General features: G+C 39.0%; 3 protein-coding genes across 5 annotated transcripts in view; 2 read left to right on the top strand and 1 right to left on the bottom strand.

Annotated features, from left to right (window-relative positions):
* zgc:162592 (probable G-protein coupled receptor 21) overlaps nt 1-610 on the top strand; it is a 3,236-nt gene extending 2,626 nt beyond the window's left edge. The window contains exon 2 of the mRNA XM_032521720.1: nt 1-610. This exon is cut by the window's left edge and continues 269 nt beyond it. Coding sequence (XP_032377611.1) covers nt 1-27 — 27 coding nt within the window. The 3' untranslated portion in view covers nt 28-610.
* A 7,160-nt stretch (nt 611-7,770) lies between these two features.
* On the bottom strand, nt 7,771-11,940 carry cyb5b (cytochrome b5 type B). The gene is made up of 5 exons (XM_032518026.1): nt 11,476-11,940; nt 10,691-10,819; nt 9,016-9,042; nt 8,860-8,891; nt 7,771-8,508 (listed from the first exon to the last, which is right to left on the bottom strand). The coding sequence occupies exons 1-5, from the start codon at nt 11,674-11,676 to the stop codon at nt 8,433-8,435; spliced, it is 465 nt and encodes a 154-aa protein (XP_032373917.1). The 5' UTR covers nt 11,677-11,940; the 3' UTR covers nt 7,771-8,432.
* Nucleotides 11,941-16,209: 4,269 nt separating this feature from the next.
* Nucleotides 16,210-34,558, top strand: dhx38 (DEAH (Asp-Glu-Ala-His) box polypeptide 38). 3 transcript variants are annotated; one of them, XM_032515677.1, is made up of 28 exons: nt 16,211-16,337; nt 16,419-16,521; nt 17,558-17,886; nt 18,215-18,411; nt 18,656-18,808; nt 18,917-19,079; nt 19,752-19,870; nt 19,958-20,034; nt 20,126-20,281; nt 20,400-20,561; nt 20,677-20,784; nt 21,173-21,297; nt 21,433-21,570; nt 21,678-21,864; nt 22,442-22,627; nt 22,820-22,960; nt 23,547-23,657; nt 24,601-24,717; nt 24,835-24,942; nt 25,256-25,368; nt 26,282-26,490; nt 27,662-27,816; nt 28,677-28,832; nt 29,112-29,246; nt 29,683-29,808; nt 29,900-29,995; nt 30,310-30,431; nt 33,712-34,558. In XM_032515677.1, the coding sequence occupies exons 3-28, from the start codon at nt 17,561-17,563 to the stop codon at nt 33,791-33,793; spliced, it is 3,768 nt and encodes a 1,255-aa protein (XP_032371568.1). In that variant the 5' UTR covers nt 16,211-16,337; nt 16,419-16,521; nt 17,558-17,560; the 3' UTR covers nt 33,794-34,558. The 3 variants fall into 3 exon arrangements, with proteins under 3 accessions (XP_032371579.1, XP_032371588.1, XP_032371568.1); XM_032515688.1 differs by lacking the exon at nt 16,419-16,521 and having other exon boundaries at nt 16,210-16,337; XM_032515697.1 differs by having other exon boundaries at nt 16,210-16,521; nt 18,218-18,411.
* Nucleotides 34,559-72,089: the final 37,531 nt, after the last annotated feature.

Here is a 72,089-nt window from a genome sequence, read left to right as displayed (position 1 = left end):
ACCTGCACCCTGTTAAGTTTGGCTTAGGACATCTGCATCTGAAGAGCACCATTGGCATGGTAAGGGACATAGTCACTGACCTCTGTGGTGTGGTGTTTCGTATTGTCTGGTCAACTGATGCCAAGTTATTGACATATTCCAACATAAGGTGTCAAGGGTAAGAGGAGGACTCATTGTAATGGGTTGCAATGCAAACAGGTTGATACTAAGACAGACTGTGATAGCAAGTACTTGACATAACCACTACATCATAGTAATTTGAGTTAATATTTCTTATATTTTAACAATTTGCAGTCTAAAAATAGTGTTCAATTGTGTGGAACACAGGCTCAATGTATAACTTAAAAAAATGTTTTAGTCATGCACACAGTCTTGCCAAGATTTAATGTACTGTCAGAGATGGCCTCTTAAACCACCTTTTTAGTTGTTTTATAGTTATCAACCTTGTCTGTTCCCCAGAAATGCCAACCATTATTCTGCAAACGGCTATATAATCAGTCTTTTAATAGTGTCAGCTGTTGCATAATTAGACTTGTTGCTGAGGTCAACACGTTGAACTTTAAACATATAACTGATATTTAGACTTTTATTCATGAGACATTTGTGAACTTGCATCACTATCCGATTACGAATACTTTGAAGGATTGAGGCCATCTACCTGTTCTTCAATTTAAACAGTGCAACAAAGACCTTGGCATATAACAGTTAGGTGAAGTTAACCTTTGAGTCACGGCATTTGAGTGTAAGCAAGGAGAAAAGTAATTATGCAGCTACACTGTAGAAAGGTCACCACATTTGTGCTGGCAAGAGATAACTTGGGCAAGCTGAGGCTGCAGTTGTTTATTTTGAGATATTAAGCTCATGATCTTCCTCTCAGTATTATCTACTACAGTATGGACTCAACCTGGCAATGCCCATGCCATTTTGGTAGTATTAACTGCCACAGTGAAGGTTGATTCATATTTAAAGTCAATCAAGAGTGTAGTTTTCTAAAAACATGCAAAAGAAACGTGAAATTCAGAAACATTTTATGCAACTTATTTTAGCCTCTGGGTTGCTGCTTGGTGTCCCCATCATTCAGTTTGTGCATGATGCAAATGGTGGCCCCCTCCACAAACTTGTAGAAATTATTAAAATGTGCTGAGCATTAGGTATTTCACTAAATTATGTGGGAACAGTGACCAACTTAATGAGCTTTGTATAAACACATTTTGTAATGTTTCTAACTTCTAAATTTTATGAAAGAAATTAACGATAATGTAATTAACAATAATGAATTGATTTACGGATAATTTTTGAAATAAAGTATTATGCCTTTGATTTGTGTCTTCACTTAGTCTGATTTAGGTATTTACAAATGGTTCACTAGTGAAAATATCACATTATTGCTTTACAGAATTATGATGGTGTTAGTGTTTACAAATCAGTGCGATTCATAATTTTCTGCCATTTGTTCTGCTGTTCTCGACATTACTAAATAACAAAGCAGAGCTGCAAAGAGCACTCCTACAACATGACAGCATGTCACTGCACAAGCTGCTCTGCCTTGTCAGACATAGCATGGTTTCCTTCCAGTAAATAGTAAATCACTTTTTTAGTATGCTGTGGATATGTCTAGGGCCAGGTGGATGGTGGGACAACACTTTTCTAACACTTGTAGATGCTGAATCGGAAAGCAAAATTCCTAGCATTGAATGCTTGCAATGTTTCCTCATTACCTATTGTACAGAAATGTAATCCCATGCTGGCCACGTAGTGTATAGTAGGAGGCCACAGCAGGTGAACAGTGCTGCTCATAATTTTAGGAACCCATGTTAAAGTTGACTAAAATGAAGAATTAAAAAAGAAATCATCTTTTGGAAATTTATCTTAATTCCTTAATTTAAAAAAATAAGGACAACTCCAACCTTTTAAGGACACCAATTTTCTTTGCGAATGAATAATGTATCGTAAATAAATAAATGTTCTTTCTTAAAACACAGGGGGATATAAGTATACACACCCCTGTGTTAAATTCCCATAGAGGCAGGCAGATTTTTTATTTTTAAAGGCCAGTTATTGCATGGATCAGAATACTATGCATCCTGATAAAGTTCCCTCAGCCTTTGGAATAAAATAGTACCAGATCATCATCATATTTGGCCATCATCGTATTTATGATCATATCATATTTATATACGATACATTATTCATTCTGCAAGAAAATCGGTGTCCTTAAATGTTGGTTTTTTCCTAATTCTTTTAATCAAGGCATTAAGATCAATTTCCAAAAGATGATTTTTATTTTCTTCTTTTCAGTCAATTTTAGCATGGGTTCCTAAACTTATGAGCAGTTCTATCTGTCTGTCTGTCTGTCTGTGACTTTATTTCTTGAGTGGATTTATTCCTTTCATGGGTCTGAGTCCTTCAGGAAAAAAAAAAAAAAAAGTAAAGTTGGGGATGTTTTATCGTGAGAGGTGCGTGATTTCAGTGAACTTTTTGGCGGTTGTCAGCTTCAAAACCCTCTCAGGATTCCTTCTACAGACAGAGAATTTGACACTGACAAATGTACCACTGCTTCTATGGTATCATTGCATGCATGAAAACAAAGCAGGGATTTGATTTTACCACCGTCTCAAGTAAAACAAATGATACTGAATATGTATTCCACAAATAGGTGACCTTTTGGACTAAGTCCAACCACTTATCAGGAATCATGTTTATTCTTGCAGCATCCAAACTAAGTGTTTTTCCAGCCGTTTGAGATTTTTGCCAAGCTAGTCTCCCAGGACTTTGGAGTGTTGTGCATTAGCAGCCTCAGCCCTCTCTGAGGATGGCAGGCGATCCAGTCATGGGGAATGATGTCTATCTGAGGTCTTCATATACTCCCCACACATTTAATTTATTGTTTTATTTCTTTTGTCATAACAAACATGTTGCCCATCTGACATGGGATACAAGACAGCATTATTTAGCATGCAAATTCTGGTCTCACACATTTCTAAAACAGACAGACAGGAGTGCAAAAACAGTACTGATGTCAGTTTTGCATGCAGTATCACACTGTCACAGTAAGAATGTTGAATGGTGTCTTTCATCATTGCTTGTCTTTGCCACCATGAGTGACAGTATTGTTTATTGAGTTCACTGCTGTTCTATGCCCCTGAAAACCAGGAACACAGCTGAAATCTGGAATGAATTTATTGGAGATGGTGCACAAGTCAGATTAGCCATTTTAATATATATTTTCACTGTTTCCAGTAAAGGCCAAATGAAATAACTGGTGCACCACATAACATCTAGAAGCTGGGGTGCCACCTTGTGTTACTACTAAGTATGGCATGGCAAAAGGGACATGGCCTTTTAAACATCATAACATGTATAATCATTTCTGACTGGTTGTGGTGGTGCTATATAGAAGTAATTGCTGCCATTCTATACTATTGAGTGTTTATTTTTTTTTATTGTGCAAGGTTTCTCCATGTTTGTTGGTTGCTAAAGTGGTGGTGTTGATGCACATTGAAGAAACCCAAGACAAGTAGTAAAGGTAGTGTTGGAATCTTTTTCGGATATACTAAAACGCTCACTTTTCTTTTTAAATCATCAATTTATGTAACGAAAGGGCATCCAGTTCTTGATAAATCCAGCCGGCTTAAATTAGAATGAATCAATGGGTTGATTTGTGCTTTCTGCGGTTTGCTGGTCATGGGCACTGCACTGTAAGGGCTCTTGTGGAAGTTGCAGATGGGAAGGCTTTAATTTCAATCGCTGCTTCCTGCTCCTCTTCACAGGAAAATGTAGCTGAGGGAAGCAGGCACACGCAGGACTCAAGTGTATTTAGCTTCGGGCTGATATCACTTTATCAACTGGAAAAAACAAAACAGTGTATAAGCATATAACCACCTTATCTGGTACCTAAAACCTTTTTACGTTTAATCACAGTGGCAAACATTTTAAACACAAGTATACCAGAGTGTGATTATTCAATCAGTTGGCTCACCTTACTGTAAGTGTTAAGCATGAAACGTAGACTTGACTTTTCTTTTGAATTTGTTGCCTGACACAATGAGTTACACTATTTGGGAGATTTTTTTTTTTTTTTTTTAAAGGAGCTGATGGTCTTTGATTATTAAAGTATACATTTACACCCTTCTAAGATTCTGTAGATTCTGCTTATTCCCTGTTCCCAGCACGCCCTGTCATTTCTAAATGGTAAAGTTGGATGTCTGCATCATCTCTAAATACACATGAATGTGGTGTTTCCATTGCTTTCACCCCCCATTACTTTCTGAAAAACAGTAAGAACACAGTTTTACTATAGTAAAGATATGATGTTATTTTTTTATTTATTTTTTTATATATAGCTGTGTATGTAACCTCAGACATCTTACCTGGACATGTTGGCATCTTTCCTTGTTTCTCTCAAACGGTACAGCATATACAGTTGTGTTCAAACTAATAGCAGTCCAACATCGCTAACCTCATAAATAATAATTTTTGGCAGAAGTGATATTTCTACATGGTAAAAGATTTACTAGGAAAACATTAAGAAGTGCATAGGTTGCACGGCCAAAATGATTTCAAATGCTTTGAAATGGCATACAAAGCCTGAACGATGTGGGGGGGAAAAAACTGTCAACTACCATTGGAATGGATCAAAGAATAGCCAAAATGGCAAAGGAAATGCCTTTAGAAATGGGTCTTTCAACAAGACAATGATCCAAAACACACCAGTAAGCGAGCAAAGTCCTGGTTCCAGATGAACAAGATTGATGTTATGGAGTGGCCAGCCCAATCCCCGGACCTCAATTTTTATAGAACACTTGGGGTGACATCAAAAATGCTGTTTCTGGGTAACACTTTATAATAACCATAATTAATAGATGGCAAATTGATAGTTAATTAATCTTTGTCATTTAACTGTCAGCAGACCGTCATTTTACTGTTAACCAACAATTATAATTAAAGTTTACTAATTGTTAACAGTGCTGAAAATTAACAGTTTATTGTTACACATCTTATATCTTTCATCTACTATATTAGGTCTCGTGCTATGATTAAAAAATGTTTGTAAACCTTTAAGAAACCTCTTTTAAAACATCTATAAACGTTATAGCAAGAAATTCCAAAGTAACAAATTGTTTAGGGTTACTAGTTGTGTCTGTGTTATTATAAAGTTACATAGTTGCAACAGATGAATATAACACCTTGTTAAATACTTAAAAATACTTTGTAAACCATCTATAAACATTATTTAGTTTATATAATTTATAGTTTACAGTTTATATATATATATTACTTTGTCAGTGGTTACTAGTTGGTTTGTGAACTGTCTATAAACAGTGTCTGGATGTTATGAAGTTGAATTATAAAATAAATAAATACACTGTGTGTGTATATAATTTAATAAAGGGCAAGAAATGTATCATTGCTTTACCAAGTAATGATGCATTGTAAATACATAACTATGAAAAACATCAGTCGCAACTTTAAAATAGCCATCCAGATGTTGTTTGTGGTTGGTTTACAAAGTATTTATTAACTATTTATCTGTTAAAATAACCATCCAGACACTGTTTACAGACCAACTAGTAACCCTTAACGTGTTAGGAATATCTGGTCCATCAATTGATGTCATGTTTATAGACAATTTTAAAAATGGTTTCCTAAAGGTTTACAAACACTTTTGAATCATTACTCAATACCTAATATAGTATGAGGGATATGTGTGTAACAATAAACTGTTAATTTATAGCAATACAATTTATAACTTAATTGCTTATTAACAGTAAAATGATAGTTTGCTAACAGTTACATGAAAATTAACTAAACAATTTACCATCGATAACTGATTATAAAGTGTTACCGGCAGGGAGTGACTTTTTAAAAGCCAGTTGACTAAACATTTTTAAGAGTTATATCACATTTCACTTTTTACACACACATGATGAATTTACATAAAAGGCATACCGTATATTTATATATCTAAAGTTATTCATACAGTTGTGACCAGCCACTTACTTTTTGAAAGATTACTTTAATGAAAGGGACATTGAGAGTAAACATCCGTTGTAAAGAATATGGCAAATGCTTATCTTTAAAGTCAACCAAGTAGATTTTAACATCTGCAAGAAATGTTATGTAAAAATAGCAAGTTATTTTCATAAATTTAATTTTTTTTGTGTGAGTACAGGTGGTAAATGGGCTTTAAGTAACTTGTCTTTGTAGTTGGAAAATGCTTGTTTCAAGAGTAATAGGAAAACAATGCCTATTTCAGAATGTTAAATAAAATTTGTGAATTTGAAAATTATATGAAATGAAAGCTTACATTTACCATTACATATTTCAGTGCCAGCATCGGAATAGCAACATAAAGAATTCAAGGTAATAGATTACTAAATATGTACTGTATGCACTGTGGCCTGAAACATTCACCAGACTTCATTGACCAAATGACAGTTGCCTTTCACCCAAAACAAAAAATTAGGATGTGTTACAATTATAACAAGGTTGTGAAAAAGCACCAGTGACATGACAAATGGCATAGCGAGGAACAAGATTTTAAAACAAAAGTTGAATGACAGATTTCTTCTTTCATGGGTATTCACTCGTCATTAACTGTCAGCTATTGTATCTGGTAGGCCTTCACGATTGTTATAAAATCGATCTTGATTCACCCTATTCACGTAAAAAAAAATTTTTTTTAATGAATTAGATCGCCATTTAATTTTACGTGCTAACTGCATCACAAACACTACTACTTTCTTCTGAGTTTTAAACATAGACTGCATAAAATAGGTTTTAAAGCACTCCCAAGCGCTGCAATGCTCTCCCTTCTCTTCATTGAAGACTCTGGCCTAATCCCAAAGTGAGCCTCGAGGACAAAGGATTCACAGACTTAACCAATCTCAGGTGCTGAGTGAGTGTGTGAGAACACGTCTTAGATAGGTATATATGAGATTGGGATGGCACTTATCGAGATCATGATATCGTGGCGACGTTTAATAACAAAGATGTTGCCGACAATTGCCAGTTTGGTAATTTTCATTTTAAGTTTGTCACTTTCCACACGCCCAAGGTACAGGAGACGGCTGCCTGATTCTTGTTTTACAAGCTGGATAACAGTTCCGTTCCATTCTGTGGTTGTGCTGTTGTTTAACTTTGTAATTTCCAGATTTCCCTATGGTCTCTGCGGTAAACGTCAATGCTTTGAACTGTGGGTAATTCCCTTTGGTGAAGTCTGCATCAATGCAGACTCACGAAAAGGGCTCGATAAGTGTGTCCTCAAATCTTCACGCCGTTTGAAATTCAACACTGGGACAAGCCTAAGCCCTAACGAATTTCGTGAGAACGCGCACCAGAGTCTGAGTCCAGAATTTGGGATTGGGATTCTGCGTTTACAGGCTTGGAGTGATGAGCAATGTGCTATTGGTGCCAAAACACATCTATGTTTGGTACTGTCAATTTGTTTTGTTTTGTCATGGTGCAATAAACATTACACTTTGTGAGGAAACAAATCATGGCAGACAATTGGGATATCAATTCTAAGCCAAAACATTGCGATTCATATTTTTCCCCGAATCGTACAGGCCTAGTATCTGGGTAATAAAACATAACTACATACCACATAAATTTAAATTCACATCAGATCAGGCAGTTTGACCATTTACACAAGCTCCCGATAACAGAACTGTAGAAAAGAGACAAGTCAGAACAAATCCTCCCTTAAATAATCACTGATACAATATAACTCATTATTTTCAAAAAGAACTGAATAGTTTGAAACTGCAATTTCATAATTGTAAAGATTTTGCATTTACAACCATTACAACAAGTGATACATGCAATAAAGAAATGCTTAACTAAGATTGTGCAGTAAGTAGTGAATGGAAAAACTCCTGATTTTTATTAACATTAAGGTAGCAGTAAAAACTGCTCAAAATGCATTGGAAGTTATTATTCAGAGTAAAAAAGTAGAATGGTCACAGTTAACTATTACCCTGATGGCATCACCATTCTACATAATAAGATCTCCTTCAATGTTTCCATTTAGCCTATCAGTGTAATGGTGTTTGTATACCAGGCTGTTCACATAACCTTTCTCTGAGCAGAAAATGGGTAATAAACATACTAAAATGGGTCAAATGCATATGGAAGTTTAAGTTAAAGACAACATTAAACATTAATGACAACAGGCATAGTGACAATGTAATACAAAGAAACTAAAGGCAGACAACTTAAAGTCTCTGGCAAACTGTCTGTCTGGTGCACTCTATGTAGACGGGACAAGGACTGAAGAACTTTATCAAACTGCTCCCCTCTTCTTCTTGCAGAGGACACAGATACTGCCAACTGTGTGCTTCCAGTGTGAGGAGGTTTTGGTCAAACATTTCAAGGCATCCAGATGAAAAGAATGGTTTAAACAGGTTGCCAGCACTCAAGAAGACTTGTGTTCAAACATAGTAGCGATACATGACAGCAATGACTGTTGCAACAATAGCTGGCATCAACCACGCTGTCCAGGAGCGTCTGGAAAAATAATTTAAAAATATTACATTAATTCTTTGAGCCAGCACAATTAAAATGAGCAAAACAAATGAGAAGGGCAACAATAAGCTATGAATTGTACTGTATATACCTATATTTCTTTTTACTTGAATATTTAAAAAGTTACATATAAAAATCTTATAAAAAGATTTTAATACATTAACGACTAGCATTTTAATAATTGCACTTTCCTCCCTGATAATTTTCAGAATGAGAGGAACTACAGTGATCAATGTTCACTCGCAGCAAGTAACTTGACTTTTCAGTGAATATCAAAACAAGTATGAAAACAGTAAACAATGAGCCTGACACATGTTCATCACGATGACTCACCTGAACTCTCCTGAGTTTGCCGCATCTTCATCCTGTAGCAGGAATAAAGATACAAATTAAAAATGGATCTTTTTCGATTTAGCCACTAACCAAAAACTAAAGTATTTTGTTAATTCTCTTACAGTAATTTTTTTGTTGCAATTCGGTTAGGCTTACCTTTGCGTTCTCTTTTTTCCTGTCATCCTGCAAATAAAATCACTGAATTAGTATAAATATTTTCATGGGATGCCTGACACAAATTACACTCAAACAAGCATTAGAATAAAAATGAAGTCAGTTTCTTTGGTAGTCCATAGTTGATTATCAAAATGTATTCATATAAATTACCAGTTTAAAAAGCCCATGGCATGAAAATTTCACTTTGAGGTTTTTAACATTAATAGGAGTTACCCCAGCCTGCCTATATGGTCCCCCAGTGGCTAGAAATGGCGATAGGTGTAAACCGAGCCCTGGGTATCCTGCTCTGTCTTTGAGAAATGAAAGCTCAGATGGGCCGATCTGGAATCTTGCCCCTTATGAGGTCATAAGGGGGCAAGGTTACCTCCCCTTTCTCTGCTTTACCCGCCCAGAGAATTTGGCCCAACCATGAGGGAGAGACATCATGGCTTTCAAACAATAAAAGTGGCAGTTGGTCAAGGCCACACCCACACCCTCCACCTTGCCCCTTCCTTCCTTGTGGGACTGGCTCTAGTGGCTGTAATTCTGCACCAAGGCTGAATTTTTGGAAAGAGACTTCAGATGTGGTATTAGGGGACCACTAAGGTCTATATAAAGCATCCAAAGAGCACCATGTCATGGGACCTTTAACATTTACTCTTATTGTATGAAAAGCTGCGAGCTTGAAAAAGACTCCAGCAAAACTAGTGATATAGAACATAAAACATTGGGGGGAACTAAACCACTATTGGAGGCAACACAAAACTGTGTTCACGTAAAAACTAATGACATGAGAAGGAATGCGCTACTATTGCAATTACAAAGTATGGTTTTCTTGTCTTACAATACCATATCTTGATAATATGAAAAACAATCAGGCATGGCATACTTTATAAAAGGCCTTTATAAAACTATTTAAATAAATAAAGTTGGAAAACCTAAAACCGCAGAATGTTTAACTTTCTCTGTTGTCTTATCTCACTTACTGTGAAGGTTTGCTGTAGGAGGGGCCCCCTTTGGGCTCACTGTCAATTTAGATAGCTGAAGCCTCTTATCAGCTTTAAATACACTTTGACTGTATTTTTACGTGGAACAAAGATTGTTTTTTTTTTTTTTAACTTCTGCAAGAAGCACATTCCTAAAGGTTTTTTGTGACCAGTATGAGAAAAAGAGAAAACAACTCACTTTTCAAAGTCTATATAGGGACCTGACTATTGCTTTAAGACAGATTTGAAATTGTGAACCTGTCCCTGAGCTTTGCTCAGTTTCCAACAGGGGAAATTAAATTTGTTTCATCACGCAAGAGAATTTGTCGCCTCATGTGCTCATTCTTGCACATGCCTGTATTGAGTGTTCTGACGCACAGTCATGCATTTATTTCTCCCTCAGGACAGTGTTTTTTTCAGCCACTCTTTCATGTAGACTACTGACAAGAGCTAATACGCATAAACCCAAATTATTGCATGGAATAATCTTGTAAGTAGAGCAACTTTTGTGCAAAAATAGTTGCTGCTTTTTTTTCAAATAGATCTGGTGACATGGATTGGTTGCTCTGCTTGATTAGAATTAAGCAATGATAATGATTTAATAGCAGTTAAACTTAAGTATTTGAATATGGATACCATGTGAAGATACTACAGACAGGGAATCCTATCTTTCAGAGACAACATCTTACCATGTGAAGCTCCCCAAGGTAGTACTGCTGGAGCAACTCCCTGGCATCTGTGGAATGACCCACATCTTCAAAACTCTCTGTTGCGTCTGCACCTGCCTGCTCCAGCAAAACTTCCTCGCCTCCCGGATGCTGAAATCATAGAATTAATTAACGCAGTCACTCAGTGTTGAGCATGTTTAATTTCCCCCCACTCATTAACCTGACACAATAAAAACACACTTGAAATCACAGGCACATTTGTGAAATGCACCAATAAAGTCTCTTGGTGGTGGAAAGTAACCAAGTACATTTACCTAGAGTATTTCCATGTTATGCTACTTCAGTAGAGGTATGGGGGTAGTAAACAGTACAGATGGACAGGAAAGGGTTACTGAAGGATTTGAAACGGCCGCTGCCAAGGACTCAGCCTACATGGGGCCTGTCAACTTGAGATTGCCCAGACACTCGGGCTGCACGATATGAGGATACTATCTAACTATAATGATTATTATACTGTTAAGGGGTAAAATAAATCTTATACTAGGTAACTTATCGCTTGACTGGACCTTGTTTAACACAAATGTAACACGAAATCTAAACTTTATAGGGATAGCGTCGCTGTTCGTGAACAGCTGGAATGAAGGTAGTTAGAAATGTTACGTCAACACAACGCCAACAGTCGTTTTGTAATTCAAGTTAGTAACTAAGCTTAGCCGAAACAGGTAACAAGACGTTTTGCACAAACTTGAGAGTTGACAGCAATATTGCTAACGCTAAAGCAGTTGCTACCAGAAAGTGTTTCTTACCTCTTCAAGGAAACCTGTAATGTCGTATACTTTATCATGGATGATGATCCATGAGTCAGTGCTCACGTTATGTGCTCTTATTTCTTCTAATGTGTAATATTGTACACCACATTCTCCTGTTTCGCCGTTTTCCTCAACATTTGTGAATTTAACGGGTCCACTTCCTGAGTTAATGGGATTGTCGATAGTTTCCTCACCCATTCTAACGTTAATACAAAAAACCTAACTGTCGATAGAGCAGCAAGCTAACGTTAGCTTCTGTTATCCAGGTAACGTATGGATATAACGTTAACGCCAGCTAACGTTAGCTACGTGTACGATCAGTTTTTATCACTGTTTGAATGAGGTTAGTTTTAAAAAACACAAATGCTAAAACACGTTACGAAACAGAAAAAAACACCCTATCCCAATAGCACATCAGCAGATACATAAACCGAGCACGAGAACTAACCAACGAAACTGTGACTTTTGCAGTGGTGACCAATCAAAATCGACCAGCTGATGATCGCGAGACTGACATTTGCAAAGGCTGTTAACTTTGCACCGTCTTTGCGCATAAGGGGTAAGCCTCGCCTCGTCCAGCGTAGCTCCCATGGCGCCATTTTAATGCTACAAAGCCATCACCTGCAATTAGCATCCCGTTCACTGCCATTCCTTTTTGCGCCACTTTGACAGAGCATAACTTTACAGTTGAAGCGTTTCAAGACTCTCTTTGTCCGTTGTTTATTCCTAAAGACACACGACAATGTATAAAAAGGCTCCATTACCTTGCACCTTACGTTGAGGCTCCGTAGCAGACATTTTTGTAAAAAATAGGCTAACGTTTGCGTCATAACCACGCGACTTACCGTTGCATATTCGACAAATCACCGTATTGTCAGGAGAAGCTCGCAAACAGTTTGGATTTCCATTCGCTGTTTAGGTTTAATTACCAGTGTTAACTAGCATGTTAGTTAGCAGTAATTAGCCTGTGCCTATGTTATCTTCTAATATGTACCTACGCTCTCTGTCTCTGCTGATTCGGAATGATTGAGATTTCTCTTGGCACAGCTACCAGAAGACTAACAACTTTCAGACACGTTGCTCACGTCACAATACGTCGCCAAGCTCAGTTGGCGGCTGCGCAGTAACGCCTAGCCATCACCAGAAAAGAACCTCTATTTTCCTTCACTGGTCTCCGTCCAGAACAACGGGATCTGTTGGTCCACTTCTTTAAATGTTTGTGGTTTTTGCCAAGCCCCCAGGAACAGCGCTATGCTATGCCTATGATGCAACCATGGGCTTAGCGGCCAACGGTGGAATTGCAACGTCTGTCAACCCGCAACAGTGCTGGGCTGGATCTTCATTCTGGCAACCCCTTGTGTTAATAACCTTTAGGCAGGGTAGGGCCCGCCTATTGAATGTTCAGCCCATAGACTGTAAATAAATGGTTCAGCCAACAAACCACTCTTTGCAGGGCTTTTCATTACAAGACATTTCATTACAATACATTCAGGTAGTTGTCAATGCTTTTGGGGAACCTTAAGTCTTATTGTTTTAGGAGACACTTGAAAAGAAAAGACACTATTTTCAGTAAGCAGCAAATCTTTTGGTTCGACAAACCCACCAGATGCAACCACAGCAAAAACACTTAACACAAGAGATTCAAAGTTCAAACCCTGTCACCAACCCCACCCCAAGTCGGAATGTAATGTAACCTCCCACATAACTCCAACCACTTGTTCATGCCTATTCTGTTGGCAAGTGCCAAGTGCATATATAGCTATTCCTGGTCTGTAAACTTATTGTTGATGTTTTTAATATTTTTACACATAAAGCACTAGCCTATATCGGCGCTTATTGCAGAGATCATACTGTTTTGATACATCTTTTTAGAGGCTCTGCAGTGCACATTCAAGTTTTGTGTCCATCATCAAAAACGTTTACTTGGATGTCTTTATGTTCTTTTTTCCCAAAACTGTTTAAAAAGGAGTAGCCTACTGCATTTAGGGATTTGTACTGATTTTTATTTTCAGGAAATAAAATATTCAATTTCATTGCTACGTGGATGACTTCGAGCTCTACTTGTCCACCAAACCCACTTCCATGCTCCCTCCGTTTTCACGGTCTGACTGTTTGAAAAAAGTTAAAACCTGGTTCACTCATAACGTTCTCAAGTTAAACAGTAGCAAAACAGAAATTCTTCTTGTTGGCTCCAAATCCACTCAATCAAAAATGTCCCAATTTCTCACTCTTCATCGACAATTCCAAAGTCCCATCTTCTACTCACATCGAGAGCCTCTGTGTCATCCTTGATAGCACACTTTCTTTTGAAAAACCCATAAATTATCTCTCCCGGTGTGCTTACTTTCATATATGCACCATACACCGCCTTCGTCCATCACTTCAGCTACACCCAGTAATACGGCTACTCTCATCCACACTCTTGTCACTTCCCGTATTGATTATCGTAACTCTCCCTCTCTGGTTTACCCCACAAGTTCATCCACACTTGAATTGGTCCAAAACTCAACTGCCCGTGTTATCACCAGAACCCCAACCATTGAACACCTTACTCCATTCCTTAAATAACTGCACTGGCTCCCTGTCCAATACCGTTTTAACTTTAAGATTCTTCTTCTCACCTTCAATGCCCTCCATAATCTCGTTACTCCATCTGAACTTCTTCAACCTCCATCCTGAACTCTCCAATGCTCCTCTTCCTCAATGCTTTCTACTCCTCTGTCCGCCTGTCCACAATGGGGTTTAATCTATCTAGATCTATCTGGGGGACTGGATCAGAGACTACCTCACCGACAGGCCACAGTACGTCAGGCTAAAGGACATCATGTCTGACACTTTGGTCAGCAGCACTGGAACCCCCCAGGGCACAGTGCTGGCCCCTCTTCTCTTCACCCTGTACACCTCGGACTTCTGTTACAACTCAGAGCTGTGTCAAATAAAGAAGTATGCAGATCGTTGGGTGTATCAGGGGTGACAGGGAGGAGGAGTATCAGAGTCTGGTGGGGGACTTTGCTCTCTGGTGTCGCACTAACTGCCTACAGCTCAACACCTCTCAGATGAAGGAGCTGGTTGTTGACTTTGGGAGGTCCAGACCAAGACCACGACCAGTCCTGCCAGAGGCAGTTGAGGTGGAGGCAGTTAACTCATACAAATACCTCAGGCTGTGGCTGGATAACAAACTGGACTGGACAACACACATCAGCCACCTGTACAGGAAGACACAGAGCAGGCTGTACTTCCTGAGGAGGCTGCGCTCCTTTAACATCTGCAGGAAACTGCTGTGGATGTTTTACCAGTCTGTGGTCACCAGTGTCCTCTTCTACACTGTGGTGTGCTGGGGAGGGGGGCAGCATATCGAAGAAGGACACCCACAGGCTGGATAAACTGATCAGGTGGGCCAGCTCTGTGGTCGGCATGAAGCTGGTCTCACTGGTGATGGTGGCAGAGAGGAGGACATTGGACAAACTGCTGGACATTACTGACAATGCCAGCCACCCCATGCACACCGTCATCAGCACCCAGAGGAGCCGGTTCATTGGAAGGCTGCTCCTTCCCAAATGTTGGACCAACAAACTCAAGGACTCCTTTGTCCCTCATGCCATCAGACTACACAACTCCTCACTAGGGGGGAGGTGGAAATAGGGCAGAGAGGACCATACACACTTATACACACACACACACACACACATGCACACACCTGGACTTACATTGATACCTGGTCACTTTATCACTTTAACACCGGACTCAACACTGACACTTTTGATAATAATTTATGGTCTTTTTTGTCTTTATTTGACAAATATCCTTATTGTTGTTATTGTTATTATTATTATTATTATTATTACTGTTATTTTGTTGTCTTTATACTGTCTTTGTACTGTTTTTATCTGTTTTGTTTTTCTTGCCAAAACTGCTGCTGGAATTTTTAATTTCCTTGCGGGAGTCATCCCAAAGGATCAATAAAGAGAAGTTGGAACTCCCTCACGCTATCCATCCGTGCCATAGAGTTTCTAACCACCTTTAAAACCTCCCTACAAAACTTACCTCTTCCAAAAGGCCTACCCCTTATGACTTCACTCTCCATCAAAACAATGGATAGATTGCTTTATTTTAATTTTCTATCTCAATCTTTTAAATGTTTGTTTTAATTGAATCAATTTTTGCCTTTTGAACTGTATTTCTTGCTTGTTTTAACTGTAAAGGCTCCTTAAGCGTTAAGAAAGGCGCCCAGAAATAAAATGTATTATTTTTATTATTATTATTATTATCATTATTATTATTATTATTATTATTAATATAGCTGGAGAGGTGCCAGTTCACCTCCTGGGCCCTGCCAAGGTGCTCTTGAGCAAGGCACCGAACCCCCAACTGCTCGGGGTGCCTTTCAATAGGCAGTCCCCTCACTCTGACATCTCTCCATTTAGAGCATGTATAGGTACTGAGCATGTGTGGCCAATTCAGGCCTGTGTGTAACGTGTCTAATAACAGAGTGAAAACATTGTAATTTCCCCTTGTGGAATTCATAAAGTATACATTATTATTACTGTTATTATTATTATTGTACTTTTAAGTTATTCATCTTGTTCTTACACTTATTGTTTAATCACTCAGTGCACTTTAGCTTTCAAATGTAGCCTAATAACCTACGTATTTTCTTTCATATTTATTTTTTAGATGTATTGCCCATTGGCGTACGATAGGTGGCGGTATACCTAAAAGTTGGTGTTGCAATTCGAAAAACACGCAAAGAAGAAGAGGAAGAAGAATTGTGGGATTGCAATGGTTGCTCCCTAGTCTGTAAACATACGCGTTGTTTTTGCGAAAGCCGCAGTTGAAATATTTTCCAGTGACAGCAACAGGTTCATAATTTCCTCCATTACTTACCAGTCTATTAGTTTACGTCAAATAATTAACTTGATGTGCGAGTTTCTGCATTTTAGACCCAAATAAACAAGCGGCAGTTCTCCGCATATTGCCGCCCGGCCTTGTCGGGACAGAAGCGGATAGCTCGCAGGCTAGCTGAGGCTGGCTGCTCTATCTCAGGTACGCAATATTTCCATTTCATTTAATCTATCCGTTATTAAACAAGTGGAAATGTAGTTATGTAATCTACAAATGCTTTAATGAGTCATAGTTAACGTAGTTAGGATTTTAAACACGTTATCCTCTGAAACTCATCGATATGAACTTCTGCATTTGTATTACTAGCTTAATTGTAAAACAAAATTATAGTTGAGGTAAAACAAAAGGCAGGAGAGCTAACGTTAGCCACTATGAGTCTGGGCCCATTTGTGACTTTGGAGTAACGTTAAAATACGAAGTGTTGAGGTCACAAATGAGCTACTAAGTTAACGTAAATGGCCAAACAGATGTTGATAGTGTAATTGTCATATATGAATGAGTTACCACTTCATTAGCTAGCGCTGTCTGTGTCTTGTTGGGTTGAGTAAATTAATAGAGTATCCTACTAGACGTCTCTTTGAGCTGAAAGTAAAATTTGATAGACCAAGTATTGGTACAACCCACTTAGTATTCAGGGTCTAAAACTGACACAAATCTCTGTTTAGTGTAGACTGACGGATGAAATGATGATGATGAAATTGCAACAAATATGGTAACTCAATATTTCAAGTGATAAATTAAGAAAGAAACCTTTCCTTGTTCCATTTCTCCACGTTAAGGATTTGCTGCTATTCTCTGTTTTATATTATTGTCAATTAGAGCTTAAATAATTTATTGATTTATTAATCCATTGATTGACATAAAATTTATCTGCAACAATTTTGATAATCAACTAATTGTCCAAGTAATTTGTAAGCTATTACGGTAAGATGAATATCGTTGGGTTTTTGACTGTTGGTTGGACAAGGTAAGCAATACGAAGAGGTTGGATGTCACTATGGGATCTTGTTATTGCCAATTATTACTATTTTCTGACATCTTATAGATTATACAATTCCTTACGCCCCAAAGCTCAAACCTTTAGTTTTAAACAATGTTTAACAAAAAGTGTTGTCATGAGCAACATTTTAGTAGCTTAACATATTTTCACCTTTTGCACGTCATTATTTCCTTGCAGATAATGGATGAAGATTTGTCCATGCATAGGCTGGAAGGGACTGATCCAGCTGCTGAAGTTGGTGGACTGATAGTAAAGAAAAAGAGTGCTGCTGCAGAGCCCCATGTTTTTCGGGCACCCACTCCACGTACCTCCTTGCTGGGCTTGGATCTGCTGGCAGCCCAGAAAAGGAAGGAGCGGGAGAGTAAGGAGCAGGCGGACGCTAGTGCTGATGACAGAAATAGAAAGAAGTCAAAGGTTACCTCCTACAAGGACTGGGAGGAAGGTAAAAGTGACTCTGAATCTGATGAAGAAGACGATGATGACAAAAAGGATGCTAAGAAGGAAAGGTAAGTGCTTCACACAGAATAATATTTATTGAAAACTATGGATAATATATAAATAAACAGGCAATACCTATTCCTAATGTATATGGAGATTATCATTCTTTCTTAATTTAATATTCAATTCTTTGGATCTCTATACCCTTACGCTTTTAGTGGATTTTTAGCCTGAGTCCTTTCAGAGAGACAGCCCAGCTCACTAAAGCAGTGCAAATATAAAACCAGGACTGTTGAATTTTATTTGTTCTTCTTTACTCATTGGTTATTTTTCTAACCATAGTAGCACACAAATAGCATTATTAATGTTTAATTGTTTTTATTTTTGTCTTTCCAGTAGAAAGTATCGTGTGACTGGCTCTGAGACACCCTCAAACCCCGGAGGTGTCAGCGAAGAGTTCCGCCGGAGACACCAGCAGAGAGAGAAAGACAGACGTGAGCATGGAGTCTACGCTTCGTCCAAAGAGGACAGGAACAAAGAAAAAGACAAAGAAAAGAGCAGAGATAAAGTGAGAGACCGAAGGAGTGAAAAAGGTGATTCTAAAGGACACTCATGTAGTTTGTGTTCTAACGTGAGTAGATTTGTGGTTGTAAGAAAAACCGCAATAGCATTTTGGAGTCAGGTAACATGGGATGGGCAAATGGTTCATTATTTTTTATTTTTTTATTTTAAAGTGGATTCAGTATTTAAAAACCACAATTGGGAGATCAATCGATAATGAAATCAAATGTTAGAACAGTCAGGGTTGTTGAGAGTAACTTTTCCTGTCTCTGTCAGATGAGCGAGAGATCAGCCATAGCCGTGGCAGCCGGTCGGAGCGTTCAGAGCGCGGTGAGAGGAGTGAGCGCTCACAGAGAGATGGCTGGTCTGATCGCATCAGTCGGGGGAGTAAGAGAGAAGAACCCCTGACGCCACAGCATCGCCCCAGAGGTAGTTTGGTTTTATTTATCTGTTTTTATTTCAATGGGTTATTTATAATTATTCTTGTTTTCATTTTAGTATATGTTGGTTGAATAAACTTATTTTATTTTTAAATAGATTCTTTCACACCATCACGCTCCAACTGGGAGGAGGATGACAGTGGTTATGCCAGTTCACGGCTTTCCCAGTGGGAGTCTCCGTCCCCCGCTCCGTCTAACAAAGAGATGGATCGCTCAGAGCGAAGCCATCGCTCTGGCCGAGAGAGTGAGAGGAGAGACAGGTAAACAATTGTCCTTTGTTCATCTCACAATTTTATTCTCCTCACCCTAAAACCTTAGTTTTATTTGAAAAATGTGCATAAAGTACGTAGTGGATATGTTATAACAAACAATACCTGATAGTTCAGTACACTTAAAATAATCGAGAATGGAAATGCAAAAAGACAGAAAATTCCTTATAGTCTTCAGTAGGCATACAATTTGGAAAAGCAATGTTTTATTTCCTTTTGCACTTTCAGGTTTTATTGTGGTTTTTCTTATGGATTTAGTAAAAATGCAAATAATAGTCCGTTGAATAAATAAATTACGTCATTTTGCAAGCAGATCCACACCTAAAGTAAATAAAACTAACTTGAAGAATAAAAAAGGTGAGATTGTTCTCGTAAAGATAAAGACCAGAACTTGGTTGCACTAACATTCTCCAAACACCTTATTTCTTCAACGCAACGACAATGACGGCTACTGGTTATTTGCATTTTACAACATTGCTATTTGAATTTGATATTACCACATTTTTTGCCTCGACTTTTACGTTGTCATCATACCCCTATTATGTACTGTCACTCAGACATGTAAGAGGCTTTTGTAAATCCTCACTGTTAGTTCTCCTGTTTAGCTGCTGAGAAATGAATGCTACTTGATGCTAACATAAAATCTGTCTGCTGTGTGCTTAGGTCAATCAGAGGCCGTTACCCCGACGACACCCCTCTGCCTACCCCATCATACAAGTACAACGAGTGGGCCAATGACAGAAAGCATTTGGGTTCTACTCCTCGTTTATCACAAGGAAAAGGTGCTATTCTAAAAACAAGCTATATTGTGCTCACATGCTGGATTTATGAAATGTCTCATAATATTTCTTATTCTGTCTCTTCTTCAGGTAGGAAAGAAGATGGTGTGGGTGGAATTATGTTTGATAATGTAGATGAGAAAGACCAGTGGGAGGAGGACCAAAAGGTGAGTGGCACAGTTATTCCTCATTCATGCCTCATAGAAGTTATAAACTAGTTTTTTGTTTTTTTCTCTAATCTGTCTCACTGTTTTGCAGCAAGCTGACAGAGATTGGTACATGATGGATGAGGGCTATGATGAGTTCCACAACCCTTTCACAACCACCTCTGAAGAATATGTAAAGAAGAGAGAGCAGATACTTCAGAAGCAGACTCAAAAAAGAATATCGGCACAGAAGCGACAGATCAATGAGGTACTGTGTGTCTGCATGCACAGGCATATACGCTATATGTATGTACTATACATGTCCTGTTGGTACATCTGTCTGTGTTGGGGGCCATCTTTCTAACAGGCTGTGTTTCTTGTCTCAGGATAATGAGCGGTGGGAGACCAACCGAATGCTGACCAGTGGTGTGGTGCAGAGGTTGGAAGTGGATGAAGACTTTGAGGAGGACAATGCTGCTAAGGTTCACCTGCAGGTTCACAACCTGGTTCCTCCCTTTCTGGATGGAAGAATAGTCTTCACTAAGCAGGTAAACAAAACAATTATACCAAAATAATAATGACTCCGTGTCATTTTTTTGTCAGAACTATACTTAAAGAGTTTTTATCTGAATGTTTGTATGTGTGTTTGTTTCCCTGCTGCAGCCAGAGCCTGTCATCCCTGTGAAAGATGCTACCTCTGATATGGCCATCATCGCTCGCAAAGGCAGCCAGCTTGTCCGTAAACATCGTGAGCAGAAAGAACGCAAGAAGGTTGGCTGGATTATTTACTAACATTAATGCTATTGTTGTTGAGATATATATATATATATATATATATATATATATATATATCTAAAGCCAGTAAGGATTTTAAATGAATATACCATTGCTATATTCATCTATAAAGAAAAATATTTTATAATACAACGCTGATATGATCATAATGCTCTGCTGTTGAGAAATGTCAATAGGGTTTGTTGACGTGCACCGGTCTCGTTGATAATGCCAGCGCTGTCTAACTTCATCACTTTAGTGGTCGGTTGATGGCATTTTAACTGCAAACAACCATCAGGAAATTGCAATGTGTGTATGAAGTTACTGACTTGAGCTTTAATCTTCATATTCATATGGTATAATTGGAATAATGTATTTTTTTCAGGCACAACACAAACACTGGGAATTGGCAGGCACCAAGTTGGGGGATATCATGGGTGTCAAAAAGACAGAGGAGAAAGACACCCCTGGGGGCAAAGTGGTAGGAGAGGATGGCAAAGTGGACTACAGGTGACCAGACTGTCTATGCAAAGATCTATATGGCATTTCATATTTTAGTTTTAATAATCCACAGGCTTAATTCGTAGAACTGTAATGGTTGACCTTCCATATTAACTTTTCGTATTTTCTCTCTCCACCTTACAGAACAGAGCAGAAATTTGCAGACCACATGAAAGACAAGACTGAGGCCAGCAGTGAGTTTGCTAAGAAGAAGACCTTTCTGGAACAGAGACAGTACCTGCCTATTTTTGCTGTCAGACAGCAACTTCTTAACATCATAAGGTATTGATACCAACGGTGCATTGGTTTCCTCAAGTTTTATTCCCAGTTTTCACCTAAAAAGTGTTTTTACATCATATCTGTTTCAATATGTTAACTGGCATCTGCAGGGACAATAGCATCGTGATTGTTGTTGGGGAGACGGGCAGTGGGAAGACCACCCAGCTGACTCAGTACCTGCATGAGGATGGCTACACTAGCTATGGCATGGTGGGTTGTACTCAGCCCCGCAGAGTAGCAGCCATGAGTGTGGCCAAGAGAGTCAGTGAGGAGATTGGCACCAACCTTGGAGAGGAGGTGAGACAGCTGTCTGATGCTTAGCAAACAATAACTACATTTGGGAATACTTAGCCTTTTATCTAATCAGAATCCCAGTTTCTGTCTGATTGCTTGTGTAGTTGCCCCATGTCTCTAAATAGAGACACAAATAGCAACTGTGTCCTTGTATCTCTGCTAAGAAAGTGTTTTTAATGGCCTGTACACTACAGTAATTACTATATTTTGAAATGTCCAGTCTGAGGGCTCCCTTGCACAAACTCAATAATAGCAAGTCAAATGCGGTGTAACACCCCATCTAGTGTTCAAAGGGAAAACATCAGGCCTGTTGCTTGCCTGGGGTTTGAACTCAGGAGCAACATAGAGGGGAACAGTGGAGCTGCTTCAATATTAGCACAAAAAAAAGAGCAAAAAATGCTCTTCTACTGCAAACACTGAAATTAGGTAGTATTTTTTATTTTTTTTATTTTGATGAGGTATGATTTGTTTTTGTGTTTTTTTGTAATCCCTATGCATGTTATACACTAGATTTGTCGGCAAATACTTTAAAGATCATGCATATCATTTTAGTTGATTATACTGACATTGTTGCTTGCAGGTGGGCTACGCAATCCGTTTTGAGGACTGCACATCCGAGAAAACATTGATAAAGTACATGACAGACGGTATCCTGCTCAGGGAGTCGTTGAGGGAGTCAGACTTGGACCACTACAGTGCTGTTATCATGGACGAGGCTCACGAACGCTCCCTGAATACCGATGTGCTGTTTGGCCTGCTACGTGAGGTCAGTACACAACTACCTAAGACCCATTTAAAGATTTCTTTTAGTTATTTTCAAGACGTACACACAGCTGGATTTGCGGTGTGTCTAAATGATGAATGACCTAGTTAGGGTGTTGTTTTCTTTTGTGATTTCAGTGTAATAGCACTGTATTTCCACTTAACTGTCTCTCTTCTGTCCACTGTTTCCCATCAGGTTGTATCTCGACGTACTGATTTGAAACTCATAGTGACTTCTGCAACTATGGACTCAGACAAGTTTGCTGCATTTTTTGGAAACGTACCCATTTTCCACATTCCAGGAAGAACCTTTCCCGTAGACATCTTGTTTAGCAAGGTATGTTTATTTTTCTATTCTACTTTCACTTCAAAGCCGTAGTGTGCAACTATTTTATATTAATAGAAGTCTGTTACATTCAAGTTGTTGCCAAATGAGTTGATACAAAGCTATTTTAGACTATCAGCTCCACAAACTCTGTATTTCTCAGTATGGCTATGTTTAGAAAATGGTGTAATCCGGCATTTTCTGTGCGCAGAAGCTTGAGTGAAGATAATTACCTCTTTTTGTATTTGTAATTTTTCTGAGTCTAACAGCTTTTTTTTACAGCACAATCATCTTAGATTGTAATGAAATCCTTAACCTTTACAATGTGTTTAACTTCAAGAAAGGGCTTTATGTAGGCACATGTACTGTATGTATAGCACATTTAGCCGTATTTTCACTACAATACACCACTTTTAGTTTATCAAATACCAAATAGACAATACATATACTTTGTTAATTGACATTAACTAACTTTTGGCATTTAACAATAAAAATCTCTCTCCACTACTGTGTCAAAATTATATATTGGTTGTTGTATGAGCCATTTTAGTTTAGTTTTGTTTTGTACTGGACTGATTTGTTGTGTTTTTGTGTGTAGACTCCTCAGGAGGACTATGTTGAAGCAGCAGTGAAACAGGCCCTGCAGATCCATCTCAGCGGGTTGATAGGAGACATCCTCATCTTTATGCCCGGGCAGGAGGATATTGAGGTGAGTGACATGCCTACTATTAGGACTGAACAATATTTGTGTTTTAGCATCGACATTGTGATGTGCGCATGCGCAATAGTCACATCGCAGGACGTTGCAATAGGCTCGTTCGAGATGAACTGCGCCTCGCCTGTAAAGTAGACGAGAGCAGGCGGCAGCAGCGGGGGGCGGTGACAAAAAACTAACGTTACGGTTCAGAGCCGCGACACTGGAAACGTAACACTAATGTACTACAGACGCCTGTGTCATTTACACTGATTAAATTTTTCTTTGTTACACAGTTTGTTGCTAGTGCGCGTGACGTGCAGGTCTGATCAAGCTGGCGGTGCTAGTCGACCACAACCAAACATTTAGAGGGAGCAACATGCAGTCACTGTCATTCACGTTAGCCTGGATTGATAGTATGATATGAATACACTGGTGTCGTGCTAGTCAACCAGCGTATTTCTACCTAATTTCCCTCTCCAAAATCACTTTAGAACACTAACGTTAGTCACAGCACTTACTTGCTTTGGTGTTTGTATAGTTTTAAAGTTCAACAAAGAATGGTTCACATTAGAAAAGATCCTTTTTCATGTTTATCTTCTATGTAGATGCACTCCCCTACAAAATCCCTGCAGTAGTCGAGAATGATTTATTATTTCCAAATAGAGCTATTTATGTCATCTTTTAAAAATTACTTTTTTCATATCGCAATATATATCGCAGGGTAAAAAAATATCACAATGTCAGATTTTTCCAATATCGTGCAGGCCTACCTACTATTATCACTCAATATTGCATTTTTTGAATTTCATGTACTAAATGTGCTGTATAAGTAAATTATTATTATTTATTTTATTTTATTTATTTTACATACATTTTGTCAGTTGACAAGGAACAGATGGTTTTTTCTATTTTGTGTTCCCAATTAAACTAAGGCATATTGTCCTTGTCGCTGCAGGTGACATCCGATCAGATCGTGGAGAGGTTGGAGGACTTGGAAAATGCTCCTGCTCTGGCTGTGCTGCCCATCTACTCCCAGCTCCCTTCTGACCTCCAGGCAAAAATCTTCCAGAAGGTTTGTATCTGTAACAGCCCATTATGTTGCATGCATTCTACACTTTACATCTAAGTCCTTGTGTTAAACACAAGTGAGAAAACAAATATGGCTGCCTTTTAATGTGTCCTCTGCCAGGCTCCAGATGGTGTGAGGAAATGCATTGTTGCAACAAACATCGCTGAGACCTCACTCACTGTGGATGGAATCATGTTTGTCGTGGATGCAGGATACTGCAAACTTAAGGTACTCCAAGGCATACATAGTTGTGGTGTGTGTGTGGTGTGTGTGTTGTGTGTGTGTGTGTGTGTGTGTGTGTGTGTGTGTGTGTGTGTGTGTGTGTGTGTGTGTGTGTGTGTGTGTGTGTGTGTGTGTGTGTGTGTGTGTGTGTGTGTGTGTGTGTGTGTGTGTGGTGTGTGTGTGTGTGTGTGTGTGTGTGTGTGTTGCGCATAAATAAATAAATAATGTGTTTGAATGTATGTGCAGTATATATGTATGTAACCAATCTAACATTGTTTTTGTCTTACTCAATTTTAATTAAATCTTTTTTTAACAACAGGTTTTTAATCCTCGCATTGGAATGGATGCTCTACAGGTTTATCCCATCAGCCAGGCTAATGCAAACCAGCGTTCTGGCAGAGCAGGACGTACAGGACCAGGACAGTGTTACAGGTAATGGCCTTTGTGTTCTCTCTGCATAATTAGTGGTGAGCTAGAATTGGTGCATTAAAGTGTTAAAAGGTGTGCCATATTTAGGTTCCTGCAAAGCTATTCATAAACTTGACTTTCTCCTGATATGACTAAAGGAGGATATCTTCATTTTGTCATTCTTTTTACACTACTGAGAGAAGGAACATACCAGTAATTCCCCACTATCTTCATTCATTAACATACTCTTGACACTTCCCTGCTTTGCCATATTTACTTAAGGAAAGATTAAGCTATAGACACACAGAGGGGGACACATTTTGCATTGCTAATGAGCAGGGATGCTTATGAAACCCCACATATTTCTGGATTAAGCCTGCCCACCTGCTTCTACACACAAGCTCAGACAAATCTATGAAGAATCAGTTTTGGAGGAGATTTACACTTTGTACAGTCAAGGTGTTAGAGTGTATGTGTTAGAGAGCAGAGAGAGTGGGTCACACTGGTTTGCTCTGCTTGCGTGGAGAATTCCCCACTCAAAGACACTTTTAGCTGTGACTGCACTCACATGCTCAAAACCTCCATATACATTATAATCATTCACTTCAGACAGCTGTAATTATTGTGAGAGATTTTTTTAGTTGGGTCCTTTACTTTAACTCAGGCTCTGAATGTTTCCCTTTAATAAATTGTAGCATCCTGAATTTTCCTCTGCGGTGGATTTACATTTGGCGCCTTTGCTTATTTAGAATGCCACTGACATGTCACACATATTGCAAAATAATTCAGTGTGACATAACAACATTGCCCAGGGGAGCATATTCCTCATTTCTTTATTCCCAAAAAAAAAAATAGTATAACATCATTCTTGGTGACTTCAATTTCACGCTCGCTGTCACTATCCGTGCCTGTCTCCATGAACCTCCTCTCTGTCCAGGCTGTACACTCAGAGCGCATATAAGAACGAGATGCTGACTACCACCATACCAGAGATCCAGAGGACCAACCTGGCCAACGTAGTCCTGCTGTTGAAGTCTCTGGGTGTTCAAGATTTGCTCCTCTTTCACTTCATGGATCCACCACCCGAGGACAACATGCTCAACTCCATGTACCAGCTCTGGATCTTGGGAGCTCTGGACAACACAGGTGGGTAGTGAACAAGAGTTGGAATTACCAGAGGTATCATAACATAATGTAATTATAAGATATCTTTTTATTAGGGTGTATTTACATGACATTGGCATTTTTAACAGATGTTTAAATGCAGAGTAATGGAATATACTGTGTTCATAACACTAGGTCTACACCTTACATCAGTTATCTTTTCTCTACCTCTAATGAAAATATAAACATATTATTATAATAAACTTGATTTGTATAGCACCTGTCACACAAGAAATACAGCACAAAGTGCTTTAATATATTAAGATTAAATAGAAAACAAAGAATACATAAAATGAGATGGAACAAAAAAGCCTTTAAATAACATGGGTACTAATTTTAAAATTGTTATTACATATTTGAAGCATGCACATATACATCAAACAGTGCAGCAGCTTCAAAAGGTCTCCATTTTACTACTCTGTTCTTGTCTTTCTCTCTAGTTGTTGTACAAGGCCTTGACCAGTCTTAAATACAGAGGGGCCAGATAACATAAATCATCTGTTTTTTGAGATGATGATGAAGCTGTGACAGAGAATATTGTGTATTTTAGGGTCGTATTTCCCCCTCAGCGCTGCTTTCAGCTCCTACACACCACAAACACAGGCAGGAGACTAGTTTTTAAAGGATGTTGCAGACACAGCAAACAGGCCTTGAGGAGATAGTTGTGAAGTTGAGCCAGTGGAATAATTCCCTAGTAACTGATCTTGTGTTTTATTTGACTGGTCGGGTCTCATTTCTGTCTCATCCTTTGCTAGATTCCAGGGGATTTATGGATTTTGGGATGAGGGGGGACTTTTGATGATTCCCTGTTCCGTGTGTTAACAGCAGATTATCTCTGATTAAGGCTTACCTGCCCCAAACTGGCTGCTTCGCTTCTCTGCTTTCCCTCCTCATAAGCCTCTTAGACTCCGGTCTAATCATTTAAATCGGAACCGGCAAAGTTTTTGATCTCACTCTCTTTTTTTCTCAACTGTCAGCAGTTCATCCTCCCCTCTCACGGTGATAGACAAATAAGTGTCACATTATGCTGGCTTCTTCCTCACGCCAGCAGGCTTTCGATGGAAAAGAAGCTTATCACTCACTCGTTTTGTGCTTGTTCCTCCTACGTTCTTTACGTCTTACTCCTCATAACTGTTCTCTTGTGTCCTTTCAGGTGCTTTGACACCGACGGGGCGTCTGATGGTGGAGTTTCCCCTCGACCCCGCCCTCTCCAAGATGCTGATTGTGTCCTGCGACATGGGTTGCAGTGCTGACATCCTAATCATTGTCTCCATGCTCTCTGTGCCGGCCATCTTCTACAGACCTAAGGTAAGTCTCACTTGATACAGTTACTGTATAATTGAAACACATACTCTTTAGTATATATAAATAAATAGTATATATAGTAATAAAGTTAATTTATTTTGTCATTTTACAACACAGGGTTGCACAATGAAATGTAAGATGTTGGCCCATCCACCTTATCGATACTATTATTGTATTCTGTTGTGTTAAAGTGGTTTTAATCCTTATATTAATATCAGCAATGGTTGACATGACTACATGAAAGTGGTGACTTGAAGCAATGACCCCACGGAGATTGTTAGGTTGATCTTTATTAGTTTTCCAGCCCGTAAATTGACTGTTGTAGTTCACTCTCATGTCTAATGTGGTTTTTGGCGGTAGAAGTCTGTTGATTTAGTGAAAAAGCTAAAAAACAAATAAAGAAACGGCACACTAGCTGTCTAGCACCACAGTTAGAAACTAGCTGGTGAACACAGTGAAACCTTTAGCAATTTAAGAGAATTTTAGCTCTGTTTTGGAGACTAAAAAAAGAGCTACAAGGGAAGTAAATAATGGACTTAAATTTGCCAGCTGAAACTAGTCTCCCTATTATTATTATTATTATTATTATCATCATTATGATCGTGTTGCTCAATCACTGCTGGATGTGGGTATCAAACTGAAAAAATTTGCCATATCAGCTATCAACTCTTTTGTATTTGCAGCGTGTTTTCAGTTGCATGGCCAAAAAAAATAGATTTTGAATATTTAAATACTGTATTTCAAAATTGACTCTTAAAACAAGGTGTTTGTGTAACAATATTTCCCAGTGAAAAAACAAACAAACTTTGACATAAAAAATGATTCCAGTGATGTATGGAAACTCGATCTGTGTGTCGCTGTAGGGTCGTGAGGAGGAGAGTGACCAGGTGAGGGAGAAGTTCTCAGTCCCAGAGAGCGACCACCTCACCTACCTTAACGTCTACATGCAGTGGAAGAACAACAATTACTCCAGCATCTGGTGTAACGACCACTTTATCCACACCAAGGCTATGCGCAAGGTCAGACTACTGCTGCTGCATAACCTGTAACACTCATTCAGTTTTTACTTGAATTCCATCACAGCAAGATGATCATGTGGAAATCTTGCAGTTTAAATTGTGCTTTGTTTTCTTGCTTTTAATTTGGTGTTTCAATATGTTTTGTTATGCTTTGTTTTAGATTGACAAATATTCACCTGACTTTGGCAATATATTATCCCTTCTAACAACTGATTGCAAGCCAACAGGTTGGACGTGTTTCTATGTGGTTCAACTTCCAATTCATATCGTTTTGTGCAGGTACGTGAGGTGCGCTCCCAGTTAAAGGACATCATGGTCCAGCAGAGGATGAACCTGATTTCCTGTGGGTCGGACTGGGATATCATCAGGAAGTGCATCTGTGCTGCATACTTCCACCAGGCTGCCAAGCTCAAGGTATTTCCTGCACTTCCCTCAGTTAATATGTCGTGCCTAGTGGCAATTGGTTGTGGCAGATTTATAGCATCATAATTACAGAGTGGTGAAACATCCCTTCTGGCCTCACATTAATACAGCGCGAAAATCTGAAAGGGAATTTAAAATCATGACTGTATAATCAAGATTCTCCGTTTGACTTATGAGTAGCCCGGTAACCCAAGCAATTGTAGCAGTGTTGGATATACTTCAAATTTATTTTCCTGCTGTCTAAGCCAGGTGGAGAAGCAAATTAGCCCATATGACCTGCTTTGCTCTGACCTTATAGTGCTACTATAGATGCAGGCACAAACACATAGTAAAACTGCAAAAAAACTACACACAGGTTCCTATTTTCTTATTCAGAAATTCTGAGTTGCACATTAACTTGGTTATTTATGCCTGTGTTTGCTCCCAGGGCATTGGTGAATATGTGAATGTGAGGACAGGCATGCCATGTCACCTCCATCCTACCAGCTCCTTGTTTGGTATGGGCTACACTCCCGACTACATCATCTACCATGAGCTTGTCATGACCACCAAGGTAAAAAGTCTGCCGGATGCAGAACCTGGCCTGCATGAAAACAATTAAAGCTATGTATTGTTGATGTTTAACTTTGCACTTTGTGTTGTAGGAGTACATGCAGTGTGTGACTGCAGTGGACGGAGAGTGGCTGGCAGAACTTGGGCCCATGTTTTACAGCATCAAACATGCAGGAAAAAGCAGACAGGTAAGGCAAGACAAGGCTAGTATTTGCTCAATGCACATTAGGTTAATTCACAACACAGCCGAAAGTATAAAATAAAAGCCACATATGTCTGTGTACTTTTGTTCTGTGGCTGATTGCATAATTTGGGCTTTGTCCCTTAGACAAGTGGTTCCAAAACACTTTGGCTTGTAATGTCTTAGAATGAAGAAATTACTACTACCACCCTTTTGTCAATGTTTGTACATGTCCATTGTTTGTGACCAGTTCAACTAAAAAGCAATATTTTTTTGGGGGTGAATTGTACTTTTCTCATTCTGTTTGTGTCGCTCTTTCAGGAGAACCGTCGCCGGGCCAAGGAGGAGATCAGTAACATGGAAGAGGAGATGTCCATGGCTGAGGAGCAGCTGCGAGCACGTCGAGAGGAGCAGGAAAAGAAGAGCATCACTGGCACTGTTAAGTAAGTCAGCGACCATCTCTCTCCCTTTTGCCTCCTCATCACACATGGGTCCTCATCTAACAATAGTTCCCTGTGGCCCTTATTTTCCATACAAGATTGAAACATTTAATAGATAGAAAACAGTTCATTTACCTACCTCGCTGCCAATCCATATCTTAACCCATCCCTCCCTCTCCTCCTCTCCCACTCACTCTACTCCACCTCTCTCACTCTTCATGATGAGCTTTTCTCACCTCTGGTCCCTCAAGACGAGACAAAAAGAAATAATATTGACTCCTGGGTGACCTCCATTACTGCAGCAATTTAAATTGTGCCATAGCAGAGTAGAGAAAGGAGGGGAACGTTCAATTTCAAATAAGACCAAAAAATTAATTTCACACCCATCTACAAGCTTTACAGAGAGAAATAAGGTTATAAAGACAGATAATTTTTTTTTATTGTTAATTAATCAGCTGGTTTATCTGTCTGAATTTGCGTGACCACGTCTGTAACAGATCTGTTAAAAATAATCACACTGGAGGTGTAGGATTAAGAATTAGATTTAAGTAGAGGAAGCTGGATGTGTAATAATGAATGTCGTGAGCTCTCCTGGGCTCTTGGCTGCCTTTGTCCTCCGGCAGGCGTCACAAGCATCTCCTCTAAGAGGTCAGTGTGACCAAGATGAAATATTTTTTTGGGTATGCCTTCATGTGCCAGCTACTTATCACCTGTCTCCCTGCTCACCAGCACAGATCAGTGGTGTGAATTAGTAGATGTCCCAGTCAGTTGTTTTGTGTTTAAAAGTGGAAATGCAAGTGAGTGTTTTTGGAACCACATCAGTGGTAAGTAAGACGAAGTGTGGGCCTCTTTAGTTCCTTATGAAGCACAACCAGTTTTAGCTTCCTAAGTACCAAACTTTTCTTTGGTTTTTCCATTGTGAGATTGCTACTTTTTTTTTGTTACATGACTGAAAATTATCTTTTTTTTTAACAAAAAAAATTTTAAATTGGGGCTTTGGAAAGGGAAATGGGCCTTTTCTTCATTTTTTTGAATTTTATAGACCCCAATTAGACTTGGATTGTTAATTCGAACCCATCATAGTGGCATACATTTTTCCTAGGGTTAATGTCAAATTTACATACTTTTTGTGTGTGTAGTATGCATTTGGGTAAATTGATTCAGATTTTTTGTTATAAAAAAAACAAAGGACCCCAGTTTGTAGGGGGAAAAAAAAAAAAAACATTCTAATTCTCAGCACAGCGTTGCGAAGTAAAAAAAAATTTTTGTAGTAATGACTAAAACCAATGAATAAAATCTTTTGAAGGAAGGGGAAAAATTTCCCTGTTTTGGGAATGTAGGAGAGGGAACAGTGACAAAAGCTTTTAGGCCCTGATGTGAAATGCTGAGGTGGTGGTGACTGGGGAAAAAGTGCGGCGTGTCAGTGGCACCTACTGTAATTAAAGAGATGTTGGCTGTAGGCGTCTAATCAACACTTTTTTTTTTTTTTTTGACTCTCCTGCTGTCCTGTTTTTACATTTTGTTTTCAAATAATAGCGTAAACATCCTAACCTTAAATCTATTTTTTGTAAATGATATTTCTCAAGCAAAAATTTCTGTAAATGTTGGGTCCAGAAAACCACGTCAGACATGCATGGCTCATTTGTGTAATTTAATCTGTAATGAAAAAAGGGGGTGTTCAAAAAAAAAGCATTTTTTGGTTCAATTTGGAGGGATTGTTTTGTGAAGAAAAGGGTCAATTAGGGGCCCAAATTTAAGGAAAGGGGAAGGAGCAAAAGTTGGCATGTGGTTTAGTACTTTTCCCCTGAAAAACTCTGCAAACTGGGGTTGTCCGACAGTGCCGAGGAAAAAGCGGATTTTATTAAAAAGTTTTATTGAAGAAAGGGAAAAAAATAAAGAGGAGAAAAAATTTTAAAGGTGCCCCGAAAAAAATTTCAAATGCCTTGAAATGGCACCAAATTACGAAAAGGGGAAAAACGTCAACTACCTTTTAAAGGATTAAAAATAGCCAAAATGGGAAAGGTAACCAATCAGCTCCCAAAAAAATCAAAGAAGTTAAAAAAACTTTTGGTATTTTTTGTCAGAAGAAGGGGTATTTTAAACCTTTGCTGAAAAAGAATGATGAAAACGCTGAAAATTGGGCCAAAAAAGGCAATTGACTATCCAAAGAAAAAAAGGGAACATTTTGTGGACTGATGAGACTAAATGTTTTTTTGGTTAGGGCCGCAGACAGTTTTTCCGACAACCCCCATGAACTGAATTCACGCCACAGTATACTGTGAGACAGTAACGCATGGTGGTGCAAAAATGTTGTTTCTCATACTGTGGTGTTGGTCCTATTTATCACGTACCAGGGATTATGAATCAGTTTCAATACATCAAAATACTTGAGGTCATGTTGCCTTCTGCTGAAGAGGAAATGTCTTTGAAATGGGTCTTTCAACAAGACAATGACCCAAAACACACAAGTAAGCGAGCAAAGTCTTGGTTCTAGATGAACAAGATTGATGTTATGGAGTGGCCAGTCCAATCCCCGACCTCAATCCCATAGAACACTAGTGGGGTGACGACATCAAAAATGCTGTTTCTGAGGCAAACCCCATTAATGAAGAAGAATTGTGGAATGTAGTTCAATCGTCCTAAGCTGGACTACCTGTTCACAAGTGCCAGAAGTTGTCCGACTCCATGCAACAAAGATGTGAATCAGTTCTCAGAAATAATGGTTATGCAACTAAATATTAGTGCAGTGATTCAAAGTAAAGCCAACCCTTAAGACATTTTTCAGTTTATAAAGTACATGTTTGAGTTTCTAAAGAAAAAAGCAAAAACTGCAATTTTTTTTAACTGTCTAATATTCCTTTTTCTTTCCTGTCTGTAAAGGGTTAACACAAACGTGATCAATTTTGGTCATGTTTTGATTTGGAATTGAATGTGCAGTGTTCCCAATGCATTGATATTATGGAATTAAAAGCTGTTCTAAAGATTTTGCGCATTATTCACTTTTTTAAACACACTGCTATTATTCTGAACACAACTGTATATAATATTAAAATATTGCAGACACAAGATAAAACTCCACATCATACTCAAAACAAATTCAACAAACTTGATTAAAAATAAATGTGACATGCACACATTCCCTCAGCCTTTTCTAACCACAGCTGCTTACTTAATGTAAAAGATGTGTAGCATTGGACTACAAGAAGCAATAGAGAATGAGGCTGAATAACATGTTGTCACAGTGGTTAAAACCTGTCTTCCAACTGACTTTTCTCTGATTCAGGGCTGTGAAAATCGTCACACCGGGAAGGAAAGAAGAGGCCCCCATGACGCCTAGACGGACCCCTGCCCGCTTTGGACTGTAGAACTTCCCCTGGAGGTTAAAGCCCACTAATCAACCAACCATTGTGGCTCCCCTAGACTCATCCAGACCTAGACCACACCAGCACAAGCAAATACAGTGTAACTTCCAGCTGCCATTTGTCCCTCCCAGCATGGCCAGAATCAACTGCAGTTCATCTAGAGACCACTAGAGTGAGAACTTGTATAAGGCACAAGATTCAAAGACGTAGCCTGGTCCATCAAATAAATGTCTCCCTCCACCTTGATGAGCCGATAGCTTTTTCCATGATACATTTTAAGGAATAAAATGTTTTTTTTGTATATTCAGTATTTATATGTTGTCTTTACTGAAGTGTTTTACAGATGTCTCTATACAGTAATGATTTTACTTGTAGTAACATTAACATACACGTAACATTTAATTTTCTATGTTCTGTTGCATTTTCTCCATTTTGAGGGAAATAGTGATCTAATTTAAATGTTACTTCTCTTTGTGTCCTTGCATTTACTAGTTATTGTACTGTTGTGGCTCAAGCAGCCACATGCAGAGTTGAGTACCACCATTAAGTGCTCCTCTACGGACTGAAGCACTATTCAAACTCTACTTGTGGTTGGAGTGTCTTCAGACTCTAGAGTTGTGTTGTAATGCCCCCCCAATACACACAACACTCATGTAGGCTTAGGCAATTGACCTTTTTCTACTTTCTGTCAACCTTGTTCCACCAATGTAATGTACCACAGCTTTGCTTCATAAAAAACATCACGCTGGATTAAACCTATCAACTGTTTTCTTTTTCATGGTCCTTGTGTTCAAAATAGCACACTGTTTCCATTTCTTATTTTACTCTAAACAAATGTTGATGTACGCCCTCCTGCCCTCTAAGCTGATCAGAATATTGTGCAGCTTCAGATAGACTATCTTTAACAGAAGGGTTTAGTGAGAGCCATGTTTGGATAGTGACGGTCGTTTTGTGTTTTTTACATTTATTTTTTTACATGGATCTGAGACAGCACAAGGACTGCTAATGGATTTCATTTTCCTCCTGAATATCTTTTGTAAATTAAAAAGCTAGCTCTTTTTTAATAATTCAAAGTGATTTCATTCAATATTGTAGTCTCTTACGTTTCTTTGTCTGCTGCAATTTCCTTACATTATATATATATATATATATATATATATGTGTGCGTGTGTGTATTTATATATATATATATATATGCGTGTGTATTTATATATATATTTATATATATGTATGTATATGTATATATATGTGTGTGTATATATATATGTGTGTATATATATATATATATATATATATATATGTGTGTTCATACATATATAGATGCAAATTAGTTCAGGCTGTAGATTCTCTATATGTGGCATGAGTCACCCTCTGAAAACAAAACAGATGAATCGTTCATTTAGAAGTTCTTAGCTGTGCACATACAGGATGTGTACAATTCAATCATTTTCTACAGCCAGAGATAGATTTAATCAGGCACTGAGAAGGAAACATTTTCAAGGGTTGCAACACATTATTTTCATTATAAATTGATCTGCTGATTACTTGTGGATTAATAGTTTTTCCAAAAATATTTCAGAAATAAGGAAATGTCCATTATTTAGTAGTCTTCAATTAGGGCTGAAAATGTTGTAACCACAAAATGTTTGACATTTTTGCTTAAACAATTATCCATTATATATTATATTTTGTAATCAATCCTAAACTAAAAAGTTGTTGTGTTTACCATCATGTATGGCCAAGAAACCAGAAAATCCTCAGAGGAAGCCATAGATTTAAGGTTTTTCAACTATCAAAATAGTTACATATTAATTTTATGTTGATTGAATAATTTAATGAATTCACTTCCAATTGCTCCTTTTGTTCGACCAACAATGGAGCAACCCAAACACAGCAAAGTCCTGTGAGCTAAATATGGTCTTAATGAAATTCTCAGAATGGTTGTTTTCATTGTCAGCTTCACAATTGCAAGCTGAGGCGAGAAAATCTGATCAGAGAGAAACAAAAAGCCGGGGTCTGTCCCTCACGCCGGCACTCACATCCACAGATGTCAAACATCTACATGAGTGATTCCTTGGCTTTGAAACCCCTCAGCTGTGAAGATGTTGATACGCTTTAGATAAAGAGCCAGGCTATACGTGGGTAGAACTTGTGTGTGGCTTTATTGAATCTGTATGTAAATCATCAGGTCACAAGGCTGTTGAGCAGTAGCCTGGATGGTGTTCCAGTGTCTTCATCACAGTTAGGTTGACATTTCTTGATGTCTCTAGCTGAAATCGCTCTTACTAGCTGGCATCAATTTGGAAGGAAAAGAAGAAAGAAAAGAAACTGGCCTGCCTGGGATTTGTTCAAATGTAGTGTGCAACAACTAGCAGTGTTTTTCTCTTAGCTGAATCCCTCTGCAACATTCCTTTCTTGTTGGTCTGTGTGATAGTCTGTCTCACTGTAACCCTCATGCAAATAAGCGTGATTATGAGCGTTCCCTCGACCCCATCAATTCTGCAAGTTTTCTTGATTGAGTGTGGCAGGCAAAGGAGGGGATGGATATAATGGACTCCAACTTTAATGAGACAAATCTCAGCTATGGGCTGACATTTTGAAATAGTCCTTATGAATGACAGTGTCAGCAGTCACCTTTACCAAAGCTTTCCAGGGATGTCCCTTTAATAATGGAGGGAATTAAAATGGCCTCCAAGGCGGCGGAGATGGGAGCCACAGGATTAGGGTGCAAAGCCACGCCTCTTAAATGGGCTCTTCTGCCACACCCTAAATAAAGTACAGCTCTCCTCCGAGGACTCCATGTTGTTACCCTGAGATTTGAGGGAGGGGTTAGGGTGAATGTTCCGTTGTTGACCACAGTGTGAATTGTCAAGATGAGCTGTCCCTCACATTAACTGCCCCGCCCTTGCCTTCATTCTTCCCCCTTGGTGTGTGTCTGGTGGCAGACATGGACAAGCTTTGCTGTCATTACAAACTTAATAAGAACAGAAGTGAGATTGATGAGAAAAACAGAGGCATCAACTGCTCTTTTAATTAACTCTTGTCCCATAATGGTGCTGGGACGGAGGCACTGAGCAAAGAATGAGACTTTCTTTCTCTTTCCGCCCTTTTCTGTTTTGTTGCCTCGTTCACCCCCGATAATGAACAGCCTTCTGGGACCCAATTACATCCAAGGCTGCATTAGGAGCACAGCAGGCCCAGTGGAAACTTCAGCTGAGTTTCCCCCTTATCTCCCCCCTGCCTCCACTCCCTGTTACTCTGCTGGAGATGGCCTTCACTTGATTGAATTTTGAATGTTACACCCCCCTCCCCCCTCCCACACACAATCACAACACACACACAGACAGACACACACTTCTGTAGTCTACTACCTTCACCAGTTCTGAACCCACATGTGGTTTATGTTGGAAGCAGGAGGCAATGTATGCTTATTGTTGGCTGTCTTTCACTGCTTGCATTGATAGAGTGGCTTTGAATAAATTGTGTAATGTGTGGCGTGAATTGGTGCACTAAAACATCTTTGTGTGTTGTGTCCCTGCAACACGCAGCGTATTCTTGTGAGGACTTGTGAATTGAGATTATAATCAGTTAATGGTTGTGTTTTTGGACAGAATAAAACACTGATGGGATATTTTTTTTAAATGATTTTGTAACAAAGGTAAACTCAATCATTAACATTTTTAGAATGTTGAAATGTTTTTCACGTAAATTGTTAAAACACAAAAACATATACATTTAATTTTTTCTCTCAAGAACACATGGACAGTTGCCACCAGTTTGCATCAAATTTAATGCCAATAAGTCAAAACCAAAACAACCTACTTCAAAGTCTAAAAAGCAGTTGTCATTTAAACCACTTGTTTTAATATTCATAAACCTACGGTGGCCGACAAGGGAAAAGCCCTGCAACTTCAGAAAACACAAATAGACAATACACAAGCAAATTAAGAAATTAACTTCATTAATTTGACAACATATTCGCATCATTTAGCAAACGCGTTGCAAATACACACAACACAACACAACCAAATACACAAACGCGATGCAAAAAGACAAGCACACAACCCACAAAATCAAATGCAACAAAAAACGCTACATCCAGATTACACAACGGAAGTTCTCTAGGTCTCTAGAGGGAGCAGCCAAGGTTGAACAGTTGGATTTTCGACACCACGAAACGAGAGAGAGAGAGAGAGAGAGAGAGAGAGCAGATGAGAGGTTTGTTTGGAAACGGGACCAAAAGTGAAGACAGCGGCGACATAACATTCATTTAATTTTAACATTTGGCCCCGTTTCCAAACAAACTTCTCATCTGCTCTCTCTCTCTCGTTTCGTGGAGTCGAAAATCCAGCTGTTCCACTTAGCTGCTCCCTCTAGAGACCTTGAAAACTTCCGTTGTGTAATCTGGATGCAGCGTTTTTTTATTGCATTTGTAATCATGGTTTGTGTGCTTTTCTTTTTGCATCGTTTATGTATTTGGTTGTGTTGTGTGTATATGCAGTGCGTTAGCTGAATTCTGCACATGTTGTCAAATTATTGAAGTTGTTTTCTTTATTTGCTTGTGTTTTGTCCATTTGCGTGCATTTTCTGAAGTTGCAGGGCGTTTGCTCCTGTCGGCCACCATATAAACCAAAGTGTTAGACAAATTAAGACTAGGCATCACCAAAGTTATTACAATGTATCCTCTAAATGTCTGTACAAAATGTAATCAATTGAATAGTTGAGAGATTTCAGTAAAAAACGGTGGCGCTAGAGAAAAAGTCAAGGGATCAGTAGGATTCATCCTCTGGGGACCATGTATGCCCTTACAAGATTTCATGGTAATTCATCTACGATGTTTTATTTTGGACCAAGCAACATTGCCATCCCTATAGTCACACCATTAGCGTGACTAAAAATGACACTGCAGGCAAATCAGGCATTTTGGCAAACAAATTTTTCGTGTTAACATTCTTGTAGAGAGCATTCACAGACACTTTACCAGAGCCTGGAAGGCCTTTGTGGGATACAGTATGTGATGTCTGACTGTCTTTTAGATGGGGACTGCCTCTAAATGCAATGCTTGGGGACATCCAATGTATTAATAACAATTATTGGTATTCTTTAGTCTCCTCAGACACCTTAAGTTTGGCGTATTGACTGCTTTGCTGAATCTCTTTTGCCTATTGATCTGGGCAAGGCATAAACTGATGGTGTCCTCTTCCTGTAAGTCTGGAATTAATGATTACATGCTGCCAGTGAGTAAATAACTCATGTACTAGGACCCCACCACTGGAGAGCCACATCATCGTCTCTTTGTGAGCTCACGGTATATTCTCAGTGATGTTTTCTGAAAAGACAAACAAAACAAGGGATGGGCACAACCAAATGCATTGAATTACAGAAGGATGCAAGAAAAAGTGAAAAGACATTAGCTCCTCTAACATTTATCATTCACTTCAACTCCTGCAAGATAATACTTTCAATAGCATTTGAATAAAACAACAATTAAACAATTAAATTTTTTTCATGGACTTTGTTTTTGGTTTGTATAAAGTCAAATGGAATTTTACCAAATAAAACAGATTACTTCTGTTAGTAAATGCAACACATTTAAGAGGGTTGCAGCATTCTTACTGGCCCATTGTCTTATCCCTAACCAACACTTTGTGTATACTGAACTACCATGCTTGTCTACCTCCCTGTGGACTGCATGGTTACTAACAGCTCATCCACTATTGCTTAGGGGTCTTATTTTGTTCTAGAAGAAAGACTTTATACTGTCAAACTCAGACATCCCATGTGATTGAAGGCCGATGGGCATGGAACTCTCAGAGCTGCCCTCAAAGCTGCAACACTGCTTGCTTTCACACAGCCAACTTGTGGTGGGTGGAGCGGAAGAACAAAGGGAGACTTGTTAGGGTTTAGATGCCTTTATTATTCTTTTATTTGGCTGCAATTTCTGGTCAGTCTGCCCATATTCATTAAGATTTTCGTATTAGAAGTAGTTACTGTATGTGACTCAAAACAAATCAAGTGCTCTACTTTTCTTTTGCAGAAATCAAAGTAAAGAAATTTAATTCTAAAATATAGATTAATATTCCTACATTCTTAAACTTTAATTACAGTCACATCTGGCCATCTAAGCACATACAACAGAAACACGGCTGTTAAATCATCAAATACGACTCCAAACTCAACAAAGACACAAAATAAACTTTGTGAGGTTTAACAAATCCTCCATATATATGTTTTAAGTGCTTATCATTTACAGATAAATGTCAGTCCCTGTGATTGGGAAAGGTGGGATCCACCCAGTCAAAGTGACTTCCAAGTTTGCTCTCTCCTGGGCCTGCAGAAACTCTCCAAGTCTGCACGTGTGGCTGCTGGTAACGCACAGGCTTGTGGGAGATTGGCAACCAAGACTCCTCATCTGTTAGCTCTTTGCTTGACTAATCAGCACAGAGCGCAGCTAAAGCACAAGAGACTTCATTCAGACAATACATGCAATGAATTGATGATCAAAGAGCATTAAGAATGCTACAAAGAAGGGACGTTACAATGTACTTAATCATTATTTTTGTTATGAAGCAACAAGACGATGCTGACGGTTAGATTTCTTTTGAATTCTCTGAAGGTTAGTAGCTTCCCAAAGTTTGACAAAATAACCCTGATGATGTCATCAAGCGTATAATGAAAGATGCAATTAAGTTGTATTATGGAAAAAGCAGGACCCAGTGTTTCTGGAGCTTGACCCATACTCGGGACTAAAAGTCAATCAAAGCCTTTGCTTTAATTTTTTTTTCTCATCCAACTTCATGGAAGAGCAATACTAAATTGCTGCAGTCCCACTTAATCAAAATAATCCAAAGTTCTCAAATGTTAACCTGCATCAGTACAAGAATAAGTGAAGCATAACTAAACATACTTCATTTTGCTCCGTTTATGAACTTAAGGCATTTCTGTCTGTACCAAGTTCCATTATCCAGCCCTAATGACGCCTCATATGTATAAGGTTGGTGACCTCAGCCAATCACACCTTTTGAATTGACCTACCAGTGCACTGAGCAGGTTTCCAGCAGCTGCTGTGTCACGAGGCCTGGTCGATATATACAGTAGCTGGGGGGAGAAAACATCGACTGTCAGCTGGCAAAACCACAAGGGCTAAAATCCTGCTATAACAATGCTGACCAAATCCCCAATCAGCAATCGCTTGTTATGCTCTTTTCTGTGTCAAAACACTCCCTTATTACATGATTGATGGCTTTTTTTATTTGTAAAACAGGTCTTTTACCAGATGTAAATTCTGACAGAATGCAAATTTGCTCTGCTTATTCTGGCCGAGGTTCCACAGTTTACCAATCTCTCTTAAGCTTCTTGTTGACCGCGTTTGCCAGCTTTGTGTAAACAATTGGATTCTTAGCAATTCCAACAGCATTGTTAATGTCTGCCCTTCTGTGCTGCTCAATTCTACCGGAATAATCAGAATCACACGTGCAAAATTATTTTCTAACACAGATAATTAGCCGAAAGAAACTATCCAGAGTATGAATAATAATGTGCCTCGGCAACATTATAACTTTTAAGCATGGGAAAAGGAGGGATTTGAATGCCAAGTGAGCTTATCAAATAAAGCTTGAACATGTGCAGTGAATGAAATGAGTCAATCATTTTAATGTGAGATGGGAGCCCTGAGGAGAATAAATAAGCAATCGTCACATCATGCAGGGAGAACAAATGAGCATGGTACACAATTAGGCAGGGTCACATTCTGCCAGAGCTGTGAGTGTGGGATGGGCTAATGAGTTGTGTGAGCGAGAGTGTGTGTCTGTCTGTTTGTGTGAATGTGTATAGAAAGAGAAAGAGGAAGTAAGAGATGAAGAGCTGATCCCTAAGCCATCAACATTCTAATGTACAGACAGGCAGACAGCCAGACACACAAGCGGCAAGTCAGCGAGAGACAAAGACAAAAGTAAGAGGGGCTGGTGAAGAAGGGGTTGGCTATCAGTCAGCTTAGCATCTGGGGCAAGTAGACGTGCAGGCAGAGCAATGGGCAGGTACAGCAGCCAAACAGACAAAAAGAAGAAAAGTGCCTCAGAAGGACTAACTGCACAGAGCTTTCAAAGGCGACTCATAGTTATTAACTATTCAATCACATAAAGGAGAGCTGAAGGCGTGAAAGGTTGCGGACCGAAGCACTTTTGCTTCAGCGCATCAAGAGCCTGGTCCAGCACTCTTGCTGTGTGAAAGAGAAATAGACTGCCTCCCAGGAGGATGACTGCTCAAAGCAGTTGGCTTTTTCCCCTTAATAATAGCAATCTGCTGAGAAAATCTAATCCCAAGTACCATACACCGAATCTAGATAACTTCTGTTCAGAAAAGCATACAATATGAAAATTTCCATCCCAGATATACAAATAAATAGAACAAGATAACTCCCCCCCACCCCGCACCCCCAGTCAATCAAGGGAAGTTCTCAAAGTAAGTGAACTGGAAGAACAAAGTGCTAATGAACACCATGCTGCTAAAAATGCACATTTAAAAATAGCATTGTGGGCATGATGTAAAACTGGTTGAAATGAAAATACCATTATTCACAAGAGTGTAAAATTAAATTGATAATATAGACATGGGTGTCCATGACCCACTTTAAAAAAAGGAAAACCTTAAGTGAAACACTCACAATGTTGATAACCTGACATATACACAGCAACAAACCAAGCATGAACACTGTCCCTCAATTTAAGTAATAACTCCATCTTTGGCATTTAAGTCAGATATGGACGCACCCTTTAAGCCCCCCACTCTCCTTCTCGCTGGCCTAATTCCCCCCTCTTCAACGGTGGATAAGAGGGATCAGAAATCCATCCATATGCATGGACAACTATCTGTAGAGGAGATGTCAGGTCTCAGCCTGGCCAGATTTCTGAAAGTACTGGTAATGACACTTAATGAAAGCTAGGGAGCTGAGCTCTAAGAGGGAAAGCCTTTGCTTGTGCTCCGCCAGCCCCCACCCAGCATCCAGACCAGGCCTTCAGAAGCCATAAATAAACAAACGTACTGCATGAGAATAGATGTACCATTTCCCTAGCTTCTCTCATGCCATTTCATGCACTTATTTGTCTATTTATTAATATTCCCTGGGTCTCTGGTTCGCTTTCAGCCCTCCTCTGTATTCCTGGCTCCCTGCAGTTTTTTCAATGTCCCAAAACATTAGCTTGACTTTGCTCCAGTCACCCTGCAACCCTTAATGGGCTGAGTTTGCATCAGCTCTGCACTGGTCTCCACAAATATACATACACAAAGAGCTGTCGGAACACAGCAAATGAAAAAAACTTTAAAAAAATAAATAATAAATAGTAATAATAAATCTAGCAAACATTTAGAGATGTCAGATATCTTCTAATTAGCAATACCACTGCTTACTCCACTTCCTCAAATGGATTAACAAACTTGACTCAACCCCTTCTAGCCCTAGTTAAGCTGTCATCTTTTCAATTGGACTAGTTTGGCATATAAAGGAGCACTTGTGCCTCTGGTGATGCAGGTGATACGGTTGAAGCTGAGAAGAGAAGGGTGAGGAGGGCACTTTGGTTGCAACGATGCCTGTGTTGAGAAAGGGGGTGAGGCTCAAAGTAAACAGAGGGAATGAGGGGATAGAGAGGCTCTTCTTAGCACAAGCCCCTAATCAGTACAGTCAACACATGGCAGATTGGGTTCACATCCTTTCCCCCTTGGTCTTACGCTGCCTCTGTCCTTCCACCACCAAAACTTATCCCTTCAATCAGCCCCTATTTCCCTGCTTTCTATCTGAGAGGATCTCAGCTAGGAATGCGTTGCAGGCAAATGCCAGGTAACACAAATCTTGCTTACTTTGAGGTAAGGTGGTATTGGCCGAGAAAAATGAGATGGCTTCCACTGTGGGACACCAATCCATCAACAAATAACCCTTTCTTTCGGAAGACATTAAATCTAAATTTTATTTAAATGGCGGTTCTTGAGGGACATGTGTGGCACACCCAAGTAGGTGTCCACAAGATATTTTATATGCGTATATATATATATAATATATATATATATATATATATATATATATAATCATATCACATTGGCTTGGACCCCTAATAACATTATGAGAGACGGCAGGTTGCCGTCTTGCAGCGAACTGGGTCATTGTCATCCTATTGATACACGTAGCATAGCATTTTGAGCTACGACACTCTGTTTGTTATAAACAGTTATGTTGACATGTTTAAGGAATATGATTTAGTAAATACACATGGGTTTTAGAAATGATTACTTTGCCCACTTTAACAAGTAGACATAAGCTTGGATGTAACAGCTGGTCATGTTAAATGAGTAAATAAGTGATAAGTGTGGAAGATTTTCTACTGTGGGGAATTCTGTTAATATGACCAGTATTCGTAGGCAGCTGTATGTAACGACAACTTTTATAACGGTGTAGCCATGTAAAGTGCGCTATGCAGCCATTGTGGCCTTGTATAACTGATGTAAGTTAGAATGTGAATTTATAGGATGTGAAATGTGATATTGTGTTATTCTGGAAAATGGAAATATGGCCATATTTCATGATTTATTCTGAATGAATAAAACAGATGCATTTGGGAGAAGAAAGAGAGCTGCTGTGTCAAACTCTCTCATTATTTTACCTGTCTTTCAGGGAATTTAAATTTGTTCCCCGGTCTCCTTGCCTGGGACCTGTAACACACGCTCATTTTAAAGTGTCCTGTGTGGTCTAGGTGAACACTAACAGCAAGTAACATTCATCTGTCTGTCTGGCTCGCTCCTCTGGCCAGACAGACAGAGAATGTCCTTGGGTCATTTGGGTGAAAAGTTTGCCAACTCTAGAGGCTTAAACTGTGCCAGGTAGGTGAGACCGCTTCCTTTGCTGCACCATGTTCTTTGATCACAAACTCCTTTTGCCATCCTCAACATCTCCCAGCTAACTGCACAAATGTGTTAACAAGCTTTAGCCATCAGTAGAGGCTGGGCCACACAGGTCGGGATGACAGAAGCCAGCGAGTGCATAGTCAAGCAGATTACAGTGGGGGTCATCCTGGGTGCAGGAGGAGAGAGTGCTAAACATGGTTGTATGTAAAGGAGAGGTTCTGCTCTGTGAGATAGAGAGACAAAATGTGCTGGGGTGGCATTAGCAGAAGGACCCAGAGGCAAAACTCGTGGGGGGTGGGGGGGGTGTGGGGTGTTTGATGCGCATGCTGTTCAGGGCTCTCAGGCTGCTGATTTCACAGCCAGAAACACAGACCATTAGTCACACAAACACACTAAGGCCTATGCTAATCCCACAACAAGCAAAATCAACATGACAGCCGATAAAAGCCTGGGAGTTATGCAGCAGCTTTGCTTTTCAGTGATACTGTCTGTGATGTGCTGGTGAGTGTTTGTATTGACCCGTGTTTCAGATGAGCCGCTCCAGAAACACTCACGCTCTGTCTGAAAGCTCACTGCTTTGTCACTGACACTGTCTCTGGAGTTGACCAGAGCAAAGGCAGAGAACATGGATTCACAAAGGGGGGATTGTATATATTACTTTGGACTGTGATAGTTTAACAGAGTTTAATAGAGTAGAATGATCAGAGCCAGGCACCAAATCATGTACTGGCTCAGGTTAGAGTCTGCGGTGTTGCCACACTAAGGATGATTTTTACTGTGTCTAGGAATCAGTTATACTAATTTGCTTTTGATCAATTGAATACATACTTTGGCAAGAATTTTGCACTGGGTTTTAAACTGGCTTCAGAGGCCAAACAAGAAACATCATTCTGTGCTTGGCAGAAACTAAAGTTACAGCAACATGTGTCTTTAAATAAAAATTAAAAAGGTAGTTGTGCATGTTGATAAAAATGTTTTGAGTCTTGATTTTTTGTCTTAATGGAGCAAAGCTGCTAAACAAACACATCTCCCAATATTCACTGCAATATATTTCTTATCTAGTGCCTTCAATGTATTATTAAAGAGTAACTTAACATCAAGCTGAAATGCATTTTCTGGTTCGAAACTTCAGTTTCATCCACAGCTACTCGTTCTAGCATCTTCCCGTCTGACACCCCTGTGCTTGAGGTGAGCGTGGCTGGTCGTCATAGCGACGCCGCAGAAAAGTGCCGTGACCTAACGTGGCACACACACAGAACATCAAAGGTGGGTTGTTTTTGATTGTCGGCATGTGGCTGTTGCCACAGCCAGAAGACACATTTTGTTTCAAAAGAAGCTGGAGGCATCAAAAAACCCACCACTGGCTAAACTATTTAAAAATGGCGGGTTTCTTCTTCAGGACACCTCCATCTGTTGCTAGCATTGATGACGCAGTGATTAGAGACAATTCTCTCCAACCACTTGCAACTTCAACGAAGGTGATACTAAAAAAAGTACCTGTTGGCATGTACTAGGGACTTTTTTTCATAATGTCAATTTTCTTGACATTCTATGGCTTTGGCTTTTCATCACTTTTATGGAAATACTTTACAATGACTTTTCATCACTTTTTTCAATATACTAAACTATAACTTTTTTGACATGCTACACTATGACTTTTTATCACTTTCTTTGACATACTACTATGAATTTTTATCACATTTATGGACATTCTATACTATGACTTTTCATCACTTTTTTCAATATGCTATTCCTATGTACTATGTGAAAGAGACAAATTTGCCAAATACATAAAACTCTCAGTCAGGTCAGACAACATAGGGTGATAAGAGAGTGATTGGAAAATGAAAGGTTAGGTGTTCAAATCTGATATGTTTCAGTAAGTTTTGAGGTCCAACATACTAAACAAATGAGACAAAAACAAACTTATGTGTTAGGTCAGATAGCTTACGGTGATAATAGAATGATTGGAAGACAGACGGTTGAGGGTTCAAATGTTATTCAGTGCAATTAGTTTAAAGACATATTTAACAGGAATAAAGAGAAGAGTTGTAAGAGACTGGTAGCCCAAAGGTTGTGTTCCAGTCAGTCTCTTTTCCAACCAATTGTTTTGGAGAGATGAATGCACTTTTTAACATACCATACTAAGACTCTTTTCACACTTTTTATCAACATACAATACTATGACTTTTTAATCACTTTTTTCTACATGCAATAATGACTTTTTTCAACATACAATACTGTGACTTTTTTCCGACATGTAAGACTTTTAAATGTCTTTTTTTCAATAAACTTTAGTATGTCTTGTCATCACTTTTTTCAATATACTATACTATGACTTTTTTCAACATGCTATGACTTTTTTTTAGATATACTTTACTATGACTTTGTATCACTTTTTTCGACCTAATATACTATGACTTTTTTTAATCAGTTTTCCAACATACTTTACTATGATATTTTTTTTTTATTCAACCTAGTTAACTATGAATATGACAAATATGACAAAAACATAAACTTCTGTGTCAGATAGAGCATGATTAGAAGACAGAAGGTTGAGTGTTCAAATCTGGAATAATTGGAAGACAGAAGGGTGAGCGTTGAAAGGTTACAATCAGTTTCAAGACCTTCTTTACAGGAATACAGAGAAAAATTGTAAGAGACTGGTAGTCGAAAGGTTGTTTTTCAGTCAGACTCTTTCCCAACCGGTTCATTTGGAGAGATAAATGCGCTTTTCAACATACCATACTAAGACTCTTTTCACACTTTTTATTGACACACTATACTATCACTTTTTTGACATACAATAATATGACTTTTTAACATACCATACTAAGACGTTTAATGGCTTAATTCAATATACTTTAGTAGCTTTTCGTCACTTTTTCAATATACTTTGACTTTGTATCAGTTTTTTCAACATACTATACTTTGACATTTTTATCACTTTTTTTGACCTACTATAATATGACTTTGTCACTTTTTTCGACATACTATACTATGACTTTTTACAACATACTATACCTTGACTTTTTTTGGACAAGCTTTACTTTGATGCTTTTCAGTTTTTTTCAACACACTATATCATCACTTTTTTCAATATACCACAGTATGACTTTTTTCGACATGCCGTACTATGATTTTATCACTTTGTTTTCAACATACTATGACTTTTTTTGACATGCTATGACTTTTTCCAGTTATTTGACATACTACACTATGACTTTTTATTACTTTTTTCGACATGCTATACTATGACCTTTTTTCCGACATGCTATACCATGACTTTTTATCAGTTTTTTGAAAGTACTTTGCTATGACTTTATTTCATCATGCTAGACTATGACTTTTTTAGATATACAATACTATGACTTTGTTTCACGTTTTTCAACATACTATAGAATTAAGTTTTTATCACTTTTTCGACCTACTATACTATGACTTTTTTAATCACTTTTTTTTGACATACCATACTCTGACTTTTTATGACTTTTTTGAAATACTATACCAAAACATTTTAATGGTTGTTTCAATATACTTTAATATGTCTTTCATCACTTTTTTCAATATATACAGTATAATATATATATTATATATATATATATATATATATACACACTATATATGTACTATGACTTTTTTTTTGACCTACTAAACTATAAAATTATCATTTTTTTCTAAACTACTTTTTTTATACATACTATAATATGACTTTTTTATAGCTTTTTTCCACATACCATACTGACTTTTTTAGACATACTAAGACTTTTTTGACATATTGTACTATGACTTTTTATTCAATTTTTTCAAGATACTATACTATGATTTTTTCTCGACATACTACATGAATTGGACATACTATACTATGACTTTTTGATCACATTTTTTGACATACGATACTGTGACTTGTCATCACTTTTATCAACATACTATATTATGACTTTTTTCAACATCCTATGCTATGACTTTATCACTTTTTTTGATATGCTATGTTATATATACATACTACTACTTTTTTATCACTTTGAAACCTACTATACTTTTTTTCAATGTACTATACTATGACTTTTTAATCATTTTTTTTACATACCATACTCTGACTTTTTATGACTTTTTTGACATACTATATCAAAACTTTTTGCTTTTTCAATATACTTTAATATGTCTATTCATCACTTTTTTAATATATATACTGTATATATTATATATATATACTGTATACTATGACTTTATTTTGACATGCTATAGTATGACTTTTATCTACATGCTATACTATGACTTTTTTCGACATGCTATACCATGACTTTTTATCAGTTTTTTGAAAGTACTCTGCTATGACTTTATTTCCTCATGCTATACTATGACTTTTTTAGATATACAATACTAGGACTTTGTTTCAATGTTTTTCAACATATTATAGAATTAAGTTTTTATCACTTTTTCGACCTACTATACATGACTATTTTTTATCACTTTTTAACCTACTACTACTTTTTAACTTTTTTATATACTTTACTATTATTTTTTGTCACATATTTTCGACATATGCCTTTTTTGTCAATTTTTTACGACATGCTGTACTGTGATTTTTTTTAGACATGCTTTACTATTTTTACTATTTTTGACATATTACACTATGACATTTTGATAACTTTTTTCAACAAACTATTCTACGTCTTTGTTTGACATGCTATACTATGACTTTTTATCACTTTTTTCAACATACTATACTACTACCTGTTGATCACTTTTTTTCAACTTTGTACTATTATGACATACTATACTAGGACTTTTTGTCACTTTTCACTACATACAAGACTGACTTTTTTGGAACATGCTTCTCTATGACTTTTTTCACTTTTTTCGACATACTATACCTTGACTTTTTTTGGACATGCTTTACTTTGATGCTTTTCAGTTTTTTTCAACACACTATATCACTTTTCATCACTTTTTTCAATATACCACAGTATGACTTTCTTCGACATGCCATACTATGATTTTATCACTTTGTTTTCAACATACTATGACTTTTTTTGACATGCTATACTATGACTTTTTTCAGTTATTTGATATACTACACTATGACTTTTTATTACTCTTTTCGACATACTAGGCTATGACTTTTTTTTTGACATACTATACTATGGCTTTTCATCACTTTTTTCAACGTACTATACTACGACGCTTTTTTCTTAATTGAGAGATTTTGGTCTATTTTGCCATCATGTTTTCTTTTACTCTAATGGAAATAAACTTCAAAAATACACACACAACACACACCACACACACACACACACACACACACACCACACACACACACACAACACACACCACACACACACACACACACACACACACCACACACACACACACACACACATATGGTTTTGTTTTAGGTTGCATCTGTATATCTGTATATTTCTTCTAAAGAGACTTAAACATTAACTGTGCCTTGTCAAATATATGCATATTAGCACATTTGAATTAGTTAACACCTAATGTGCACATCAATGTGGCAATTGTGATGTAGCCATTAGACAGATATATATATAATATATATATAATATATATATATATTATATATATATATATATATATATATAATTTCCAATCCAACCTTTATTCAGGCCATTAAAATCTTAATTTAACGATTAATACATGGAGTACCAAATTCAGACTAGGTATCCAACTATTAGACACAGATTTTAGTGTAGCTGTTCACCTGGAGTTACTTCATTAAGTACAGTAATGGAGCCTCTACGGCCATGTTGCCTGTGCTAACTTATCATACAAGCTAGTAACTCATGTTAGCAAGACAGACGTTAACTATTTGTTTTGTCTTTTGGATAATTAACTGTAAACTCAAGGCACTGGCTGCTTAGTCTTTATTTCACCCACTCACCTCCACACAAGCCAAGAATGAGAGAGAGAAGAGAGAGAGAGAGAGAGGAGAGGGGAGAGAGAGGAGAGAGAGGAGAGAGAGAGAGAGAGAGAGATGAGGAGAGGAGAGAGAGGAGAGAGAGAGAGAGAGAGAGAGAGCATGACAAAGCATGAACTTTCTTTTCTTTTTTTAAGATAATTTTTTGGGCATTTTAGGCCTTTATTTGGATAGGAGAGCTTAGACTTGAAGGGTGGAGAGAGGGGGAATGACATGCAGTAATAGGCTGCAGGTTTGAGTTGGACCCCGCTGCCGCTGCGTTGAGGAGTCATCCTCTGTATATGAGCTTCCAGGTGAGCTAACCAGGCGCTCGAAAAAAAAGGGCATTTTCTCTTGAGGAAGAAAAAGGGCAGGTGCTCAAGCCCCTTTTGATGTCTATGTGTGTCTTGGTTGCACAGTGGCTCAGTGGTTAGCAATGTTCCAAATATACCAGCAAGTAAGTAGTGGAGACCGTGACCCTTAGTTCAAAATCCCATCCAGGCTCGGCCTTTTTGTGCAGAGTTTGCATGTTTTTCAAGGCTTTCTTTGAGATATGTATTTTTTATCATATCCGTACTATATATACATATATAATATACCTGCTTTTTAAAAAGAAATTCCAGACAAATAATATATCAATATGTTTACAATTGCTTTCAAGTGTGGTGATGATGCTGTCATAATATTGATACCACATACTATTAAGGCTTTTTTGAGCTTTCTTTGAGGGGAAGTTTAGCAGGGCTATTTCAGTTCATCTCAGTAGCAAGCAAACAAAAAGGTATGCCAAATAAACATCAAAGCCAGGGCAAGGCTTGATTACAGCTGGAAGGACGAGCTACTGTTCTCCTATACACCACACTTTTCCCCAGACAGAAAAATTACAATTACAGGCAGTAATATGACCAATAAAACCTTACAATTGATTTTCAGAAAAAAAAATTATACAGTATATTGTGTGTATTTGTGTATTTGTAATATCAATAATGTATATATACCTTTCGGCAAAATTTGCCGTTTTGAAACCAAAATAGGTGACCTGCATCACCAGTTTCTTTCTCTGGGAAGGTAGGTGAATAACCATTTCCTGATTGGTTTGGAAGCAGTTTGCCTCCAACTGAGCTTGACGATGTGGTTGTGACGTGGGCAACTTGTCTGAAAGTTGTAAGTCTTCTGGTAGCTGTGCTAAGAGAAATCTCAATTATTCCCAATCAGCAGAGACAGAGAGCGTAGGTATATGTTAGGCGATAACATAGGCACAGGCTACTACTGCAAACTAACATGCTAGTTAACATTAGTAATTAAAGCTAAACCACTAATGGAAGCCCAAACTGTTTGCGTGCTTCTCCTGACAATATGGTGATTTGTCGACTATGCGACAGTAAGTCGCATGGTTATGATGCAATCGTTAGCCTATTTTTACAAGAACGTCTGCTACGGAGCCATAACGTGAGGTACAAGGTAATGGAGCCTTTTATACATTGTCGTGTTTCTTTAGAAATAAACAACGGACAAATATAGTCTTGACACGCTTCAGATGTAAAGTTATTCACTGTCAAAGTGGCGCCAAAAAGAATGGCAGTCAATGGGATGCTAACTGCAGGTGATGGCTTCGTAGCAGTAAAATGGCGCCATGGGAGCTACGTTTAGACAGGAGAGTCTTACCCCAATGGGTGCAGACCGTCAGAAGCTGAAAGCACGCCTGGCCTCGGGAAATTAGCTACCTGACTGAATTCGGTGAGTGATGGTTTCAATAATTTTAATATTTTCTGGTATATCTAAGTTACCCGGGAGCTCTGTTGACATAGGTTTAGCTAACGTTAGCTACAACTTGATGAAATTAGTTTATTTATAATTGTGTAATTTATAAAATTATTAGCTAACGCTACGTTCAACTTTAGCCTAAAATTAGCTAGATATTGTTATTAAAGTTAGCTGCTAGCAGAGATGGCAGAGTAACAAAGTACCTTACACAGCAAGCAGGCGCCCGCGACAAATGGAGAAGAAAGTAAGAGAAAAGAAAAAGAGACAAGCTTTCCGGAGGATAATTAGTTGAGATTGTGTGTGTGTGCATCTTTGAGAACTGTAAATCATATAACTTAGGTTGTCAGTTGTGGTGCCCTTACCTAATATATTGTAAATGTTAGACCCAGTGACAGGCTGGCATAAAATGGCTTGCATAATACTTAGCAAGGAGGTCATAATATTTTTGACTCATATCTGAAGTTAAGCTTCTCCAGCTCACCCCAGGTTTGCAAAAGACGTATCTCAAAATGCATCAGAGTGATCCTTTAAAATATGTAATGTATTTATTAATTTCTTCCAGGGGAGCATGCCCCCCGGACCCCCAGGGGGGGCTAATATCCTTCTAACCTTTTTCACCCCTGACCTGTTTTCATGCCGTGTGTGTGTGTGTGTGTATGTGTGTGTGTATATCTCTTCTTGTGGTACAATCATTCAGGATTTTAATACCAGGTCAAAATGGGGCCTCTCTCTACATATCTATATGTTTATGTCTTTCTCTGTCAATATATCTGTCTGCTGTAAAGAAAAAGTGGCGCATAGAGGCAAAACATTTGAACCCTTGTCATTTCTTACTCTTTTATTTGCAACCTCTATCCCTTTCCCACTATTTTAGCTATTTATACTGCTTGAGCAGAAAGCATTCCAACTCATTCATTACTCTTTTAGTTACTTCATCCAAATTAAAGCTGGTAATTCAGTTTAGCATCAGCCTTTACAAGAACTTTCGAACTATATTGGTATTATTCCACTTTTTTTAGAACCATTTCAACTTTTACACATTTACCTAAAACTTTCCCTTTTACACATTTCCTAATTTGACCCACCCATTTCCCATTTTACCAACTCACTCATTACTCTTTCAGTTACTTTATCCAAAATAAAGACAGCAATTCTAGCGGCAGCTTTTTCAAAAAACCCTTAAAACGTTCCACTTTTGTTTGATAAATTATTGGTATTATTAAACATTTAAATTAAATTCATACTAATTAAAACAATTCCCACTTGTCCAACTATTCTCACTTGATTGCTGGCTTTAGCAATTTATCTTTTCAGCATTCACAAGCATTTTCTGCAAAAAAAATGCAATTTCTAGTCCCAAGAGAGCCTACGTCTGTCCAAAGTTTGCCTAAAGAAGGTTTTTCCTCACCACTCAAGGTTTCTGCCTAAAAGGAAGTTTTCCTCACCATTGTTGCACCAAATGCTTGCTCGTGGGAAATTGTTGGGGCTTTGTCAATTATAGAGTGTTGTCTAGACCTATTTTATCTGTAAAGTGTCTTGAGATAACTCTTGTTATGATTTGATACTGTAAATAAAATGGAATTGAATTAATTACCTGTGTTTTACCACGTTTCTGGTCATGAAAGATGCAGAGTTTTTTTTTCTATACGTCGGGTAGACTAATCTCTCTCTAGTTTGTTTGGTTGCTGCTTCCACGGCTGCAGCAGTGTTTTTGCGTGTTTGCATTTCATGCCTGGCAACCCGGGTGTCAAAATGGACAGTTGACACAGGCCAATACACAAACAGACATTCCGTCCCGGAATGGAAATTTTGATGGAGAAAATACTGGCTTTGGCATAGTTGTTGAAGAAGATAGACTTTATGTTTCCTTAATATGATAACATATTGTGGGCTTTTTTTGATTTAATACATAACATCAGTAAATACATTATATTACATATCGGACCTTAACAATGCTAAATGTTGACATTATGCTTAAGCATAAGGCTTCTGTTTGTGTGATGGCCTAACATACTGTATATAAAATGAAAACAAAAGATAAAACTTTACACTGCAAAACATTTGTAGATTTTTCAAGTGATCTGTGCGCATACCTGGATCTCCTCCTCTTCTCATCAAGCTCAGCTTGAGTCCTGACCTCAAATTTCAGAGGTTCCACACCCTCCTGTAGGTGGATTAACACAAACACATGCGCGTGCACCACACACACACACACACACACACACACACACACACACACTGCATTGTATTTCACACACTGCATTTGAGCGTAAAGCACATAAATATAACTTTCCTCTGTCTACTTTCTCTTTCTTGGCGGAGATGGAGAGTGCCGGTTTTTCATTTGCTTGCCTGCAGCAATGTATGGATATGATAAAATGTGCATTAGCTATTGTTGGGATAGAAACCAATTACTGTGCAACAGCAGAGAGACCTCAGCAGTAATGTGGTTTGTAGCAAGGCTTTACTAACGTTCCAGGACGAGTTGGTTGACAGTGGAGAGCATCTTGTGGATACGAGACCCGTGTGACTGAACACAAAACCTCTACTTTGGACTGGGACAGAGAGGGAGGAAAACAGAGCCAGGGAGTAAAAGACATAGACATTGCCATTAACATTAAAAAAACACGTCATACAACATACAACTGCTGCTCTACTGTGCTTCTGTTTTTACAGACCCGGACTTAAAGTACAAGGCCTGAAAGGAAGAGACACAAGGGCAGAAAGAAGCAAGAGGACATATATAAGACTATTCGCTGGGTCGTCAACTGAGATACAAATCGTATGTGACACACACACTACGGAAAAACAGTCTCAAAAGGATCCACATAAATAGAGGGAGGTCTAAAAATATATTTCCATTGAAAAATACTAAGATTTACAAATGATGAAATATGAGTTACAAATTAGTGGCACAGAAACAATATACATTTACAGATACAAATCACTCTGCATTGATTTGTGCATTGTTTACAGATACAAGTCATTCTGCATTCATTTGTGCCTTGTGTTTACAGATACAAATCACTTTGCATTTATTTGCGCATTGTGTTTCACAAGTTGCAATTTCATATGAGACTGTTTTAGCAGCATATAAAACATGCTGGGGTAATTGTATTCCATTATCAGGAAGGTGCACATCTTGAAGTTGTTTTGGGAGAGGTAACGTTAATTAAATAGGGAAGACAAACTTATTGTCCAACAATTCAAACTATGAATCACCTGATGATCCTACCACCACAAAAACAATTTTCCTTAGTATTGTGCACAGGAAATGCAATAAGGCAGGGCCATCACCTCTTCACTGATTCTGAGCCAAGATATTGCCAATGCCATTAACACTGCCTGCCCAGCTCCTCCCTTTGCTTGGTGATAAAGCCATTTTTAATAAAGATTATGCATTTGCCTTACTTAGCATTTCCCTCAATATCAGTTTGCATATAACTAGACAGAGTAAGGAGCTATGTCTCTACCACTGTGGCTGCCACCTTCTTTCTGTGACACATTTGGTGGCACTCAAAAAATATTATTCTGGTGTCGACTTACTTCACAGACTTCTTTAAAAATAATAATAATATACTTTGTGATTAAAAAAAAGCCTGTCAGTGACTACCTTGTTGTGTCACTTGTTCCCCCAGCTTCAGCCCCACAGCCATTTCCTTCTAGTCAGGGAAAATGTAGGCTATGAGCACACCACCGCCATCCCAATGACCTTTCCACAAGTCCAGGGAGCACTCAATGCAGAGGAGAGGCAATAAAAGTAATGAAAGAAGCAAAGGCAATTAAAGTGGTGTGTGTGAGGGGAGCGTGGCTGAGATGAGCCTAACTGGAGGCAGCCCTGGAATGCTCTACAGCTCCACATACCCCATAATCCCTGTGTGATCGCAGAGCAACTGGGGTGTGCTCCGAGTCTGATCATCCTCTTGCAGAATTCACCAGCTAATCTGTGCAAAAGGACAACCATGCACATATGCTACACAGATGCACAGGCACACACACACACACACACACACACACACACACACACACACACACACACACACACACACACACACACACACACACACACAACATGACATGACATGACATGCACACGCACATGAACACACACACACACACACATAAAATCCATTCAACAATGCACACATTGCTGCACTCACTACTAGCGTAATTATTATAGACTGCATACAATATGTACTGCACCACAAAATAAGGAAACTACTAAAAATTAATTACCAAACAAAAACACTGTCAGGCACAAATGCACCCACGTTTAGTTCTATAAAATGAGTTGCTTTCCTCCTGCCCTCTGCAGCGCAGTTTCCAGCGGCTAGTGAGAATCATTAATGCCCTTCCTCTGATGCAGCCACACAACCAACAGCAATTATTTCTAAAAGCAAAAAGTGAAAACAGACAGCGAACGCACAAATATACACGGCACATAATCATTATTTCTTTGTTAGGCTGGCTGTGTGGGGGTTGAGGAGGTGGCAGCGACTTGGACTTAATTTTGTCGAGCGGAGTTTACTGACCGCAAAATGACAACGATGCTTTTCCTAAACCAATTAAGAGGCTGCAGTGCTGCTGTTACCATGTGACATTGACAGCACTTAAGGAGGCTGACGCCAGGCCTTAGAGATAAGCCAGAGATGTGCTTTTGGCTCAGGAGTCAGCGCGCACGCACGCACGCACGCACGCACGCGCGCGCGCACGCACGCACCACACGCGCGCCACACACACCACACACACACACACACACACACACACACCACACACACACACACACACACACACACACACACACACACACACACACACACACACACACACACACACACACACACACACACACACACACACACACACACACACACACACACACACACACACACACACACACACACACACACCAATGCGTGCACAGTCACACACATCAATCAAAGGAATGGCACTGTAGAGCAGAGAGCAAGTAACAATGGGTACACCTGAAGCTTCAGACCAAAACAAATATATAACTGACAAAATACTAATATGCGATGTTCACAGTATTGAGGTCTGACTGGCTAAAATAAAATAAACTATCAAGCTGGTAATATCAGGACGCATTAAACCTACATCCAGGCTTTGATTCAGGTACAAGATGTCATTATCTAATCAGCTTTAGGAATACAGACTCTTTGTGGTCCACGCTAATGACCAGAATTGTCTATAAAGCATTGTGCCCCCATTCTTTGCTCTGAATATCTTAAAATAATACCCACTGTTCAGAACGGAGACAAGACTCCTTTTCCTTCCTATTATAGAGCACTCACATGACAGTGGTGCTAGGGGCTTGTAGGCCATTGGCTGGTCAAAGTGCTGCATAAAGATAAAAGAGCTGGTGTGTAACTAGGCCTGATCAGTATCAATTGTGGTCCTGACTAGTGGTCCTCTTTTTTTCAGGGCTTTGTCCCCTCCTGCTATCCATCCCTCTGTAAGATGGAAACTCCTATGCTTCAGAATGGACCAGGAAGATGTAACACCCCATGATTCCTCTCCACACACACACACACACACACACACACACCACACACACACACACACACACACACACCATCTTTACATTTATGGAGATTCTTTTTTTTTTTTTTTCGTATTAGTTTTTTTTTGGTCAAAAAATTGTTTACCTGTTTGATGCCTATTCAGATTTGTCCCTAATCTGGTAAAATAAATAACAACATGATACAAGTTTCTGCAACACAATTATAAGCATTAGTATAAGATATACCCTCTTCTTGTGTTTTGAGTTTTATTTAGTAGTTTTTGGTGGGTGCAGAGGTCTAACACCATCACATCAGTAGGGTTAAAATCTAGTGTGAAATCCACAGCATATGATTCCCTTCCTTTCCATACCATTCAAACTTTCAGTGACTTTTTGTGTCCTGTAAGTGAACATAATTTGTTATGTTCCTAACTTTCTACACTAAGTTTTCCTTTAATTTGTCAACCCATCTGAAGCGTCTGACGAAAACTCCTACATAAAGAGGCTCAAACTACTTTCAAATTCATCCAACAATACTAGTTGCTAGCCGTACGCTAGAGTAATTTGCTCACAAAACAAAGAATCTATTAATTTTCACAGTTTTTTTGCCTGCCAAAAAAGAACCTGCTTGCACATCATAACAGGCATTCTTATTGCAGAATGGTAAGTAGTTTGCATGATTTGCCTTTTCAGATTGTATAGTTTTATATAAAAGAAAAAAAAGGCAATAAAAACATTGTTAATACATTTATGTAAAGGAAAATAGCTATATTTTATAAATAGCTGTATACTCTGCAGCTATGTCACAAACTTAAACTGCTTACCGTCTTCCAACAGCAACAGAGAGAAATAATGGGCAGCTGTGAGTTACACCCCTCTTTAATCATCTCCCCTTATCAGTTTCCCTATCTCATCAAGCTGCATGGGTGTTGGAGATTCACGTAGGACTAAGTTTGACAGTCACGTTCCAATCTTACTCTGTGGCGGAGATTTAAAGCACATAGGTGGGCAGATGAAAGATACCCCTTATATGCATGAAAGAGATCAAATTGGGATTAAGAAGATTAATTTCAGATGGTAATTGAGGGAGAAACTTTTTCATCAGATGTATCTAACTTTCTAAAATATGTCAAATGTGATGTGATTTAATTTGCTAACAGATGAATGGTTGGTAAATTGCTGTGCTTCAGGCTTGTGTCCCTTTGGTTGGTGTAAAAGTATATATCATCAAACTTCGTAACTCTGACTCATTTCTCTTGGCTTCCTCTGAGATTAAAAAATAATTACTAGTTTTGAAACACAAATTCAGACTGAAACTAATTCAATTTGTGAGCATGGCTAGAGGGTGGCTCTGAGTGGTGTATAAACGTAATAGCGAGGCATCAAGCATATGGGAACAATCCCCCTTCAGAAGTGTCAAAATGACCTTGGAAATCACACAGTTCAGACACTCATATGGGAATATGAATTCAAACCATGATGCTTATCTTATAGTCTGGTACTGCTGGGTGTCACACAACAGATAAACACTGACCAGAATGTTCTCTTCTTAGTAACATAAATATCTACTGATGCAGATTGATGTGTACATGGGTGACCTACATAATTACCTGATTAGATATACTGTAATGACATTTATTTCTGTAAATGTTTTGATTTCGGGTTGACCGGTTGATAGACATTTCCTCAATTTCTCACTCATCTGCCACATATTCTACTGGTTATACTGAGCAATATGTTAAAAAATAAATTTTGAAATAAAATATATGTCTTAAAACATGTAGCATGGGGGGTTGCGCAAATTATGATTGGGAAACAAAGTTCACCAGGTCAATGCAAAATATTAAATCCAATAATTAATTCCAGCAAAGTTGGAGAAAGGACACAAGTTTTCATATTTTCTATTATTTCTGAAACTACGTTTGAACTCCCTGTCCGCTTCTAATTATGTTTCTCTCTGATCTGTTGTTTCTGCTTCCTGGCTTGTTTTATGGTACATGAGGCAGGTCCCAGTTTGCTCTTAATGCTGGCACACAGGCTTGGAAAATTTCATTCAAAGTAGCTCACCGAATTGTAAGCATTTACATTTTTAAATAGGCTAGGAGCCATTGGAAATCAAATATATCCATCCTTTTAATGCAGAACCTTTAATGCATGCAATTCAAATGAAAAACCAAAATTGATTTACATTATTTTGTTAACGTAGTGTCACGGTTTCAGCAGGAGGACCAAATGCAAGACTCTTTCAGGCAAATGTGCAGAACAAACACACAACAACTAACAAACAAACACTTTATTTTGACTCTGCAACATAGAAACTAACAATTGCACACTTACAAACAAACAGGACTCTCAAAGGAACCTACAGAGAGACAAACCGACAAGAGACAAAGGAACGGAGGACTGTAGAAATACACAGACCAATCAACAGAAAGGATTGGACAAGACAGTAACGAGGAAGAGGTGATAGCACAAACGGAACCTAATGTCACAATAGGGAATAGGTGGGAGCAGAACCAAAGTGAAACTAACAAGACAGAAAGTGCAGACCATATAAGGGGATAGGCAGCAACAAAGACACATGACAGACAGGTATCCACAGAGCACATGGAAAACAGCAACAAGCACTAAACACAACACAATACAAAATGGCCAAAAGAGTGGCACAAAGGCAGTCAGTCATAGCACGATCCTGACACTTGGTTGTTATTTTTGATAATGTTGTCAAGAATTGACCAAAAGAATTCAGGGTAGAGTGAGTGGAATCTTTGGCTCAAAAGCCAATAGTGCCTGGATTAAGTGAATTGAAGTTGAAACGATTTAAATCCTGATAAGATACAAGCAGATAAAACATGCACAACTGAACCAAGAGTGTGTTTACAGAGCAGTACACTGAGACACTTGCTTCAATCAATATATTGATGTTTTGTAATAGGCTCTAAATGACTGCTGTGCAGCAAACCTTCTCACTGCTTCTGCAATTCCTTTCCACACAAATATAAAACATCACCTAAGATGACAGAGAAAAACTAAACTGAGTCAACTAGATAACAATAACAAATCAGTAATCCATAATTTGTTCAACCAGATAACCCTCAACCACTTTCCTCAGAAACTCCACCTGAATCCATTGTCACAAACTTTAAAACAATTCCTCCTGCCATCCTTTAAATGACAACCTCAAAAGTAGACACTGTATGAAAAACTATTGTTTTTCTGAAATTAAACTAATATTAAACAGTAAACTAAAAACCACAATGTAAATCCATTGGGATATATTAACATTAAACGTATTAATAACCCTTTTCAAACCCATCTCTTAATCGACTGCTTCTCTATTCAGCCCAGTCATAGAAAATTAAAGTGCTGTAAGTACAGTGGTGCTCAAAAGTTTACATACACATGCTTAAGTTGACTAAAAAGAGGAATAAAAAAATCATGTTTTGGAAATTTATTTTAATACCTAAATTAAAAAATGAGGTAAAATCCAACCTTTAAGGACACCAATTTTCTTTGTGAATGAATAACGTATTGTAAATAAATAAATGTTCTTATTTGAAATACAGGGGTCATAAGTATACATACCCCTATGTTAAATTCCCATAGAGGCAGGCAGATTTTTATTATTAAAGGCCAGTTATTTCCTGGATTCAGGATATTATGCATCCTGATAAAGTTCCCTTGGCCTTTAGAATTAAAATAGCCCCACATCCTCACATACTCTTCACCATGCTTAGAGATAGGCATGGGATACTTTCTATAAAATCATCTCTCAATGCAAATCAAACCAGGTATTAGTCTAACTGAAATAAAACCATGCCTATCTCTAAGCATGTTGAAGAGTATGTGAGGATGTGGGGCTATTTTAATTCTAAAGGCCAAGGGAACTTTATCAGGATGCATAATATCCTGAATCCAGGAAATAACTGGCCTTTAATAATAAAAATCTGCCTGCCTCTATGGGAATTTAACATAGGGGTATGTATACTTATGACCCCTGTATTTTAAATAAGAACATTTATTTATTTACAATACGTTATTCATTCACAAAGAAAATGGTGTCCTTAAAGGTTGGATTTTACCTCATTTTTTAATTTAGGTATTAAAATAATTTCCAAAACATGATTTTTTATTCCTCTTTTTAGTCAACTTAAGCATGTGTATGTAAACTTTTGAGCACCACTGTATGTCATGCATGGAACTTAATCAATAGACGTTTGTGCAAGTGTGACAGATTCAATCTGACCAGGCAGGGCTTTAACATTTAATGAGAGGATGTTTAGTAATTCTGCATGCACAGTGTTGTTTTGTACAGCAGGCTGTTTTGTGATGATGACGTGTCACTGGAGCATAGTGTGTGTGTGTGTGTGTGTGTGTGTGTGTGTGTGTGTGTGTGTGCGTGCGTGCGTGAGCACCAATCAGGGCCTGTTTCTTGCCAGGTAAGGCAACTCATTAAATACAAGAGTGCAGGCAAGCTTAAACCCCTCTTTCCCTCCAACATTTACTAGGACCACAGCCATGGTTCAGAGGCCTTACAAATTCAGGGAGGCAAGTTGTATGGAAACGGAAAAGGCACAGAGTAGGGAGAAAGATGAGGTTTGGGGGTACTTTATTAGTACATAAAAACACTGCTTGTGAGCCCTTTGCAAAGCCCTTTTTTCTGCTTTGGACTGAGAGAATAAAGTTGGTTTACAGATAAGGAGGAGAGGGTGCGGGATAGTTTAGAGAGTACATTCATCCCAACATGCTGTGTCACTGAGTCTGACTGTGTATGTGTGCCAGGAGCTGGTGTGGGTGAGGGATACAGTAGGAAAAGCCCAGAGCATTTCCATTGCTCACCTCCCTCTTCCATTGACAAGTGAGGTGCAGTAACAGCTAATCGATGGCTAGTGAATTCCCCGTGCAACCCCCTCGCCAGGCTGATCAATATTCCTGGCAATTAGAATCCCCTATCTGCATGGCTGTAGGGACATTGGGGTGGCTTGCCAGCCCACAAACACCCAATTTAGTCCTCAGCCTATCACTTAATTACTAAATCCTCCCTAATGCCTATTGGCAAGTTGCGGCCGTACTCACAGCAGCCCCAGTGGCTGAGTGAACATGAGACCTTTGGCAAGGTGCTGGTTAAGATGCTCCCATCCCATGTCAGCTGGCCAGTTAAACATCTGATTTCACACAAGGCCATATCCGCCTATTGAGCGCCTGGCCCACACACAAAGCACATAGATGGTCTGGAATGGGAGGAATTGGATGGATGGGAGGGTGAGGGGATAGATGTTACAGCACACAGAGTCACAGTGATAAAACATCTTTCAGCCAATAGTTGAGTCGGTGAGCACAGAAGCGTTTTTAAAGTCAGATGATTTCCGGGTGTTTATCATATTGACTATGGATAACATAAGATATAAAATTAAATGCAGCCTCATGAGAATTCATGTCTTAACAGATGCAAAGAGATGCAAATATTTCAGGTAAATACCATAGGGAATATAGTATACCTGTAGCTTTGCAGTTAATGCTCAGGAGCAGCTCATTCTGCAACACCATTGCTGATGCCCACACCTGCTGACAACAAAGTTATCTCCTCCGAGCCTTTTCCTGGGCTGATATTTGCACAGACATCTAAAATGAAAAATATACAAAAGTAACTGTATGTGCACTCTCACACAAACCCACATCCTAAAGACACATTTGTCTATGCAGCGCCGCTTTCCTGGATGACAGTTTAAAGAGTGGTTGCCTGAAAGTGTTAACAAGATGTGTAGAGTTTTATTAAGTCACCTGCTAGGAACACTCACTTTTTAAACTAGTTCTACGTCTAGTATTTTATTTTGGCCTTTGTCTTTTTTCTAACTTCACTTTCTTTCCCTGTATTTACTTTTTTGCAGATCATTTTTTTTACATGCATTCATATTTATATGCATTCATATGTTGTGTAGATTAGTGGTGTGTATCACACAAAATGCCTTAGGCTGTGAATTTATGGGCAGTTTCCTTGCAGGTGAGTGGCAGAGGCAGCTGCCACATCACACACTCTGGTGACTGTCTCACACAATATATTAAAGCCAGCACTGCAGGCAAGGCTCCAAACTAACTTGTTTTACTAGGAGCACTATAACCCCAGTTAGGGGCACAGGGAGAAAACCTAAATTAGAAAACCTTAAATTAAACTGCAATGCAATTTTTTTTCAGATTAAACTTGATTACTGATAAATGTTTTGGTAATAAATACAAACATTGCAATGTGCTTTTTTACTTTAATTATCAGTCACATTTTAATTAAATGGTGCTTAACAAATGCAGATTTCAAAATGTAATGTACTGAATTACTGCCGCTGCCTCATACAAGCTAGCCTCCCTCCCTCCCTCTTCTCTGTTTATTTTGTTAACACTGAAATAACTATCATATCTAAGGTGATTAAACTTCCATGAAAAGGGGAGTACTGTATCTGTCTAACACCCAGTGCGGCAAATATTGAGTGATGAGCGAGCCAGAGAGAGAGGAGCACACGACACTCAAAACACAACTCAAAGCACTTTTTGTTATGACAAGGTAAATAGTTATATATTTGATCATGAACTGTGTATTCAAACTCAAAATCAAAGTAACGTGTTTGCTTATGGCCAGTCAAAGCAGTCCATATGGATTTTTCTTTCATATATGCAGTCTCCGCTCTCTGATATCCCCGCAGTTGTGGTGTTTATCCATATAAAATCCAGTCCTTTTTGTCAGAGACCGAGGGCTACCCACCCGGCCCCACCGACAGGTAGTTCTCGTAGCATCAAAGTGGGGGGGGGGAGAGATGAGGGCTAACGTTAGGCTAAGGCTAACTCTTTATCGGCTATCACTGCGCAGCATTTTCCTCGCAAATGTACGGTTTTTAGCAAATAGTTGTAAAAACTACTCACACTTTCTCAAAAAATGGTCGCATTTTCAGTCTGGAGCCCTGGGAGGCTAGCTGACCTGAAAAAATCCTGTCATTGTCATTCCCCTCCTTTATCCCTCTCTCCCTGACTTATACCATTTCAATCATTTTCTCTTGGTTTCAATGTCTTTTTCATTTCATCATTTTGTAATTTCAATAGCCTCCATTTTAAGACAAAGAACAAAAAACAAAGAACAAAGAGACTGATCAGAAGCTGGCAGTAGAGCAGTTGTCGGACAACCTTCCCTCTAAAAGACGTTTTTTCAAGATTCAAGACATTTCTGCCCCATCTGACAATGACGAATGACAGTAGAGGTAGAACAAAGGGATGAAGTGCAAAGCTGGGCCCACGGACACACTGTCTTCCAATTTTCACACAAACCACTGAGAACTGTATGACAATACTTTCTCAGTCAGGTAGAGAAATAACTATAATGTTTCCCCATACCTTAAGGTCTTGCGTACGCAGCAGCAGCTAGACTGAGGGGAGGACATGCTGGGTTTCAGTGTGTTGTATCAGTGAGGTACTACAATCCATCTGTGGGCCTCCAGCTTCTTGCTGCTGTGCCTTCACGATCTCTCTCTACAGAGCTTCATGTATTTCCTACAGATCCATCTCTGCCCAATGCAGTCTATTACTTTTCTGCCCTGCTGTGAAAAATGTGAAAGGAAATAATGAGTATAGTGTGTGAGATGTATGTATGTGAGTTTAGGTGCTCAATTCATATGTAGGGAATGGCTTCTGACTGTAACATGACTTCATGTCCCAGATGGTACCTGTTTTCGTTCAGTAGTTTGGCTCTGAGCAGCCTCCAGGTCCTGCTCCAGTGTGGTAACCTTTTGCTCTCGAAGTGTTACCTCCGTCTGCAGTCGATCCCCTGCCTCCTGAAGGTGCAGCACCTAAAGACAAGAATATTGGGCAATATTGGACAACCTCACACAATTTTAGAGTATGTGGAGATAAAAAGTTTCATTTTATAAACTGGTTATTTTTTGTGCGCAAATGTCAGTCTGTTTGAGCTGGTTAAGTCTGGACACCTACTCAGCTGACACACCTCTGCACGATGCACACTCAGCTCCTGGATGCCTTGGGCACACTGCTGCAGGACCTGGGGGAAAACCTGCCGAAGCGTAAGATACAAATGCATACCTGCACGCACGCAAACACGCACGCACGCACGCACGCACACACGCACGCACGCACGCACGCACTTTCCTGTCACATACCCATGAAAATGGCCTGAGGTGAAGTAAGGATAGATGCCCGGAGCTCTACAAATCCTCTTGAAGGACAGAGCAGAAAAGCACCTGCCTTCCTCTGCCCCAAGCTATCTCCGCATCTGCTGCACTGCACTTAGCTGCCTGGCCCTAATTTGGTATTTCCACAAAGATGACATATGTATCAGGCAGGGCAGGAAATGACCTGGGTTGGGAGAGAAGAGCTTCCTGACAGGTGTCACCTCCAATCGGCACAGGCCTGCCTCTGAAGTGTTAACTATTCAATTAACCAGCACATCGCACTGAGTGGGTGCCAGCACCTAATTACCTCTGGGACCTTGCCTGTGAATGGAGTGAAATATGTGTGTGTGTGAATGACAGGTCACATCATGTTACTGTTAAAAGTTCTTCTCACTCTGAACCACCTCAACATTCAGATGAAATAAAGTATGTGGTTCAGAGCATGTGCATTTGTCTGAGAGGGGCAGGGTGTTCCCTTCCATCCCCAGTCACTTCTCTCCCTATATCCATCTCTCAGCACCAACCAAGAAAAAGGCGTTTAGCTTTGAGTAAAATATGAGATATGAAAATAAAAACAGTGTCATTTAGCCATGTTCGAAAATTACTCCTGCCATGTGGCCTCTCTATCTCACACCATTAAAATAATGAGGTGTCACTGAGCTCTGCTTCCATAGCTGCAATGTTGACACCCATCAAGACAAATCTATATTTCATGGCCACTTACAGATGTATAAATAGCCAAATGAGGTACGCTAACCATCTATAAAACGGCACTAAAAGGTTGCCAGAAGATGGCGAGTGTCATGAGCCAGTTGCACTGGTAATCAATCTGGGGAAAGAGGAGAGGAGAGAAGAGTAGGCTGCGTTGCGTGGGTAAGAGGCGAGGCACAACGTGGCGCAACAAGCAGGGCAGTAAATCACATCTGCACGGCCCGCTCGCCCCACTGACACACAGCCACTTGAACTGACATGGTGCTTGCTCGACAGCCTGATGGATCACCACACTACACTCCATTAAAGGCAAACGTGCACGACAAGAACTGACATAACAAACAATTAGTCACTGCTGTGGGTATGGACTATACATGCTGAGGGCCTGCCTGGAGATAGGCACTCACCACCTGGGCACTGAGGAACATAAGGTCCCTGGTTCTTTTGTGATATAATAGGCTACATAATTGATGACCATGTGTGTTCTAAATACAAACTACTTTTACTTTTAAGATTTTTTTTTAAATTATATAGTAAACAGCAAAGATGTTCACAAATTGCATTCATTTACAGGTAGTCTTATTGAGAGATGAGTTTATAGACAGGTACTTTTATACAGAGTGGATCTCTCAGATCAAAAATCAAGAGGACAAACACAACAACACAACTGGTTACCTGTATTTGCTCTGTGTAACCGAAAGCAGGATTGTGTAAGACATTCAAATGTGTGTGTGATTAAGAAGTTTTGTATCACTAATCAAGGTCTGGCATAAGAGGACAAGATCCAGAGATTCCCATGCTTTGGATTTTTACAAGGAGAGCTGGGGATGGAAGAGTAGGACTAAGCACTTGGGGATATGTTGTGTCCGTTTACTGCACCCATGACCATGTAGAAAATGAGTGTGAAAGTAAGTGTGTAGGTAGCAGCACCTTTACACTTCAATCACAGACAGAGGTGAGCCCCCCCATCAGACCTTTAGCCACCTCTACTCCTCCACTATTGGGCTCCACTGGGCACCAACACCCATTATTTATCACACACACACACACACACACACACACACACACACACACACACACACACACACACACACACACACATCTCCCTCAGCATGACTTTCCACTTTAGTCCATCAGTGCTTTGAGACGATGGCTCCTCTTTGTCTCCCCACAGGGTTGTGTGTGTGCACACACACTTTTAAACAGAAGACAAATCCACAGATACATGCATATGTATGCACAGAAAACACACTCGAGCGCACACACACACACACACACACACACACACACACACCACACACAACACACACACACACACACACACACACACACACACACACACACACATGCTCGCACACACAAACAGTTGCTTTCTCTCATACGTATACACACGAGCATATACATCAATACAGCCTGCCATTTATCAAAACCTCAATCCATCCTTTTCTCTGAGTGAACCATGAAGTCCAAGACCTTTCTATAACATCAAATGTCCTCCCTGGATTTTTTTCCCTGCTCTGAAGGATTCTCTGTTGCCAGGCATGATGGCCTCTGCTCTTTTTACTGTTGAGCATGTTGTCTTGCGATGTTCCCAACTGTATAGCACGTATGACTGCGATCAATGAGAATCAGCAAAAGCACTTATTGAGGTTGTCTTTCTGATGAGTGTCTGTAAAAGAGGCAGATCACATCCCAGAGCGTAAGTTTGTCTATAAATGACAAACACTGTAACCTGACTAAATAAAAAGGAAATATGGTATAATATAGTTGACAACCATGGCAAACATTGCAATAACCTCCTTCAAAATGCCAAGGACCACCTTGCACTCTACTCTACACACAGCTGCCATCTGCATTTCCCTGCATTGGCTGTTACAACACCTAACGCTCCCTTCTCTTCCTTCCAGCTAATCCGCCTGACTGTTTTAGCAACATTCAAACCACATTCAACCCACCCCACTGTGCTCACGACCACCTATCCTATCAGCAGCAGAAGTAACTATAAAAACTAATTTCTCCAAGAGAAACGAGTAGGCTCCAAGTACACAGGAAGAACCTGGCACTTTCTTACATATTTAATTTTTTATTTAATGTCTCTTTCTCACTCAGTGTGCCCATTTTGAAACTGAAAAGCTTAAAGTGAAACTGGAGGCATTGACTGATTATACAAGATACAAGTCACACTCTAATACTTTGAGAACAAAAAGCATACCTGCATACATGCACTTTAAGGAAACTTTTAGACATGAGTGCTGTGGGAGTGACCTGTGACCTTCAATCAGTCATGTCCTTGTGTGAAGCCTGTGGAGTGCTGTCCTGCTGGGTCAGCTTACTGAGGCGAGCCTGGTGCTTATAGAGCTGTTGAGGTTGGTGTGTCCCCTGTCTAGCCTGCATTTGGCTTTTTTATCCAAATAAGAAGTACACAGAGGTCTACTCTAATTAGAAGATGCATTAAAAAAATTCTGGTATATCCTTACAGGATACACACTTTTGTGAAAGCCACATATAACCGTGCTGTCTTATGTAGAAACAGGTTAGCCGGTGTTGTCTTTACGTGTTTCTGTATCAGCCACCTAGTCCTCAGCCAGACTCTGTGTCCTCCATGTCAGAACCAATGTGATATCATTGACCTGTTGTTGCAAACTATCCTAGAATGCCTGTAGCTCACAGCCAGGTCACTTTCTTCTTTTCTGCCTCCTTCTGGCTAGGTCGCTCCAACAGCAACAGAACTGGCTATGCAACTGAGTGCACGAGTATGCGTTTTGCCCTTGTATGTGTGTGCTGGGGCAGGTGGTTGGATGGAGCGCAAGCACCAGTGGGGATTCAGAGACAGACAGATGTGTACCTACCATCTCCCAACAGCTCCACTGGCACTTTAATGACACCAGCTCTAGTGTACATTAGATTATTAGACTCCAGAGTACAATATCCCAGACTGGATAATATTGTTTTTCCTCTGGCTGATGATGCATTACAAAAATAAGGAATGGTGTAACAGATGTCTCTCGGGGTAAAAATAATAAATCACACAGACTTCTAACATGGTTGAGAAATATGCGCCCACAAACACACCCACATTCCCGGAACACTTCAGTGATTCATTTACTCTCTTTATTTCAACTGAGCAGCAAGCCGGGAGAGAGAAAATGAGAATGGGGAAAAAGTGATTTGTTTGCATTTAACTTGCAAACATCATTAATGCATTGGTACTAATTGTGTTGTTTTAAACGAGTGAAATCTGATAATGAGTTCATTAGCAACTCCATGTAATGATGACTCCCAGGGTTTTGAGAGAAAAAGAATGGGCGCCTGGATAGCTCATTTGGAGGAGTGTGCACCCGTATATAGAGGTTTACTCCTTGACACAGCGGGCCGGGTTCTACTCCATCCTGCGTCCCTTTGCCGCATGTCACTCCTCCATCGAGTGACAAAAAAGCATTGAGCCTAGAGTACCAGCTATTGCATATTACTACGGCTAGAATTCTCCAAAATAAAAGCCAAAAATGTCCCCGCCAAAAAAGAATAAATACAGAGACGAAGACTGTATATGAATGTGTGAGAGAAAGTGTGACGAGGCAGAAGAAAGAACACACGCAATGAGGCTGTCTGTAAAAACACTATTTAGATACGCACAAAAAAGTGAAGAAAATTATACATACAGAAAAGACACAGCCAAAGGCTGAACGGGATAAATGGAATAATAAAGGGAGAACAGACATGGCCGAAGAGGTGCGTGTGTATAATTTTCTAAATTTGTGTGTGTGTCCTCTCTATTGCGGAAGTGGACTGCTTGAGAAGGAGAGAGGTATAATCCATAATATGGCATCTTGCTGCATGGCTGCATACATTACTGCATACATTACTGCATCAATCAGTGCTAAGCTGCAGTGTAATTTTCTAACTCCCTATTTCTCTCCCAACCCCATCACACAGACAACACCCCATGGCTATTTCTGATGAGATTCAGTGCTAGAGAGAGGGAATAAGGTTGAGGAGGGGGGAAGGGTGTTTATGGAACAACCTACCTTCCTCTCTCCTTTCCTTCTATCCATCCAGCCCCCTGATTAATTTCCAACTAGATTGCTTGGCCAGCAGTATAATTAGCATAACATTTCCATGGATCAAGCCCAGCTATGAAACCCTTTCATCAAGCTGCTTGTCAGACACAAAATTTCAAATCTCATTTTGTTTCTAATATAATTTTCATACTGGGGGAGAGGAATCAGGGGCTACGATGTGGAAAAACGGAGGCTGTCGACAAGGTGGTGGTGGGGGTATCAGAGGATTGTTATTCCAAAGATAAACGGAGTCATCAATCAAAATTAAAATGAGGATGAGGTCTGTAATGAGATTCTGTACTAGCAGGCACATGTATGCACGCATGCGTGCACACCTGCATACATGCCCACACACGCTGCGGGCCTAACAGCCAAGGTCAATGCTGGGTGGATGGGTGGGGTGGCGTCTATGGGCTTGATCTAAACACTGGGACAAAACAAAACATGTGAGCTCAGCTTAATTTGTCATCTTCTGGTGCTGTAAGTCAGCAGCACCGTCACATTATTTGAATCTATAACCACATATGGCACTTTCAGAGACTCATAAAATGCCTGTCAATGTGCTAATCTTTGACAACCAACACAATAAATAATTCTAACTTTGTTTTCATTACAAAATGTGCAACACTGTCACTGGTACCTCACCCAAAGCAGCACACTGTACCACTAATTAGGAAACATACTGAAAGAGTAGGTTTTTTTTTTTTTTAATAAAGATACAGAATCAATGCAATTTATTAAATCCAAGCTAATTAAAAAAAAAACTTCAAGGTGCACAAACAAGATAACAATAAATGAACTGCGCCAAGAGAAGCATGCGCTAATTAAATTGTCATGCCATAGCTGTGCGCTGTTTGTTGATACCTTCAAAAACAGAGTGCGTCACCCCTGACCACCCTCATGAGGCCTACTTCTATTGCATCTTAAACAGAATTCATTGGACTGAGGGCACATGGTAAATTTTGTCCTGGCCAGACAGACGGTATATTTACTCTTTATCATAACAATGAATCTTATGACTATCTTCCTCTTGCCTCCTCAAAGCATATCAGTGCCTTTTAACTCATTGTTTTCATCTTATAGTCCACAAATTTATTTTTTATCCAATCTCGCCACTCTCATCTGCATTGTTTTCGACCACAGCAAGTAGAAGAAGAAAAGCTCTGACAAAGCACCAAACAGCAGACAGACAACGTTAGTGCCTAGCTGGTAAACACAGTGGAGCATTCAGAAGCTAAAGAGCCAGATATTTCCCTCATGAATTAGTGGA

This window comes from Etheostoma spectabile, chromosome 1 (assembly GCF_008692095.1).
Source record: "Etheostoma spectabile isolate EspeVRDwgs_2016 chromosome 1, UIUC_Espe_1.0, whole genome shotgun sequence".
NCBI classification, from domain to species: domain Eukaryota; kingdom Metazoa; phylum Chordata; class Actinopteri; order Perciformes; family Percidae; genus Etheostoma; species Etheostoma spectabile.
Note: the sequence above shows the minus strand (reverse complement) of the source record. Positions and strands in the feature narration are given on the sequence as shown.

What these genes read in the sequence shown, in the direction of transcription:
- dhx38 (XM_032515688.1), top strand. Translation starts at nt 17,561, where the DNA reads ATGGATGAAGATTTGTCCATGCATAGGCTGGAAGGGACTGATCCAGCT. An exon ending in CAGGATACTGCAAACTTAAG is followed by an intron (nt 24,943 to 25,255) that starts GTACTCCAAGGC and finishes TTTTAACAACAG; the next exon opens with GTTTTTAATCCTCGCATTGG. An exon ending in AGCTTGTCATGACCACCAAG is followed by an intron (nt 29,809 to 29,899) that starts GTAAAAAGTCTG and finishes TTTGTGTTGTAG; the next exon opens with GAGTACATGCAGTGTGTGAC.
- cyb5b (XM_032518026.1), bottom strand. Translation starts at nt 11,676, where the DNA reads ATGGGTGAGGAAACTATCGACAATCCCATTAACTCAGGAAGTGGACCC. An exon ending in TTACAGGTTTCCTTGAAGAG is followed by an intron (nt 10,820 to 11,475) that starts GTAAGAAACACT and finishes CTATGATTTCAG; the next exon opens with CATCCGGGAGGCGAGGAAGT. An exon ending in ACCTTGGGGAGCTTCACATG is followed by an intron (nt 9,043 to 10,690) that starts GTAAGATGTTGT and finishes TTTTATTTGCAG; the next exon opens with GATGACAGGAAAAAAGAGAA.